This window comes from Anolis carolinensis, unplaced genomic scaffold (assembly GCF_035594765.1).
Source record: "Anolis carolinensis isolate JA03-04 unplaced genomic scaffold, rAnoCar3.1.pri scaffold_10, whole genome shotgun sequence".
Taxonomy (NCBI): domain Eukaryota; kingdom Metazoa; phylum Chordata; class Lepidosauria; order Squamata; family Dactyloidae; genus Anolis; species Anolis carolinensis.
Genome location: NW_026943821.1, coordinates 1,482,330 through 1,545,041, shown reverse-complemented (window position 1 = coordinate 1,545,041; position 62,712 = coordinate 1,482,330). Strand labels below are relative to the sequence as shown.

General features: G+C 40.8%; 2 protein-coding genes across 2 annotated transcripts; one reads left to right on the top strand and one right to left on the bottom strand.

The window, feature by feature from the left end:
• Nucleotides 1-13,761: 13,761 nt before the first annotated feature.
• Nucleotides 13,762-33,842, top strand: LOC134293791 (carcinoembryonic antigen-related cell adhesion molecule 19-like). Its single transcript, XM_062962484.1, has 7 exons — nucleotides 13,762-14,037; nucleotides 20,010-20,384; nucleotides 26,421-26,616; nucleotides 28,456-28,496; nucleotides 30,910-31,004; nucleotides 31,377-31,418; nucleotides 33,376-33,842. Exons 1-7 carry the CDS (start codon nucleotides 13,785-13,787, stop codon nucleotides 33,421-33,423), a joined length of 1,050 nt encoding a protein of 349 aa, XP_062818554.1. The 5' UTR covers nucleotides 13,762-13,784; the 3' UTR covers nucleotides 33,424-33,842.
• A 3,707-nt stretch (nucleotides 33,843-37,549) lies between these two features.
• Nucleotides 37,550-56,972, bottom strand: LOC103281275 (uncharacterized). Its single transcript, XM_062962496.1, has 6 exons — nucleotides 56,827-56,972; nucleotides 51,072-51,373; nucleotides 48,772-49,155; nucleotides 41,649-42,035; nucleotides 39,180-39,291; nucleotides 37,550-37,807 (listed from the first exon to the last, which is right to left on the bottom strand). The coding sequence occupies exons 1-5, from the start codon at nucleotides 56,970-56,972 to the stop codon at nucleotides 39,191-39,193; spliced, it is 1,320 nt and encodes a 439-aa protein (XP_062818566.1). The 3' UTR covers nucleotides 37,550-37,807; nucleotides 39,180-39,190.
• Between the last annotated feature and the right edge of the window lie 5,740 nt (nucleotides 56,973-62,712).

The following is a 62,712-nucleotide window of genomic DNA, read 5'->3' as shown; positions in this document are numbered from 1 at the left end:
TCCTGCTCAAGGAGCTCCACGGGCTGCCATTTACTTTCCGAGCCCAATTTAAGGTGCAGGTGCTTACCTACAAAGCCCTGAACGGTTTGGGACCATCCTCCCTCCGTGACCGCATCTCCGTCTACGAACCCACGCGTCCACTTCGGTCATCTGGAGAGGCCCTGCTCGTGATCCCGCCTGCGTCGCAAGCACGGTTGGTGAAGACACGAGACAGGGCCTTCTCCGTGGTGGCCCCCCGACTCTGGAACACCCTCCCCAAGGATCTCAGACAGGCCCCGACATTGGCAGTCTTCAGAAAGAACTTGAAGACCTGGCTGTTCCAATGTGCCTTCCCAGATTAATAGGAAATCTCCAACACCAAGCACTTTATTAGAACTAAGATCGTATATCGCACTCTGCACTTGCCCTAGAAGCCTTAGATATCACCTGTCACATCAGCACTTTTAATCTTGTACCCATTACTCTGGCCCGGCCCAGTTTTATTGTGTTTTAGCGTATTGTTTATTGCTTGTTGTTTATACTGTTTTAATTGTTTTTAATTTGCCTTTTGTTTTGTATTGTTATATTGTGTGTTGAGGCCTTGGCCTTTGTAAGCCGCATCGAGTCCTTCGGGAGATGCTAGCGGGGTACAAATAAAGTTTAATAATAATAATAATAATAATAATGGGCAAGCAGACCTCTCTCAGACTCAGCTTAGGGCCCCAGAATAACTATTATTATTAATATTAATATTAACACCCACTGGCACACATCAGCTGTCATGGGCAAGCAGACCTCTCTCAGACTCAGCTTAGGGTCCCAGAATAACTATTGTTATTAATATTAATATTATTATTAACACCCATTGGCACACTCAACTGTCATGGAGAAGCAGACCTCTCTCAGACTCAGCTTAGGGTCCCAGAATAACTATTGTTATTAATATTAATATTATTATTAACACCCATTGGCACACTCAACTGTCATGGAGAAGCAGACCTCTCTCAGACTCAGCTTAGGGTCCCAGAATAACTATTGTTATTAATATTAATATTATTATTAACACCCATTGGCACACTCAACTGTCATGGAGAAGCAGACCTCTCTCAGACTCAGCTTAGGGCCCCAGAATAACTATTGTTATTAATATTAATATTATTATTAACACCCATTGGCACACTCAACTGTCATGGAGAAGCAGACCTCTCTCAGACTCAGCTTAGGGTCCCAGAATAACTATTGTTATTAATATTAATATTATTATTAACACCCATTGGCACACTCAACTGTCATGGAGAAGCAGACCTCTCTCAGACTCAGCTTAGGGCCCCAGAATAACTATTGTTATTAATATTAATATTATTAACACCCACTGGCACACATTAGCTGTCATGGGCAAGCAGACCTCTCTCAGAGTCAGTTTAGGGCCCCAGAATAACTATTGTTATTAATATTAATATTATTATTAACACCCATTGGCACACTCAGCTGTCATGGGGAAAGCACTCCTCTCTCAGACTCAGTTTAGGTCCCAAAATAACTATTGTTATTAATATTAATATTAACATCCATTGGTACACATCAGCTGTCATGGGCAAGCAGACCTCTCTCAGACTCACCTTAAGGTCCCAGAATAACTATTGTTATTCATATTAGTATTATTATTAAGACCCACTGGCACACATAAGCTGTCATGGGCAAGCAGACCTCTCTCAGACTCATCTTAAGGTCCCAGAATAACTATTGTTATTAATATAAATATTACTATCAAGACCCATTGTTACACATCGGATGTAATTGGGAGGCACTCCTCTCCCAGACTCAGCTTAGGGTCCCAGAGTAACTATTGTCATTAATATTAATATTATTATCAACATCCATTGGAACACATTGGATGTAATTGGGAGGCCCTCCTCTCCCAGACTCAGCTTAGGGCCCCAGAATAACTGCTCTTAATATTAATATAAATATTACTATCAAGACCCATTGATACACATCGGATGTAACTGGGAGGCACTCCTCTCCCAGACTCAGCTTAGGGTGCCAGAATTACTGCTCTTCTTAATATTAATATTAATATTACTATCAAGACCCATTGATACACATCGGATGTAATTGGGAGGCACTCCTCTCCCAGACTCAGCTTAGGGTGCCAGAATTACTGCTCTTCTTAATATTAATATTAATATTACTATCAAGACCCATTGATACACATTGGATGTAATTGGGAGGCACTCCTCTCCCAGACTCAGCTTAGGGTGCCAGAATTACTGCTCTTCTTAATATTAATATAAATATTACTATCAAGACCCATTGATACACATCGGATGTAACTGGGAGGCACTCCTCTCCCAGACTCAGCTTAGGGTGCCAGAATTACTGCTCTTCTTAATATTAATATTAATATTACTATCAAGACCCATTGATACACATTGGATGTAATTGGGAGGCACTGCTCTCCCAGACTCAGCTTAGGGCGCCAGAATTACTGCTCTTAATATTAATATAAATATTACTATCAAGACCCATTGATACACATTGGATGTAATTGGGAGGCACTCCTCTCCCAGACTCAGCTTAGGGCCCCAGAATAACTGCTCTTAATATTAATATAAATATTACTATCAAGACCCATTGTTACACATTGGATGTAATTGGGAGGCACTGCTCTCCTAGACTCAGCTTAGGGTGCCAGAATTACTGCTGTTTTTAATATATAAATATCATTATATTAATATTAATATTATTATTATATTTATATCAATTATTATCAAGACATTATTATTTTTGCGGACTGAAAAAGGCCGGGCGGAGATTTGCAGAAATTAATATTATATTATTATTATTATTATTATATCTATATTAATTATTATCAAGATATTATTATTTTTGCAAACTGAAAAAGGCCGGGCGGAGATTTGCAGAAACGCCAATGAAATACAATTTTAAAAAACTCCAAAAGGTGCAATTTCTCAAAAGAGGAAAAGTTAGGAATCAGAAGACCTCCAAATAGTTACCTCTGAAGGTAACAGATGCAGTTTGGCAGAGAAGGCCTTGGGAAACTACAACTCCATCACCGTGAGCCATGGCAGTTCAAGTGGTGCCAAACTGCACCCCATGCACCCTATGACCAAAGGCCTTCCATGGAAGAATATTATGGATGCATCTGTGCACATGCTAAACAACGCTTCCTCCTCCACCAGCTTCTCTTCCTCCCAATTCCAGTCAAACTGGTTTCGGTCTCCGCTGGACTGGTTTCATCTCTGAACCTCTGAGGCAGGTTGACACACCTCCTTGCACATTCCTGAGATATATATATATATATATTCCTTTAAAAAAGGTTGCCATTCATTATTGCTAACCTAGAGTTACACAACCGTAACTACCGGTAGTATGCGTTTGCTAAGGTTTACCGGAAATCAATGCAAATGCGAATCCGGCAACGGAGGATGATGTTTCTGCTTTGGAGGGGTTCTTGGGTGCATCCACATGGTCGAATTAATGCGGTTTGGCCCTGTTTGAACAGCCAAGACTCAATGCTGTGGAATCCTGGGAGTTGTAGTTTCGCAAGGTCTTGATTCTTCTTGGTCAAAGAGCGGCAAACTATAATTCCCATTGAGCCAAAGCAGTTCAAGTGGGGTCCAACTGCATTCACTCTACAGTGTAGACGCACCTAGAATCAGCTAAAGACCTTGCAAAACTACAACTCCCAGGGTTCCATAGCATTGAGCCAAAGCAGTTCAAGTGGGACCAAACTGCATTCACAGAATTGGCTAAAGACCTTGCAAAACTACAACTCCCAGGGTTCCATAGCATTGGGGCAAGGCAGTTCAAGTGGCGCCGAATTGCATTCATTCTAGAGCGGAGATGCACCTAGGAATGCCTAAAGACCTTGCAAAACTACAACTCCCAGGGTTCCATAGCATTGGGGCAAGGCAGTTGAAGTGGCGCCGAATTGCATTCATTCTAGAGCGGAGATGCACCTAGGAATGCCTAAAGACCTTGCAAAACTACAACTCCCAGGGTTCCATAGCATTGGGGCAAGGCAGTTCAAGTGGCGCCGAATTGCATTCATTCTAGAGCGGAGATGCACCTAGGAATGCCTAAAGACCTTGCAAAACTACAACTCCCAGGGTTCCATAGCATTGGGGCAAGGCAGTTCAAGTGGCGCCGAATTGCATTCATTCTAGAGCGGAGATGCACCTAGGAATGCCTAAAGACCTTGCAAAACTACAACTCCCAGGGTTCCATAGCATTGGGGCAAGGCAGTTGAAGTGGCGCCGAATTGCATTCATTCTAGAGCGGAGATGCACCTAGGAATGCCTAAAGACCTTGCAAAACTACAACTCCCAGGGTTCCATAGCATTGAGCCAAGGCAGTTCAAGTGGAGCTGAACTGCATTCACTCTGCAGTGTAGACGCACCTAGAATCAGCTAAAGACCTTGCAAAACTACAACTCCCAGGGTTCCATAGTATTGAGCCAAAGCAGTTCAAGTGGGGCCAAACTGCATTCGTTCTACAGTGGAGATGCACCCAGAATTGGATAAAGACCTTGCAAAATTATAATTCCCAGGGTTCCATAGCATTGAGCCGAAGCAGTTCAAGTGGGACCAAACTGCATTCACTCTGCAGTGTAGATGCACCCAGAATCGGCTAAAGACCTTGCAAAACTACAACTCCCGGGGTTCCATAGCATATTGAACCAAGGCAGTTCAGGTGGAACCAAACTGCATTCATTATACAGTGGAGATGTACTGTATATACTCGAGTATAAGCCTAGTTTTTCAGCCCTTTTTAAGACCGAAAAAGCCCCCCTCGGCTTATATTCGGGTGAGGGTCCTGGTTGGCTTATATTTGGGTCAGCCTATACTTGGGAATATATGGTACATTTATTATTTTTCTCTATTATTCTTGGTATTATTACATTTATTATTTTTCTCTATTATTGTTGCTACTATTACATTTATTTTATTCTATTTTTATTATTATTATTATTATTAATACATTTATTATTTCACTATGATATTATTATTATTCTTATTACATTTATTATTTTTCTCTATTATTGTTGCTACTATTACATTTATTTTACTCTATTTTTATTATTATTATTAATACATTTATTATTTCACTCTGATCTTATTATTGCATTTATTATTTTACTCTATTTATTATTACTTGTATTATTTTCCTGTATTATTATTATTATTATTATTATTATTATTACATGCATTATTTTACTCTCTTATTATTAAAAGGATAAATAAGCATATTTACACTGAAGAAGATGAGAATAATGATTTGATCAGAGTTGGACAGTCTTATCTGAAATTTGAGCTTTATGTAAATATTCAAAAACATTTAACCTACTGATGCCTCAATTAATGTAATTTTATTGGTATCTATGTTTATTTCTGAAATTTACCACCCTCGGCTTATACTGGAGTCAATGTTTTCCCAGTTTTTTCGTGGTAAAATCAGGTGCCTCGGTTTATATTCGGGTTGGCTTATACTCGAGTATATACGGTAATGTAATTTTATTGCTATCTCGGCTTATACTGGAGTCAATGTTTTCCCAGTTTTTTGTGCTAAAATTAGGTGGCTCAGCTTATATTCGGGTCGGCTTATACTCGAGTATATACGGTAACTCGATTTGGCTAAAGACCTTTCAAAACTACAACTCCCAGGGTATCAAGGCATCAAATAGCTGCCTTTTATGTAAAGCCGCCTTGAGTCGCCTTGGGTGGAGAAAAGCGGGATAGAAATACTGCAAATAAACAAACAAATACAGTAAAGTCTCACTTATCCAACGTTCTGGATTATCCAACGCATTTTTGTAGTCAATGTTTTCAATGTTTTAATAATAATATTACGATGTAATAAAGTAGAGTCTCACTTATCCAACACTCGCGTATCCAACGTTCTGGATTATCCAACGCATTTTTGTAGTCAATGTTTTCAATATATCGTGATATTTTGGTGCTAAATTTGTAAATTACTAAATTACTACATACCATTACTGCATGTTGAACTACTTTTTCTGTCAAATCTATTGTATAACATGATGTTTTGGTGCTTAGTTTGTAAAATCATAACCTAATTTGATGTTTAATAGGCTTTTCCTTAATGCCTCCTTATTATCCAACATATTCGCTTATCCAACATTCTGCCGGCCCGTTTATGTTGGATAAGTGAGACTCTACTGTACAATGTAGTAATAATTATAATTCACTATTATAGTTGTATATTTATATTACATGCAATATTACTAATAATATTGCAATATACAGTAGAGTCTCACTTATCCAAGCCTCGCTTATCCAAGCTTCTGGATTATCCAAGCCATTTCTGTAGTCAATGTTTTCAAAATATCATGATATTTTGGTGCTAAATTCATAAATACAGTAATTACGACATAGCATTACTGCGTATTGAACTACTTTTTCTAAGTTTGTTGTCTAACATAAGATAAAATAAGATTATAAATGGGTTATATAGCTGTGTGGAAGGGCCTTGAGTCTACATTGCCATATAATCCAGTTAAAATCAGATAATCTGTATCTTATAGGCAGTGTGGAAGAGGCCTAAGTGAGGCCTAACTCTGCCTGTCCCCTGGGCTGAGTGGGTTGCTAGGAGACCAAGTGGGCGGAGCTTAGCCTTCTAACTGGCAGCAATTGGATAAAAACAATTATTCCTCTCCCTCTAATTATCCAAGGCATTTTTGTAGTCAATGTTTTCAAAATATCATGATATTTTGGTGCTAAATTCATAAATACAGTAATTACAACATAGCATTACTGCGTATTGAACTACTTTTTCTAAGTTTGTTGTCTAACATGATGTTTTGGTGCTTAATTTGCAAAATCATAACATCACTTGTTGTTTAATAGGCTTCTCCTTAATCCCTCCCTATTAGCCAACATATTTGCTTATCCAGCGTTCTGCCGACCCGTTTATGTTGGATAAGTGAGTCTCTACTGTAAATAAATTGCATATTTTATTGAGCCAAGGCAGTTCAACTGCATTTATTCTCCAGTGTAGATGCACCTCAAGCCCTTGCAAAACTACATATCTTGGGATTCCATGCTATTGAGCCATGGCAGTTCAAGTGGTGTCAAACCGCATTCATTCTCCAGTGGAGATGGCCTCCTGGACCGGATATTTAAGGCCAGAGAGATGACCTGTCGTGATGTCCTCATGGACGCTTAGTCAGCAGCCACAGGCACAAAGGGAATGTCGCTCACATCTTCCAAATTGCAACCTCAGAAATGTGGGAAAGATCCACCCAACTTTCAAGGCAACTCTCTTGCTCTGAGATTCCTCCTCCTAACCTTTCGAGAAAGAAAACCATCATTCCATAACAGTGAGCAGGGAACTCAAATAGGGTCAAACTCCATCCATTCCACAGTCTAGACCAGGGGTCCCCAAACTAAGGCCCGGGGGCCGGATGCGGCCCTCCGAGGTCATTGACCTGGCCCCCGCCCTCAGTTTTATAATATAACTAGTTGTGCCCGGCCACGCGTTGCTGTGGCAAAGTGGGGGTGGTATTGGTTAAAAATTGTTGTGTCATTTGGATTTTTTTAATTAATTTCATTGCAAGTCATCTTTTTATTTATTATATTTTATTATATTTTCTTGTACTATTTTTAGTTATTTTCTGTTATTATAGTATTTTATTGTATTATTTTTTTAGCGTTTTTTATTATTTTTTATTGGGTTGCTAGGAGACCAAGTGGGCGGAGCTTAGCCTTCTAACTGGCAGCATTTGGATAAAAGCAATTATTGCTCTCCCTCTAATTAGGACTTTCTTTTTCTTTTCCTTTATGTTGTATCAACCTAAAGGCGTGGGTGATGGGTTGTGTTGTCAAATTTCGAGGTTGGGGGGCCTGTAGTTTTGTTGTTTTGTGCGTCGCCGTGATACCATCACTCTTTTATATATATAGATATACTAGCTGTGCCCAGCCACACGTTGCTGTGGCAAAGTTACAAATTGTGGAATTTTTATTTGACGTTATTTGTATTTTTTTAATTAATTTTATTGTAACGTATCTTTTTTACTTATTATATTTTATTATTTTCTTGTATTATTTTTAGTTATTTTCTGTTATTATAGTATTTTATTGTATTAATTTTTTTTAGTGTTTTTAATTATTTTTAGTGTTTTTATGATTTTTATTCTATTATTTGTATTTTTTATTTTATTATATTTGTTTTTATTATTTTATTTTATTATTTATATGTATTATACTTTATTATTTGATTATATTATTTTTCTTTATGTTTTTTTAATTATATTATTTTATTTTATTGGGTAAGTGAGACTGTACTGTATATTTATAATCTTATATTATTTGCTTAGAACACAGCTGTATAAAATGCACACTGAAGTGGATTATATGGCAGTGTGGAGTCAAGATAATCCAGTTCAAAGCAGATCATATAAGATTATAAATGGATAATACAGCTGTGTGGAAGGGCCTTGAGTATACACTGCCATATAATCCAGTTAAAATCTGATAATCTGTATTTTATAGCCAGTGTGGCCAGTTAGGCCTAAGTGAGGCCTAACTGTGCCTGTCCCCTGGGCTGAGTGGGTTGCTAGGAGACCAAGTGGGCAGAGCTTGGCCTTCTAACTGCCAGCAATGGGCTAAAAACAATTATTCCTCTCCCTCTAATTAGCACTTTATTTTTCTTTTCTTTTTCTTGTCGGAACCTAGGGGCAAGGATGGTGGATTGTGCTGCCAAATTTCTAGGTTCTGGAGCTTGTACTTTTGTTGTTTAGTGGGAGGGGAGGACACCACTACTCATTTATATATATAGATTGTATATACATATAATATTGATAATAATATTATAATGCAATACAATATAACACTAATAATAATACCATATAATAATATTAATTATATATTCTATATTACATATAATATTACTAATAATATTACAGTATAGTGGTATAGTTCAATAAAGTAATATATAATGTTAATATTGTGCTATGCTAATAATATAATATATTGTATGTGCATATAATTTGTAAGCCACTCTGAGTCCCCTTTGGGGTGAGAAGGGTGTGATACAAATGTAGTAAATAAATGCAGTAAATCAATAAATAATAAATAAATACATTTTAGACTTAGGCTCGGCCAAAGTTTGAAATGACTTGAAGGCACACCACAACAACAGCAACAACAACAACCCTAATTAACTTGACTATCTCATTGTCCAGAAGCAGGAGCACACTTCCCATTGAAATCCTGATAAATATACGTTGGTTAAAATTATTTTTTATTTTTAAATATTGTATTGTTCTTTCATTGTTGTTGTTGTTGTTGTTTTTGCACGACAAATAAGGCATGTACAGTGTGCATCGGAATTTGTTTGTATTTTTTTTTTCAAATGATAATCCAGCCTCTCAACAGTCTGAAGGATTGTGGACCGGCCCTCGGCTTAAAAAGTTTGAGGACCCCTGCTCTAGAGATGCTTCTGGCGAATTGAATTGTTTTGGAGGAACTGACTCCAGAAAGGCAGAATGGATAGCATTTTCTTCATTGTTTCCCCCCACTTTTGGAGTGTTTTTGCACCCCAAACCCTCACCAGATAATGCCCACGCCAGCATCCTTTTCAGGCCTTCCCTGAAAGTGGGTGCCTTCTGTATCATACTATGACTAGGTTCTCCTTTTGCAGCACAGGTGGAAATCCAACTGATGCAGTTCCGTATTTTGCAACAGATAGGTAAACAATAGGCTGGAGCAAATTTTTCGTTAGTTCGTTAAATTCGTTTAAAATTCGTTTCGTAATTAATATATCACACACACACCAATTTAACAAAGTTTCAGCCACAAAAACAAAGTTTCTGAAGTAGAACAATGACTTTCACAGTAAAGACAACCCAATTTAACAGGAAATAAGACTTTCAAACCAGGAACAGATTTCTGCAATTATTAAAAAATGGTTTATTATAAAAGCTATGAAAATTCGCCAAAAATCAGAGGATAAGGGAAACGTTTGAAGAAGATCACTCAAAAAATGAGGGCGGGAGAGTCCTGTAAAATCTCCCCTCGTGCTGTTTTTTTTTTTTGGCCACTGCGCATGCGCGTCCGCCATTAACGAATTAATTTTGAAACTAACGAATTTTCGTTAATTTTGAATTTTTTGGGGGGCAAAATTCAGAAATGACTTCAGAAATGAAACGCTGGCGCCCCCTACTTTTGAAACGAGTTTAGAATCAATTTTTTCATGGATCGCTCAAGCCTAGTAAACAATAATATACACCCCGATTTGGTCTGGACGCACCCGGCTTCCTCCTTCTTCCGGGCGTCAAATGAAGGCATCTCTCCCTCTGCGAGGATCCTGCAATCCGACTGGTCAGGTGAGTCCGGCTCAGGAATGCACAGGTGAGGAGGACGAAGGAGAGGAAGAAGGAGCAGCAGGCAGAGCAAACCTTGGGAAGCGCAGACTATGTAGGACGTGCCTCTCCGGCTCAAGGTGAGAGAGAACCAGGGCATAATGGTTTGCATATTATTATTATTATTATTATGATTTTTATTATTATTTTATTATTATTATAACACAGCGAACAAGATAGACATGCTGGATTTCGTATCACAAAATCACAAGTCGAACACTTCCCAAGTGTCTAGGACTGTGTTATTTATTATTATTATTATTATTATTATTATTATTATTATTATTATTATTTAATATTATTATTATTGTATGACACAGCGAACAAGATAGACATGCTGGATTTCGTATCACAAAATCACAAGTCGAACACTTCCCAAGTGTCTAGGACTGTGTTATTTATTATTATTATTATTATTATTATTTAATATTATTATTATTGTATGACATAGCGAACAAGATAGATATGCTGGATTTCGTATCACAAAATCACAAGTCGAACACTTCCCAAGTGTCTAGGACTCTGTGATGTATTATTATTATTATTATTATTATTATTATTATTATTATTATTATTATTATTATGACACAGCAAACAAGATAGACATGCTGGATTTCGTATCACAAAATCACAAGTCGAACACTTCCCAAGTGTCTAGGACTGTGTTATTTATTATTATTATTATTATTATTATTATTATTATGACACAGCGAACAAGATAGATATGCTGGATTTCGTATCACAAAATCCCAAGTCGAATACTTCCCAAGTGTCGAGGACTGTGTGATGTAGTATTATTATTATTATTATTATTATTATTATTATTATTATTATTATTATTATTATTATTATTATTATGACACAGCAAACAAGGTAGATATGCTGGATTTCATATCACAAAATCACAAGTCAAACACTTCCCAAGCGTCTAGGACTGTGTGATGTATTTTTGGATGATGCGTGCAGATCCCAGCAGGGTGGCCTTTTGCAGTTGGCAGATCGTGATTTTGTCAATGTCCATTGTTTCCAAATGCCGGCTGAGATGTTTTGGCACGGCACCCAGTGTGCCCATCACCACCGGGACCACCTGCACTGGTTTCTGCCAGAGTCTTTGCAGTTCAATCTTGAGGTCCTGAGAGCGGCTGAGTTTTTCCTGTTGTTTTTCGTCAATGCGACTGTCACCTGGGATGGCGACATCAATGATCCAAACCTTTTTCTTTTCCACAACTGTGATGTCTGGTGTGTTGTGTTCCAGAACTTTGTCAGTCTGGATTCGGAAGTCCCACAGTATCTTTGCGTGCTCATTTTCCAATACTTTAGCAGGTTTGTGATCCCACTAGTTCTTTGCTGCTGGGAGGTGGTACTTGAGGCATAAGTTCCAGTGGATCATTTGGGCCACATAGTTGTGCCTCTGTTTGTAGTCTGTCTGTGCGATTTTCTTACAGCAGCTGAGGAGATGATCCATGGTTTCGTCAGGTTCCTTGCACAGTCTTAATATGGACTCCTGGAGTTTTATCGTCCAGTGAGACCTATTTTGAAGAAGAGGTTAAAGTGACTTTGTTAAACTACAACTCCCGTGATCCCATAGCATTGAGCTATGAAAGTTTGAGTGCTGCCAAACTGCATTCATTCAACAGTTTGGATGCACTCCTTGTCTTGGACAAAGGGCAGGATGGAGGAGAAGGTGCATTATGGGTGCTTGTCAATGCCAATCTGTACCACTTGAACTGCGGTGGCTCAGTGTTACATACCGTATATACTCAAATATAAGCCGACCCGAATATAAGCCGGAGCATCTAAATTTACCACAAAAAAACTGGGAAAACATTGACTCAAGTATAAGCCGAGGGTGGGAAATGTCAGAAATAAAAATAGATACCAAAAAATTACATTAATGGAGGCATCAGTAGGTTAAATGTTTTTAAATATTTACATAAAGTTCAAATTTAAGATAAGACTGTCCAACTCTGATCAAATCATTATTCTCATCTTTTTCAATGTAAATGTGCTTATGTATCCTTTTCATAATAATAGAGTAAAATAATACATGTAATAATAATAATGAATACAGGAAAACAATACATGTAATAATAAATAGAGTAAAATAATAAATGCAACAATAATAATAAGATCAGAGTGAAATAATAAATGTAATAATAATAATAATAATAATAATAATAATAATAATAATAATAATAATAGAGTAAAATAAATGTAATACAGTAGAGTTTCACTTATCCAACACTTGCTTATCCAACGTTCTGGATTATCCAATGCATTTTTGTAGTCAATGTTTTCATTATATCGTGATATTTTGGTGCTAAATTCGTACATACATGTAATAATAAACAGAGTAAAATAATAAATGCAATAATAATAAGATCAGAGTGAAATAACAAATGTATTAATAATAATAGTAATAAAATAGAGTAAAATAAATGTAATAGTAGCAACAATAATAGAGTACAATAATAAATGTAATAATAATAGAGTAAAATAATAATGTAATAATACCAATAATAATAAAGAAAAATAATAAATCTATATATATAAAAGAGTGATGGCATCACGGCGACCCACAAAACCTCGAAATTTGACAACACAACCCATCATCCATGCCTCTAGGTTGATACAACAAAAAGAAAAGAAAAATAAAGTCCTAATTAGAGAGAGAGGAATAATTGCTTTTATCCAATTGCTGCCAGTTAGAAGGCTAAGCTCCTCCAACTTGGTCTCCTAGCAACCCAATAAAAATAATAAAAAACACTAAAAAATAATTAAAAACACTAAAAAATTAATACAATAAAATACTATAATAACAGAAAATAACTAAAATAACGCGTGGCCAGGCACAGTACAGTGTACTATATATTCTTGAGTATAAGCTGACCCAAATATAAGCCAACCAGGACCCTCACCTGAGTATAAGCCGAGGGGGCTTGTTTAGTCCTAAAAAGAGGGCTGAAAAACTAGGCTTATACTCGAGTATATACAGTAATTCCTGGGAGTTGTAGTTTTCCAAAGCCATAAAATTTCTCAGTCACGGAGTGTTGGCACCTCACGGGATTACAAATCCCATGATTTCTTAGAAGTAAAAGTGGAGTCAAGCTGCATAAATTCTACAATGGCAATGCCCTCTTGGAATGATTAAAATGCCAATGGCAACACCATTTGGAAAGGAAAAAATTCAGTTCCTGGGTTGAAAGTATTATTTCTTGTTTAATTGCCCTTCCCTTGATACTGGAGTTCCCAGCATCCCCGTCCCGCCTCTAAAGCGAGGGCAATGAGGCGGCAAACGTGAACTCTTGGGTGGGAGCCAAGGGTCTCTTAATGTTCCCGGACATTCCTGGCGGCCAATCGGTCAGGCCTGGGTGGCTTTGACGCCAAACAGGAGGCCGTTATGGCTCTTAAGCCACGAAAGACCACAAAACCCACGCAGTGGATATCTTTCCAGGGTCAGGATCAAGCCTTGTTCCCAAGAAGAAGCCAAGGCGTTCTCTCCCTAGGATGGCACGAGGACAGAAGGCCACAGAGTGACCATTTCTTCACGTCTTCGAGCATCATCTTCCAACCAGAAAGAGAGACTTGGTCTATTTCGAGTATGGAAGCCTCGAGGATCCGGGATGTCTCCGGGAAGAGTTTTTTTCTAGCAGGTGAGTCAGGGAATTCCTATGAAATTATCAGTCCGTCAAACTTTTATATCTCTCTCTTTTTTAAAAAAAAAAAAATTATTTAAAAGTGGGGGAACAATCGAGTGGATAGATGAAAGAGTGAAAGAGAGAGAGAGAGAGAGAGAGAGAGAGAGAGAGAGAAAGAAGCAAAAATAAATAAATAAATAAATAAAAATAAATAAAAATACCTGCACCTATTCGGACCCTTCCAGATCCTCTGCATTGTGAAACATAATTTCTTGTTTTCTGAACATTATATCTACTAATGTTCATTTACGACCTTCAGCCAGTTTGTATGTGCATACAGTAGAGTCTCATTTATCCAACATAAACGGGCCAGCAGAATGTTGGATAAGCGAATATGTTGGATAATAAGGAGACATTAAGGAAAAGCCTATTAAACATCAAATTCGGTTATGATTTTACAAATTAAGCACCAAAACATCATGTGATACAACAAAATTGACAGAAAAAGTAGTTCAATATGCAGTAATGATATGTAGTAATTACTTTATTTACGAATTTAGCACCAAAATATCACGATGTATTGAAAACATTGACTACAAAAATGCGTTGGATAATCCAGAACGTTGGATAAGCGAGTGATGGATAAGTGAGACTCTACTGTATATACTTCGGTGTGTTTCATAAGAGTTTATACTTTCTCTTCCATTTATTTATTTATTTATTTATTTATTTTCAAGTATGAGTCCAGGGTGCTCCAATCTGTCTTATGTCTTATGGCGGATTACTATGAGATATTGTCTGTGTTAATAAGTCCATATTTTTCCATTGAAGGGGTTTCTTTTGACTTCCATAATTTTGCTAGACATATCCTAGTTGCCGTAATCATGTAATTAAAAAGCTTTTCCGAAACTTTTATATCTCTCTACATATATATATCTATATATATAAAAGAGTGATGGCATCACGGCGACCCACAAAACAACAAAACCACAGGCCCCCCAACCTCGAAATTTGACAACACAACCCATCATCCACGCCTCTAGGTTGATACAACAAAAAGAAAAGAAAAATAAAGTCCTAATTAGAGAGAGAGGAATCATTGCTTTTATCCAATTGCTGCCAGTTAGAAGGCTAAGCCCCTCCAACTTGGTCTCCTAGCAACCCAATAAAAAATAATAAAAAAACACTAAAAATAATTTAAAACACTAAAAATTAATGCAATAAAATAATAAAATATAATAAATAAAAAGATAACTTACAATAAAATTAATTAAAAAAATACAAATAACGTCAAATAAATATTACACAACAATTTTTAACCAATACCACCACCACTTTGCCACAGCAACGTGTGGCCGGGCACAGCTAGTATATATATATAAAAGCTTTGCCTGGCCACACGTTGCTGTGGCTTATGGGAATCCTTTGTTGGCCAGGTGGAATAGCAGTGAATAGCCTTGCAGTCTCAAAGCCTAGCTGTTTTCTGGAGTAGCTGGAGCTTTTTGTTGTATGAACGTAGAGGCATGGATGAGGGATTGTGCTGCCAAGTTTAGTGTTTCTGGGATGTGTAATTTTGTTGTTTTGTCCTAGGCCGAAATTTCATTACCCTTTTATATATATAGACTAGCTGTGCCCGGCCACGCGTTGCTGTGGCAAAGTCTGGTGGTATGGGAAATAAAGTATTGAGGAATTGGTGGTAGTTAAGGTCAAGGGTAAAGGTTTTCCCCTGACTCTGGGGGTTGGGGCTCATCTCCATTTCTAAGCCGAAGAGCCAGCGTTGTCCGTAGACTCCTCCAAGGTCATGTGGCATGACTGCATGGAGCGCCGTTACCTTCCCGCCAGAGCATTACCAATTGATCTACTCACATTGGTATGTTTTTGAACTTCTGCCTGTCCCCTGGGCTGAGTGTGTTGCTAGGAGACCAAGTGGGCAGAGCTTAGCCTTCTAACCGGCAGCAATTGGATAAAAACAATTATTCCTCTCCCTCTAATTAGGACTTTATTTTTCTTTTCTTTTTGTTGTATGAATGTAGAGGTGTGGATGAGAGGTTGTGCTGTCAATTTTCGAGGTTGTGGGGTGTTTAGTTTTGTTGTTTTGTCCTAGGCCGAAATTTCATTACCCTTATATATATATAGATATACAGTAGCTGAGCCCGGCCACGCATTGCTGTGGTGTAGTCTGGTGGTTAGGATACCTCTGGTGAGTGCTATTCAATATGGCCAATGGAGGATTCCTTTGGTTAGGAAGCAGCCTGGCTTTGAAGCTGCAAGGCTGTTCAGTGCTATTCAAGGTGGCCAATGGAGGATCCCTTTGGTTAGGAAGCAGCCTGACTTATAATAATAATAATAATAATAATAATAATAATAATAATAATAATAATAATAATAATAATAATTCTTATACCCCGCCTCCATCTCCCCGAAGGGACTCAGGGTGGCTTACATGGGGCGAGAGCCCAAACAAATACAAGGAGAAATATAAAATACACCAAACAGCAAAACCACACACAAATGAAAATAAACATTAACATAGAAGTAATAAAAACATTGGTAAAAACATTATTAAAATACAACAATAAATCATAAAACGGACTGGGCAAAAGTGCACTAAGTGTGTTATGAAACATAAAGACTTTGAAGCTGCAAGACTGTTCAGTGCTATTCAAGTTGGTAAGCAATTGGGGGTTTTCTGTTATTTGGACTTAATTTTTCTAGGTTTTTTTGATTGAAAGACATAGATTGATGACTATGTCTTTTGTGGCCAAATTTGGTTGATTTGATTCAGTGGTTTTGTTGTTTACTCCATCAGAAGAACACATATTACATTTTTATATATATAGATATGGTTACCAACTGACTCATGCCACCCATGCTCTTCTGCCTTTAATAGAAATTGGGAGGGCAGCGCTGCAACCAGTGCAGTTGCTGAAACGTCTGCTGTGATCTGTTGTTAAAGACACAGGAGTAAGGTCTGGTTGAACAGTTGGCAACCTAGAACAAGGCACGGTAGTTGGCAAGCTAGCTGACAACCCGAGGATAAAGCACAGCTGTAGGGTCAAGTTGAAAAATCAGCAATCTAGAACAAGTTTGGGCCAATTGTGTTTTGAATTCTTTGAGTTTCCTAGCTGGGAGTCACAAACAGTTTAAAATCTGCCTGGAACCAGTTGAGGTTTATAGTGTAAACCAGGCATAGGCAAACTTCATCCTCCCTTCCAAGTGTTTTGGACTCCAGTTCCCACAATTCCTATCAGCCTTCCAGATTCATGATCTCCAGGCCTTTGATCCTTTTAGTTGCCCGCAAATGGACACCTTCCAGCTTAGAGTCAATATCTCTTTTGAACAGTAGGCCCAGGATTGGACTATTATTATTATTATTATTATTATTATTATTATTATTTTATGACAAAGCAAACAAGATAACATGCTGGATTTCATATCACAAAATCACAAGTCGAACACTTCCCAAGGCGTTTAGGACTGTGTGATGTATTATTATTATTATTATTATTATTATTATTATTATTACTATTATTATTATATGACACAGCAAACAAGATAGACATGCTGGATTTCGTATCACAAAATCACAAGTCGAACACTTCCCAAGTGTCTAGGGCTCTGTGATGTATTTTCGGATGATGCAAGCAGATCCCAGTTGGGTGGCCTTTTGCACTTATGCTGGATTTCGTTTCATAGTCCGGATTCTTCTTCTTCTTCTTCTTCTTCTTCTTCTTCTTCTTATTATTATTATTTTATTGTATGACACAACAAACAAGATAGACATGCTGGATTTCATATCACAAAATCACAAGTCGATCACTTCCCAAGGCGTTTAGGACTGTGTGATGTATTCTTATTATTATTATTATTATTATTATTATTATTATTATTATTATTATTATATGACACAGCAAACAAGATAGATATGCTGGATTTCGTTTCACAAAATCACAAGTCGAACACTTCCCAAGTGTCTAGGACTGTGTGATGTATTTTCGGATGATGCGCGCAGATCCCAGTCGGGTGGCCTTTTGCAGTTGGCAGATCGTGATTTTGTCAATGTCTGTTGTTTCCAAATGCCGGCTGAGATCTTTTGGCACGGCACCCAGTGTGCCCATCACCACCGGGACCATTATTATTATTACTATTACTATTACTATGGCTAGATGATTTTGGAACTATGTTCTTTCTGGGTCTTATTTTCCACGGCACCCAGTGTGCCCATCACCACCGGGACCACCTGCACTGGTTTCTGCCAGAGTCTTTGAAGTTCAATCTTTATTATTATTATTATTATTATTATTATTATTATTATTATTATCATCATTATTATTAACCTCATTTCTATCCCGCTAGTCTTACCCCGCAGGGGACTCAGAGCGGCGTACAACATACCGTATATACTCGAGTATAAGCCGACCCGAATATAAGCCGAGGCACCTAATTTTACCATAAAAAACTGGGAAAACATTGACTCCAGTATAAGCCGAGATACCAATAAAATTACATTAATTGAGGCATCGGTTGTTTAAATGTTTTTGAATCTTACATCAAGCTGTAATTTAAGATATGACTGTTCAACTCTGATTAAATCATTATTCTCATCTTCTTCAATGTAAATGTGCTTACGTCTCCTTTTAATAATAATAGAGAGAAATAATACATGTAATAATAAATAATAAATGAATAAAACTTTATTTATACCCTCCCACCATCTCCCTGTGGGAGAAGCAGGGCCGTAGCCAGAAAAAAAATTTCGGGGGGGGGGGGGGGTTGAACCCCTAGCACACACCTCTCCCCGCTACAAACCTGTCAATATCTGCTTGAAATAGTGCCTGGAGGGGCTCTTAGAATCATAGAATCATAGAATAGTAGAGTTGGAAGAGACCACATGGGCCATCTAGTCCAACCCCCTGCTAAGAAGCAGGAAATCGCATTCAAAGCACCCCCGACAGATGGCCATCCAGCCTCTGCTTAAATGTTTTGTGTCTCATAGACTTAGCATGGGGATTTGGTTAACCAGTTAAAATTCATGAGTAAACCAGGTTTTTTTAATAACCTGAAAAATTTCAGGGGGGGGGGTTTGAACCCCTAAAACCGCCCCCTCGCTACAGGCCTGGTGGTGGGGTATAAATTAGGGAGCCACGCCCACCCCTCTAAGCCACGCCTCCTTTCCAGGGGTCGTTGAGTAATACTTTTTCTGGAAAGGGGGCGGCAGGCCAAATAAGTTTGGGAACCACTGCTTTATATATTTTTCCAAGAAGGTGTTCTTCATTAGCACACAGTTCCTTTTCTGTTTTTGTTATTTATTTTTTTTGAGGAGTCCTTAGTACTTTATTTGTCCTTCTCAATTTTATTGGTGTTTTCTACATACAATATAGTAAGATTCAAATGCCCAACTGAAGAATATAGTGGTGAAAGGAGGGAATAGGGGTTTGGACAAGTGACAAAGTAGTAACTAGACAGAAACAAAGCAAACCCAGAGAGTACCCAACCCCCACCCCCACTTAAAATTGGGTTGACTTCCATCTTAACACAGTGTCCTATCCATTATTTAAATTCAAGCTATATTTGGTTTTTCCCAACCAATTCTATCTAGTGTCTCTGATATAAAGATTCATATTTGTTTACATATTTCAGTATTTAATCTGTCTTATCTTCTATGACATTTCAGATAATCACGTTATATTTTTCTTCCTTCAAGTAAGTTTTGACCAATTCCCAATTTGTCTGTTTCATCGGTCTGCCATTAGTATTTTGTAACCAATAAGTTAATTTGTCCATATTCATAATCTCCCAGACTTTGTTTATCCATCCTCTTATCTCAGGGATTTCTTTATCTTTCCAAAATTTGGCCAGATTCATTCTAGCTGCAGTTGCTAGGTAATTAAATAAGACTTCCTTATTTCTATCTTTATCTATGTCTAACATCTGTCTTTTCTGTCTTTGTTGACACTCATGCTGTGCTCTGGCTTCTCCTCCAACAGCCTGCCTTTTGAGTTCGTGGGCGGCCCCGATCCTGGCCACCGCTGCCCTGGTCCCCGTGGTCTCCATCCCAGAGGAACCCTCCGAGGGCCAGAACGTCACCCTCTCGGTGCAGAACGTGACCGGCGTCCTGCGGGAGGTCAACTGGTACCGGGGCCAGGCCACCGACGGCTCCACCAGGATCTTCAGCTACTTCCCTGGGAACCCGGTCCGTCCGCAGCGAGACGGGGTCCAAAGCACCCAGCGGGAGTTCGGCTTCCCCAACGGGTCCCTGCTCATCGCTCATCTCCGGCCCAGCGACGCCAAGACCTACACCGTCCTGCTCCTGCTCCGGCCCAGAGTCACCCTCAGAGGCACCTTCGAGCTGCGCTTGGCCAGTAAGTTGGGCTCCTCTTGACCCTTGGATTTGTAAGCAAATGCGGTTTCTTGTTCTCCGGCGGAGAGGGAAAACTGAATAATCTGCAGCTTGAAACTCTAGGCCTCCAATAATATTATCTGGGTTTAAACACCTTGCCTGTAACTTCAGGATCTGAAGTTGGCTGGGTTCAGTGCTGTCTGTATAAGGGTGAACTACAACTCCCAGAGCCAAAGGTCAATCACCCCCAAAATCCTGCCTGTATGCTCAGTTGGGCATGATGAGGCAGTGTGCCAAGTTTGGTCCAGATCCGCCATTGCCTGGGTTCATTGCTGTCTATATAAGGGTAAACTACAACTCCCAGAGCCAAAGGTCAATCACCCCCAAAATCCTGCCTGTATGCTCAGTTGGGCATGATGAGGCAGTGTGCCAAGTTTGGTCCAGATCCGACATTGCCTGGGTTCATTGCTGTCTACATAAGGGTAAACTACAACTCCCAGAGGCTAAGGTCAATCACCCCCAAAATCCTGCCTGTATGCTCAGTTGGGCATGATGAGGCAGTGTGCCAAGTCTGGTCCAGATCCGACATTGCCTGGGTTCATTGCTGTCTATATAAGGGTAAACTACAACTCCCAGAGGCTAAGGTCAATCACTCCGAAACCCTGCCTGCATGCACATTTGGGCATGATGAGGCAGTGTGCCAAGTTTGGTCCAGATCCGACATTGCCTGGGTTCATTGCTGTCTATATAAGGGTAAACTACAACTCCCAGAGCCAAAGGTCAATCACCCCCAAAATCCTGCCTGTATGCTCAGTTGGGCATGATGAGGCAGTGTGCCAAGTTTGGTCCAGATCCGACATCGGCTGACTTCAATGCTGTCTGTATAAGGGTGAACTACAACTCCCAGAGCAAGAAGTGAGTGAAGCTACTTGGTCCATCTTCCCCCAATCTGCCCCAGGATAGAAAGGGGTTCATGGAGATTTTGTGTGCCAAGATTGGTCCAGTTCCGCAACTGTTGGGTGTCGCAGTGGCCTGTGGGAGTCGTAGCGATTGAAAGTACTACAAATCCCATCATCCATGGTCCATTGTCCCGCAAACGGCACCAGGACGTAAAGTGTGTCATGGGGATTAAGTGTGTTGAGTTTGGTCTAGATCCGTCATTCGTGGCGGTCGTAGTTGTTCGTGTAAGTGGCGGCCAATCAGAAAGCTGCCACATACTCCGCCGCATAAATACATACCCACATACATACAAACACTGACTTTCTATATATATAAAAGAGTGATGGCATCAGGGCAGCGGACAAAACAACAAAACTACAGGCCCCCCAACCTCGAAATTTGACAACACAACCCATCATTCATGGCTCTAGGTTGATACAACAAAAAGAAAAGGAAAATAAAGTCCTAATTACAGGGAGAGGAATAATAGTTTTTATCCAATTGCTGCCAGTTTGAAGGCTAAGCTCCACACACTTGGTCTCCTAGCAACTTACTCAGCCCAGGGGACAGGCACAGTTAGGCCTCACTTAGGCCTCTTCCACAGATTATCAGATCTTAACTGGATTATATGGCAGTGTAGACTCAAGGCCCTTCCAAACAGCTATATTTAGAATCTTATATTATCTGCTTTGAACTGGATTATCTTGACTCCACACTGCCATATAATCCACTTCAGTGTGCATACTAAACATAAAGACAACCATACAACAGACATTCAATACCACCACTACCTCAACAATTTCTCACCAACACCACCAGACAACGTCACAGCAACGCGTGGCCGGGCACAGCTAGTTATTATATAAATAGACTAGCTGTGCCCAGCCACGCGTTGCTGTGGCATTGTCTGGTGGTGTTGGTGAGAACTTGTTGAGGCTGGATGGCCATCTGTCAGGAGTGCTTGGATTATGTCCTCCGGCATGGTAGAAGGAAGTTGATCTGGATTATTCTTAGGGGTATCTGCTAACCTTAGGATTGTATTATTATTATTATTATTATTATTATTATTATTATTATTATTATTATTATTATTATTATTGAAAGGCTGGGTGGCCATCTGTTGGGCTGAGTAGGTTGCTAGGAGACCAAGTGGGCGGAGCTTAGCCTTCTAACTGGCAGCAATTGGATAAAAACGATTATTCCTCTCCCTCTAATTAGGACTTTATTTTTCTTTTCTTTTTGTTGTATCAACCTAGAGGCCTGGATGAGGGGTTGTGCTGCCAAGTTTAGTGTTTCTGGGATGTGTAGTTTTGTTGTTTTGTCCTAGGCCGAAATTTCATTACCCTTTTATATATATAGATATAGATTGAAGAAGATAAAGAAGAAGATAGAAGATTTAGAAATCATACATTGACTTGCGACCAAGTAGGCACTACGGGTGTGCCAAGTTTCCTTTTTTATTCATTTTTCATTTGCAGTTCGTCAGATCCATAAAGCGATATTAAGAAACGCTGGAGGGAGGGAGGGTGGCCACACAAAAAACCTAAGATTCGAAATGCTGGCTTATGACTTTGGGATGAGTTTTGTACGTTTTGTACTCCATCGCGGGCGCTGCTTCTCCCCAAAAAGATTTCGAGGAGGATGGTGAGGCAGCCAGTCCAGAGCAGTATCCTCGGAACGCCCTGCTGCACCTGTCGGGAGGAACCCTTTGTTGTTCCAAACACAATCTATCATTTTGAAGGGACAATCACCCGGATGCAAATCCTCCTTTATTTGTACCAACAGGGAGGTGTCCTTCGCCATCTTCAATCCATTAGGTTGCAAAGTTATCGTAAATACTCGGGTATAAGCCGACCCGAATATAAGCCGAGGTGCCTAATTTTACCACAAAAAAACTGGGAAAACGTTGACTCCAGTATAAGCCGGGGCCGTAAATTTCAGAAATAAAAATAGATAATCCAGAACGTTGGATAAGCGAGTGTTGGATAAGTGAGACTCTACTTTATTACATCGTAATATTATTATTAAAACATTGAAAACATTGACTACAAAAATGCGTTGGATAATCCAGAACGTTGGATAAGCGAGTGTTGGATAAGTGAGACTCTACTTTATTACATCGTAATATTATTATTAAAACATTGAAAACATTGACTACAAAAATGCGTTGGATAATCCAGAACGTTGGATAAGCGAGTGTTGGATAAGTGAGACTCTACTTTATTACATCGTAATATTATTATTAAAACATTGAAAACATTGACTACAAAAATGCGTTGGATAATCCAGAACGTTGGATAAGCGAGTGTTGGATAAGTGAGACTCTACTTTATTACATCGTAATATTATTATTAAAACATTGAAAACATTGACTACAAAAATGCGTTGGATAATCCAGAACGTTGGATAAGCGAGTGTTGGATAAGTGAGACTCTACTTTATTACATCGTAATATTATTATTAAAACATTGAAAACATTGACTACAAAAATGCGTTGGATAATCCAGAATGTTGGATAAGTGAGTGTTGGATAAGTGAGACTCTACTTTATTACATCGTAATATTATTATTAAAACATTGAAAACATTGACTACAAAAATGCATTGGATAATCCAGAATGTTGGATAAGCGAGTGTTGGATAAGTGAGACTCTACTTTATTACATCATAATATTATTATTAAAACATTGAAAACATTGACTACAAAAATGCATTGGATAATCCAGAACGTTGGATAAGCGAGTGTTGGATAAGTGAGACTCTACTTTATTACATCGTAATATTATTATTAAAACATTGAAAACATTGACTACAAAAATGCATTGGATAATCCAGAACGTTGGATAAGCGAGTGTTGGATAAGTGAGACTCTACTTTATTACATCGTAATATTATTATTAAAACATTGAAAACATTGACTACAAAAATGCATTGGATAATCCAGAACGTTGGATAAGCGAGTGTTGGATAAGTGAGACTCTACTTTATTACATCATAATATTATTATTAAAACATTGAAAACATTGACTACAAAAATGCGTTGGATAATCCAGAACGTTGGATAAGCGAGTGTTGGATAAGTGAGACTCTACTTTATTACATCGTAATATTATTATTAAAACATTGAAAACATTGACTACAAAAATGCGTTGGATAATCCAGAACGTTGGATAAGCGAGTGTTGGATAAGTGAGACTCTACTTTATTACATCGTAATATTATTATTAAAACATTGAAAACATTGACTACAAAAATGCGTTGGATAATCCAGAACGTTGGATAAGCGAGTGTTGGATAAGTGAGACTCTACTTTATTACATCGTAATATTATTATTAAAACATTGAAAACATTGACTACAAAAATGCGTTGGATAATCCAGAACGTTGGATAAGCGAGTGTTGGATAAGTGAGACTCTACTTTATTACATCGTAATATTATTATTAAAACATTGAAAACATTGACTACAAAAATGCATTGGATAATCCAGAACGTTGGATAAGCGAGTGTTGGATAAGTGAGACTCTACTTTATTACATCGTAATATTATTATTAAAACATTGAAAACATTGACTACAAAAATGCATTGGATAATCCAGAACGTTGGATAAGCGAGTGTTGGATAAGTGAGACTCTACTTTATTACATCGTAATATTATTATTAAAACATTGAAAACATTGACTACAAAAATGCGTTGGATAATCCAGAACGTTGGATAAGTGAGACTCTACTGTATTTGTTTGTTTATTTGCAGTATTTCTATCCCGCTTTTCTCCACCCAAGGCGACTCAAGGCGGCTTTACATAAAAGGGAGCTATTTGATGCCTTGATACCCTGGGAGTTGTAGTTTTGCAAGGTCTTTAGCCAAATCGAGTTACCGTATATACTCGAGTATAAGCCGACCCGAATATAAGCTGAGCCACCTAATTTTAGCACAAAAACCTGGGAAAACATTGACTCCAGTATAAGCCGAGATACCAATAAAATTACATTACCATATATACTCGAGTACAAGCCGACCCATATATAAAACAAGGCACTTAATTTTACCACAAAAAAACTGGGAAAACGTTGACTCCAGTATAAGCCGGGGCCATAAATTTCAGAAATAAAAATAGATACCAATTGAATTACATTAATTGAGGCATCAGTAGGTTAAATGTTTTTGAATCTTTACATCAAGCTCAAACTCTGATTAAATCATTATTCTCATTTTCTTCAATATTAAAGTGCTTATGTATCCTTTTAATAACAATAGAGTAAAATAATACATGTAATAATAATAAATACAGGAAAATAATACAAGTAATAATAAATAGAGTAAAATAATAAATGCAATAATAATAATAATAATAATAATAATAAGATCAGAGTGAAATAATAAATGTATTAATAATAATAAAAATAGAGTAATAATAATAATAATAAATACAGGAAAATAATACAAGTCATAGAGTAAAATAATAAATGCAATAATAATAATAATAAGATCAGAGTGAAATAATAAATGTCTTAATAATAATAAAAATAGAGTAAAATAAATGTAATACAGTAGAGTCTCACTTATCCAAGACTCACATATCCAAGGTTCTGGATTTTCCAATGCATTTTTGTAGTCAATGTTTTCAATATATCGTGATATTTTGGTGCTAAATTACTACATAGCATTAATGTGTAATGAACTACTTTTTTGTCAAATTTGTTGTATAACATGATGTTTTGGTGCTTAATTTGTAAAATCATAACCTAATTTGATGTTTAATAGGCTTTTCCTTAATCCCTCCTTATTATCCAAGATATTCGCTTATCCAAGGTTCTGCCGGCCCTCTCGTCTTAGCTTGGATAAGTGAGACTCTACTGTAGTAACAATAATAATAGAGTAAAATAATAAATGTAATAATTCCAATAAAAATAGAGAAAAATAATAAATGTACCGTATATACTAGAGTATAAGCCAGCCAGGACCCTTACTTGAGTATAAGACGAGAGGGGCTTTTTCAGTCCTAAAAAAGGGCTGAAAAACTAGGCTTATACTCAAGTATATACAATAATTTGAACCGGGCCGGGGTTGGTGATTGGCAACAACAGGGGGCTCAGTTCTGCCCACTTTCTCATTGCAGGTCCGACCACCAGTCTGCCTTCTCCGCCAACCACGTCCACCTCGCAGACGCCCTCCGTCAAGGAGCCCACCAAGCCCCCGTTGATGCTGGGCTGGATCGTGGCCGGCGTGGTGGTGGCCATCCTGCTGGCGGGGGCCGTGGGAGCCACACTGGTCTACCGCTTCGTCCTGTACAAGAACGAGCCCAGCACCGGCGGGTAAGGACACACATACCTTCCAACACAGATCTTTCATCATAGATCAGTGATTCCCAAAGTGGGCGCTCCAGCAATCCAGGGGGGTGGTGATGGCACCTATTAGGACATGGGGGCGGGGCCAGAGGAGGGGCGGGGCCTCTTCCCTCTTCCACACCTGGAATACTGTGTCCAATTTTGGGCACCACAGTTGAAGGGAGATGTTGACAAGCTGGAAAGCGTCCAGAGGAGGGCGACTAAAATGATTAAGGGTCTGGAGAACAAGCCCTATGAGGAGCGGCTTAAAGAGCTGGGCATGTTTAGCCTGCAGAAGAGAAGGCTGAGAGGAGACATGATAGCCATGGACAAATACGTGAAGGGAAGTCAAAGGGAGGAGGGAGGGAGCTTGTTTTCTGCTGCCCTGCAGACTAGGACGCAAGGGAACAAGGGCTTCAAGCTACAGGAAAGGAGATTCCACCTGAACATCAGGAAGAACTTCCTCACTGTGAGAAGGGCTGTTCGACAGTGGAACTCTCTCCCCGGGGCCGTGGTGGAGGCTCCTTCTTTGGAGGCTTTTAAGCAGAGGCTGGATGGCCATCTGTCGGGGGTGCTTTGAATGCGATTTCCTGCTTCTTAGCGGGGGGTTGGACTGGATGGCCCATGGGGTCTCTTCCAACTCTACTATTCTATGATTCTATGATTCTATGATTCTAAGTGCCAGAGACAGGGCTGAGCACCTGAGGCGCCTCTTAGGACATACAGGGGGCGGAGCTAGAGGAGTGGGCGTGGCTTCTTCCCAAGAGCCCGAGACAGGGCTGAGGATCTATACCTCTCCTGAGGCACGTGTTGGGACACAGAGGGTGGGGCTAGGGAAGGGGGCGTGGCCTCTTCCCAAGAGCGTGAGACAGGGCTGAGCCTCTATACCTCTCCTGAGAGGCCTTTTAGGACTAGAGGGCGGGGCTAGGGAAGGGGGCAGGGCTTCTTCCCAAGAGCCTGTGACAGGGCTGAGCCTCTATACCTCTCCTGAGGCACTTGTTGGGACACAGAGGGCGGAGCTAGGTAAGGGGGCGGGGCCTCCTTCCAAGAGCCCGAGACAGGGCTGAGCCTCTATACCTCTCCTGAGAGGTCTTTTAGGACTAAAGGGTGGGGCTAGGGGCGGAGCCTCTTCCCAAGAGCCTCCCCTCAGGCGCTTGTTAGAACACGGGGCGGGGTATAGAGGCCCCTCCCCCTCCTCTAGCCCCGCCCCCTGTGTCCTGGCAGGCACTGCAGGACAGGGATAGAAGCTCAGCCCTACCTCAGAGCTCGTAAGTCCGCCCATCCAAGTCTTGGACTAGGGGAGAGGCTCAGCCCTGACCTCTTGAAAGGGGGGCGACAAGCCAAATAAGTTTGGGACCCACTGGTGTAGACCCATATAATGTAGTTCAATGCAGTTCCAACTGCATTATATCATCAATAGTTTTGTCACCTAGTCATTTCTTATTCTAAGTTGGTTCTACACTGTCCCTATAATGCAGTTTGAACTCCATTATTTAGTCAGTGCAGAACTATAGAATGCCCTTTGAACTGCATTGAACTTCATTATAGGACCAATGTAGAACCAGCTCTAGACATCTTCTTGTTATCTCAATATTTTACTTAAATCTTCAATTTATAAATGATTCAGATGGTTCCCATTCTTTCCAGTAAGGGTCATAGGGTTCACCGGGACTGTCCCTCTCCGCCAAACTGGGAAAGTTGGGGAGTATGATATAACAAGTATGATATAACAATCCGTAAGACAACATTGCATCAAACCATTGTTTGCGTCTGTATCTGAATAGCATGGGTTTTTTTCCCCTTTCGCCTATGCAAATCTCCTTTCAGGTTGGATCCGAGAGGGAGGAAATCGCTGGCTCCGAAACATGGTGAGTGTTTCCATCCTATTTTGCAAGGCAGAAGAAAGTGCTGCAATTTGTTCATATTGCAGAATCAACAGTTGCAGAATTTTCTGCAATTTTAGACACAATACATACGTACATACATACCCTGGAAGCAACAATGTCCTATATCACTATAGGGTAATATTATTAGTAATATTACATTTAATACAGTAGAGTCTCACTTATCCAACATAAACGGGCCGGCAGAATATTGGATAAGCGAAAATGTTGGATAATAAGTAGGAATGAAAAAGAAAGCCTATTAAACATAAAATTACATTATGATTTTACAAATTAAGCACCAAAACATCATGTTTTACAACAAAGCAGTTTGATACACAGTAATGTTATGTAGTTACTGTATTTACAAATTTAGCACCAAAACATTGCAACATTTACTACAAAAACATTGACTACTAAAAGGCAGACTGCGTTTGATAATACAGAACATTGGATAAGTGAAGCTTGGATAAGTGAGACTCTACTGTATTAATAATAATAACAACAACAACAATAATACAGTAGAGTATCACTTATCCAACACTCGCTTATCCAACATTCTGGATTATCCAACACATTTTTGTAGTCAATGTTTTCAATACATTGTGATATTTTGGTGCTAAATTTGTAAATACAGTAATTACTATATAGCATTACTGTGTATAGAATTACTTTTTCTGTCAAATTCGTTGCATAACATGATGTTTTGGTGCTTAATTTGTAAAATCATAACCTATTTTGATGTTTAATAGGCTTTTCCTTAATCTCTCCTTATTATCCAACAGATTCGCTTATCCAAAGTTCTGCTGGCCCGTTTACGTTGGATAAGCGAGACTCTACTGTAACAGCAACTGCAAATAGACTTGCAAATAGAATAAGGCTTGATAGATTTCCATAGGATTCGGAGTAATAATAATAATGTTTATTTATACCCTGCCACCATCTCCCAGAAGGACTCTGGGCGGTTTACAGAAGCACATACATGTTCCGTAACATATAAAAATAGAGGTAAAATTACATCACATATTAAGCAATGACAACATCAGTAAACATTTTTTTTCGTGCCAGGAGCAACTCAAGAAACGGCAAGTTGCTTCTGGTGTGAGAGAATTGGCCGGACGTTGCCTCGGGGACGCCCGGATATTTTATCATCCTAAGAGAGGCTTCTTTCACGTTCCTGTATGTATTGTACTCTAAAGGTACGAGAGCACTCTGAAAACCACACTGAGGCCAGATGTTCAAGCAAAGCAGTTTATTGAGGGATATATATATATATATATATATATATATATATATATATATATGCGCAAGCAAACAGCGGAAAGAGTCAATAGAGCAAGTAGTCCACAATATAATGTCCACAATAGTTCAAAAGACAGTTCTTCAAAGTCTTTCAAAGTTGTAATCCACAAACAGAACTCAAATAGTTCCAGCAAAGAGTCAAAGTCAGTAAGCATCCAGGAATTGCAGGAAGCAGGGACAAGACACAGCAAAACGACAACTGTAATCCACCTGGAAAAGCAGGGAAACAAGAGTAACAAGGCGATGTATACTTGAGAGTCACAAGACACGAACTCCAACAGGATATCCTGGAAACAGCATGGGAACAAGGCAAGGATCAAGAGACAGGAACAGAGATGCTTCTCCCAAGAAGGCAACGTTGACACCGCAATGAAATGAAAACAAGGAGCGAGGTCCCTTTAAGGAAACCTCAAGGTTACCGCTCAATGAGATCCAGGACAATCACAGCTTCACATGGGAAAGTTTATTAATTACAGTGCTTGAGAACCAAATGTTTACTTCTTCTCAGCACTTCTCTTTGACTCCTATCCTGTGAGATAGATTGTCTCCAATCAAAAGACACATCCTCCCCTACAACAACTCTATCTGGTGAATCCAGTCTTGAGTTAACATCGGAATGTTCCCCAATTAGCTGTTCCTCTGAAAGCACAACTTCAGGCACCTGCAAAGTCATTGGGCTCTGATCCAAACCCCGGAGAGGCTCAAAATCCAAATCAGCCTACAAGTCCCACTCCATCTCCTGTGGAGGGCCAGATCCTGACGGCTGAGCTATAACAGTATGGGGAGCTAGAGCTGACAGTGGGAGCTCACCCCACTCCCCAGATTCGAACCTCCGACCTTTCTGTCGGCAGTCCTGCCGGCACAAGAGTTTAACAACACATTACAAAACAGTCCAATTTAAAAATCAATAAAACACAATACAGAGAAAGTGGTGCCGTTAAACTGCATTCAATCTGCATTGCAATTGCACCCTCCCAGGATGTCATAGCATTGGGCCACGGTAGTGAAGTGGTGCCGAAATGCATTCTGTTCCACATGGCAGGTACGCCCAATATTATCCCAGTTGTGTCAAAGTTTCTCCTTGTTTGCTTTCCAGATGACAAGGAGCCCATTTACGAAGTGATGGATTCCCCGGTGAAGTCGCCCAAGACGGAGGGCAAGGAGCCGCCCCCGATGCCAGGACCGCTCCCTGTGAGTCGATGCGCCGTCTGCCCAAAAGAACCTGTTTGAGTCTTGGGTTGGATCTGGGTTTGGGAACATCGTGGGAGGAAGAGACAGAGGCGGGTGGCCCTGGCCTGGATTCCTCCACCTGCCTCTGCCCTGCGCGGTTCATGCACTTTGGCACCACCCTCACCGCCATAGTCATGCTATGGAATATTGGGAGATCATCATCATCATCATCATCATCATCATCATCATCATCATCATCATCATCTTTATTTATATACTGCCCTATCAGGGCGTTTGCCCCCATCCAAGGGCAAAAAATAAAAATAAAAATGCCCATTTAATACTTTCCCGAACCTTTTATTTATCACAGTGAGTTACCGTTCTCTCTTTCAGCCTTTGCCAGAATCCTGCCCCAATCTCGAGTCAAACTATATGGTAGGTCCTGGATACATCTCTCTGGTTTTGGGGGTCCTTCTTGCTCTCTTTCCTTCCTTCCCTCTTTCTTTCTTTCCTTCTCTCTTTCCTTCTCCCCACCTTCACTGTTTTTTCCTTCCTTCCTTCCTTCCTTCCTTCCTTCCTTCCTTCCTTCCTTCCTTCCTTCCTTCCTTCCTTCCTTCCTTCCTTCCTTCCTTCCTTCCTTCCTTCCTTCCTTCTCTTTTTCCTTCCTTCCCTTTCCTTCCTTTTCTCCTCCCTCCCTCTCTCCCTCCCTTCTCCCTTTCCTTCCCTTTTTCTTTCTTTCCTTCTCTCTTTCCTTCTTCCCACCTTCACTGTTTTTCCTTCCTTCCTTCCTTCCTTCCTTCCTTCCTTCCTTCCTTCCTTCCTTCCTTCCTTCCTTCCTTCCTTCCTTCCTTCTCTTTTTCCTTCCTTCCCTTTCCTTCCTTTTCTCCTCCCTCTCTCTCTCTCTCCCTCCTTCCTTCCTTCCTTTCTTTCTTTCTTTTCTTCTCCCCTTCCTCCCTTCCTTCTTTCCTTGTCTTTTTCTTTCTTTCCTCCTGTCTTTCCTTCTTTCTTCCTCCCTCCTTTCTCTCTCTTTTCCTTCCTTCCTTACCCCTTTCTTTATTTCCTTCTTTTTTCCTTCCTTCCTTTCTTCCTCCCTCCCTCCCTATATCCCTTTCTCTCTCCTTCTCCCTTTCTTGCCTTCTCTCTATCCTTCCTTCTCTCTTTCCTTCCCTTCTTCCTTCCTTCTTTCCCTCTTTGTTGATGCCAAAGGTGTTTGTATGGTCCTTGACTACTAGGGTTGGGCAAAAAATTCGATTCCTGCATATGTCGGATCTAATTCGTTTGTTTTGTAGCTTTCGAAGCGACTTTTGAAGCGGGTTATCCAGTCGTTTGTATCATCCTGCTTTCCCCACAATCTTCCTGGATCGCTCTTTCGTTTTGCAAATGCTTGCAAGGAAGGCGCTCTTCTAAGGTTTTGCAAGAAGCACACCTTTCCTGTCCCAAAAAACCTTCCTTGCAAGCATGGATGATATTTTTTTGGAAGGAGGAGATGCAGAGCCGACCCAAGGCTCTGATGAGCAGTAGGCAAACATAATTTTTGGTGCCCCCCCCCCAAACCTTTTAAAACATTATTTTTATTATATGTACTGCTGACCTGAAGGTGGGCACTGCAGGCAGAAATCAGCAAGATGGTGAGCTCCGATCAGTCACCCCTAGCACCTTGGCTGTTCCACGGTGGCTGGCCTGTCTTTTGTCACGTGTCCACGTGGTGCGAGCGAAGTTCTGCACATGCGCAGAGGAGTCCTATCGGCCATTTTGGGCGATTGTACTCGTGCGCATGCACAAGGCTTCGCTCGCTCGTGCGGACGGGTGGCTTGCGTGCCTTATGTCACCGCGCAAGCAAGCAAATCTCTGGGCATGTGCAGAGGAGTCCCATCGGCCATTTTGGGCGAGGGGACTCATGCGCATGTGCAAGGCTTCGCTCGCACACTCGCGCAATGATGAAAGGCATGCAAGCCGCCCGTCCACGCGAGCGATGGAAGCCCTGCGCACGCACACACTGGGCTTCCATCGCTCGCGCGGATGGGTGGCTTGCGTGCCTTATGTCACCGCATGAGCGAGCAAAGTCCTGCGCAAGCGCAGAGGAGTCCCATTGCCCAAAATAGCCAATGGGACTCCTCTGCGCATGTGCAAGGCTTCTGAAACTGAAAAAAGGATGGGAGATGACAGCGGGTGACGGCGGCACCACGTTTACACGGGGGCGCCTTGAGAGCGCCCCCTGTTGGTGTGCGCCACCGGAGGCCACTTACTTCGCCTCGCGGTTGGAACGCCTCTGAGGAGATGATTCCTCTTGCAAGAAGATTGGCCAGTGGGTGCATTTGGGGTCCCAATGGACCTGTGCACCCCCAAATCTTCTCGATACATGTCTCTTGTAATATCCTCTCCTCTCTTTTAGGAGTTGCTGCGCAGATCAGAATCCATTTATTCGGAGATCCGGAGGTGACGTGGGCCATGCTTCCAGAACCCCAAACTCCTGGCACATCCATCCAAAAGGACTTTGGGGGACGGAGGGGTCTGCTCCCCTTTTCTTTCCTTGCCAATGGGATCCAGGACTGAACTTCTTCGTGATCATGAACATGGTCAACTTATTGCAATGCGTGATCCATTGCTCGGCTTCATTTGGGACTCGAACCAGAAGGAAACAACATGCAAAACTGGATCCCAACAGAGCGTCAAACCAAGTTGGAGCCGTCTCCAAGAAGGCCGATTTTGCTTCACATTTTTGGGACCTAAGGAACGCAGGCCATACTTTCCCTGCTTCTGACCCACAGAGGCTTTGTTGGGGATGATGGAAGTTGTGGTGCAAATTGAGGAGGTCCATTTGGGAGACCATTAAAACTCATTGCGTCTTGGACGAGCGAAGCCTCTTCTCACTGTGCCTCTGACTTTTGTGGTTTGTTGTGTTTACACCGAGCGTCCCTGATCTGGAAAAGTTGCATTCTTGGTCAAAGAAAGGCAAAAAAATTGAAATGCCTTTCCTTACAATAAGTGTAGAAAATGTCAAGGTGTTTTGGAGATAAGCGGCTGTTTATGTTTCCTCGGAAATTCCCTCTCCGGAGACTCATGTGGGTCATAGAATCATACAATTGGAAGGGACCCCAAGGGCCATCTAGTCCAGCCCTCTTCTGCCAGACACCATCTAAACCCTCCCAACAGATAGCCATCCCAATGACATGCAGGTTAGAGTGAGCGCCATGAACATGATGCCCAAACCCTGCCCGTGTCCCCCACAAACACCATCCTGCCCCCCACCCAAGGAAAGGCTTTTATGTGGGGACAATTCCATCCTAGATGTTGTTTTTCCTCCAGAATGGACATCCCAGGGTTCCCTAATTTGCATGACCCTGCCCACTGCCTCTCCTTTAACCCTTTCCTACCCTTTCCTCTCACACACAGTTAACAGAGGAATGGATAACCAACTGAACAAGGGGTTTGGGAAGAATTCACCACGATTTACAAGAGTTGTACTTGACCAACATTCAGAGCACACTGTGAACCCAACCAAGGATGGATCTGCACCAAACTTGCCAAGGATAATGGGACTTGCAGTATCTTCACTGATACTGTGACCCTCCCACCCCCATCAACAATGGACTGGGACCAAACTTGGCACAGAGAAGCCTCATGACCAACTGAACATATTGCAGGAGTTAGTGGGAGTGGACCTTGATTTTGGGAGTTATAGTTCACCTGCATCCAGAGAAACTGTGACCCCCCACCGACAATGGACTGGGACCAAACTTGGCACAGAGAAGCCTCATGACCAACTGAACATATTGCAGGAGTTAGTGGGAGTGGACCTTGATTTTGGGAGTTATAGTTCACTTGCACCCAGAAAGCACTGAACCCAGCTGACATCAGATCTGGACGAAACTTCACACACAAACCCAACATGGCCAATTGTGCATACAGACCCAGTTAGAGGGTGATTGACCTTGGATCTGGGAGTTGTAGTTCACTCTTATCCAGAGAGCCCTAAACTTAGTTGATGTCCGATCTGGACTAAACTTTGCACACAGACCCAACATGGCCAACTGTGAATACTGGTAGGGTTTGGGGGTGATTGCTTTGGGAATCTGGGAGTTGTAGTTCACCCTTATCCAGACAGCACTGAACCCAGCCAACGATGGATCTGGACCAAACTTCAGTGATATTACCCAACATCCCCAAACAAACAACACCTTCTTCTAATAACCCAGGCACCACCAGGTCTCCAAGCTAGTATAAAATAAAATATAGTAATGATAAAAATAATATAAATTATTATTATTATTATTATTATTATTATTATTATTATTATTATTATATAAATTATTATTATTAAATAATAATAAATTATGATTATTATTATGGTCCCGGTGGTGATCGGCACACTGGATGCCATGCCAAAAGATCTCAGCCGGCATTTGGAAACAATAGCCATTGACAAAATCACGATCTGCCAACTGCAAAAGGCCACCCGACTGGGATCTGCGCGCATCAACCGAAAATACATCACACAGTCCTAGACACTTGGGAAGTGTTCGACTTGTGATTTTGTGATATGAAATCCAGCATGTCTATCTTGTTTGCTGTGTCATACAATAAAATAATAATAATAATATAAATAAATAAATAAATAAAATAAAATAAGTAGTAATAAGATAGATACTATAATATAAATAAATGAAATAATGATGATGATATAAAATAATAACATAAATAATATAAAATATAATGATAATGGTGTAAAAATGAAATAAATAATACAATATATAATAATAATAATAATAATAATAATAATAATAATAATAATAATAATAGGGTTTGGCCATCTGCTGCACTTTGCACTGCCAAACTATGTTGTGCAACACCTTTGTTAATTTTTTATCCTTGCTTGCACATTTCCTGGCATTCAGCTGTCATAACTCTTTGCAAAGCTGGAACACTTTCTTCTAGTGTTCGTTCACTAAATTAGCTAATAACCAAAAGCTTCTGCGAAGTTAGGAAACTTTCGGAGAAAGGTTTGAGACAAGAAAGAGGAAAAGGAAAAGGGAAAAGTATGGTTTATAATATAGTTTAAAGTAACTAATTTATAAGTTCTTTATTTCTATAGTAATATAATCTTTTATATATCCAGTCTGTAACAACAAATCGTATCCAACTTGTATAAGAAAGGGATTGTGGTGACGTTTTTGTTTGGTTTCACTTACCTTATGTGTCAAGACTGAGAGTTAAAACTTGAAACTGTAACAGTTTTATAGGAATACTTACGTGAAGTGTTGCCATATTATACATTTATGTTAAGAGTTATACAATTCCAGTTGCATAACAATATAGCTATTGGATACTTAATTTAGAATATACGTTGCTATTTTTGGAACAAATACTTATTTACATTAGTTGTTGGATATACAACAGGGATAGGGTTAGGGTTTATCACCAACTTTATTTAAATCCAGTTCAGACTAGGTACATCACCACAACCTGGTCTTATACAAGTTGGATACGATTTGTTGTTACAGATTTGACATACTATATATACTCGAGTATAAGCCTGCTCCAAGCTCCCATTCAAGGTAGGTTGCAGAAACAATTAAAAAAATTTTTAAAAAAATATATTTAAAAACAATTTTTTGGGGGAAAAAATTAACGAAACATTAAGAGACAATTAGAGAATGGGCTAACAATTGTTCGAATTACATTGCTGGTTGCGCTGTGAGACAATGTCTCGGAATGCGCATCAAAAAGCGAGAACAATCCGAAATAAATCCGATATACGATTCAAAATGATTTTTTGGACATGTCTAATAGACATCTGTGCCTTCAGTTTCACGAGAAAGAGGAAACCCACCCAGTTGGCTTCGTGACTCCGAAACAAACCCGGGGGCCCGTCTACACTGTAGAAATGAACGCAGTTTGACGCCACTTTCGCCGCCATGGCTCAATGCCATGGGATCCTGGGAGATGTAGGTTAGAGAAACATCTGCGTGAAAGACCTAAAACTACAGCTCCTTGGGTTCCATGCATTGAGCAGCACTTCAAGCGGTGTCATACCGCATGAGTTCCGCCATGTAGACACCACGCACCCAAGGTTTCCATTGGCAAAAGCTTGCAAAAGTCTTGCAGAGACTTCCTTGTGCATTGGGAAAGGACTTCCTGCCTCTTTTTCTTCTTCTCTTGAGCAAAGGTCTTTCAAAAGGCACGAATCGAAAGGTGCAAAACGCCGGAATTAATGCAGCATTCGAACGGACATTTCTCATTGCGATGGTAGATCCTGGGAGTTGTAGTTTCGCAAGGACTTTTTCTGCCAGAGACTGCAAACTGCAACTCCCGGTGTTCCATAGCATTGAGGAATGGCAGTTAAAACGGGCTTGAATTGGATCAGTTCTTCAGCCACGGAAATCCTCTGGGAGACCTTGGATGAGTCACACACTCTCAGCCTCAAAGGGAAGGAAATATGTTTGGGTAAATCTGACCAAGAAAGTCCTAAAATAAGTTTGCTTTGGGGTCACTCTAAACCAGAAATGACCCGAAGACACATTCATTATACATCCAAAAACCAAACATTCACAGCTCTGAGCGCTCCGTTTGACCGTGTAATAATTTTATTCCAAACGAGAGAACATACATTGCGAAAAGGGAAAAAAATACAAAGACATATGCAACAGATGATATAGCTTCTAATAGAATTGTTTCTATTCTGGATTGCAATAAAAAAGGGTTTGTGTATTAACACAAAGGACGTATGCAATAAATGTATATTAAAAACGCAGCGTTGGGATCCCAGTTCAAGGAAAATATTGCGGTTTTTCAATCCATTGTGATCCTCTTATCTACCGAAGAAACTGCGGAAAGAGTTGGAGAGAAAGACAAGAAAGGGTTAATACCTCTGGGAGTTGTAGTTTGCCAATCAGATCTCTTTTGTCTAGAAGGACATTGTAAAACCACAACTCCCAGGACTCCATAACATTGAGACATGGCAGTGAAGTGGTCTCAAAGTGCATTTATCCTTAGTAAACCTACAACTCCCAGGATTTCAGTGTAGATGTGTCCTTAGCAAAACTACTATTCCCGGGATCCTGGTGTAGATGTGTCCTTAGTATATCTACAGCTCCCAGGATTCTGATGTAGATGTGCTCTTAGTGAAACTAAAACTCCCAGGATTCCGTTGTAGATGCACCCTTAGTAAAGTTACAATTCCCAGGATTCCGTTGTAGATGCACCCTTAGTAAAGTTACAATTCCCAGGATTCTGGTGCAAATGTGCCCTTAGTAAAACTACAACTCCCATGACTCCAGTGTAGATGTGCCCTTAATAAAACCACATCTCCTAGGATTCTGGTGTAGATGTGCCCTTAGTAAAACTACAACTCCCAGGACTCCAGTATAGATGTGTCCTTAGGAAAACTACAACTCCCATGACTCCAGTATAGATGTGCCCTTAATAAAACCACATCTCCCATGATTCCGGTGCAGATGTGCCCTTAGTAAAACTACAACTCCCAGGATTCTGGTGTAAATGTGCCCTTAGTAAAACTACAACTCCCATGATTCCGGTGCAGATGTGCCCTTAATAAAACTACATATCCCAGGACTCCGGTGTAGATGTACCCTTAGTAAAACTACAACTCCCAGGATTCTGGTGTGACTGTGCCCTTAGTAAAACGACAACTCCCAGGAGTCTGGTATAAATGTGCCCTTAGTAAAAGTACAACTCCCAGGATTCCAGTATAGATGTGTCCTTAGCAAAACGACAACTCCCATGACTCCAGTGTAGATGTGCCCTTAGTAAAACTGTAACTCCCAGGATTCTGGTGTAGAGCTGCTCTTAGCAAAATTAGTTGTTTGAGACTGACACCTATTGGCCATTTCAAGATCTGGCATTTATTCCAGGTTGGGAATTTCCACCTATCCAGAAATGCAAAATCCTCCAAAACCTAAAATCGTTCAATTGAGTATTTGAGAGATTGGCAACTTTGCTTCCCGGTGGTTTTATTCAAAAGCATACTAGTGATAACTGGGGGCTTATTGCGCAGAAAATGCGCAGGTGTTGGTGTTGCATGCCGGAAATGGAGGAAATGGAGTTTTTAGCACAAAAAGGAGTGTGTGCATATTTTGCATAGAAGAAGAGAATGACAAAGCCTTGAAAGGGGGTCCCTAGTCATCTAATAGACACCCCCCACCCACCCAATTTCTTGCCAAAGGAGGTGTCACTCACCATTAAGGATTTCACCAAGCGAAGGACCCAAAGAAGGCTGCGGCCACGATCCAGGCCCCGAAGCTCACGGAGAGCGGCCCACAACTGTGCCCTTTGACGTGTGGGTCTGTTTCTGGGAGAGACAAAAGGGCCAGAGCTGGCATCAAACTCCTGACCACATTGTCGAATGAATGCCGTTTGACGCCACTGGGAGTTATAGTTTCACAAGGTCTTTCGCCTTCTTTGCCAAACTACAACTCCCAATGAGCCATAGCGGTTACAGCGGGGTCCACCTGCATTCATTCTGCTACAATAATAATGCTACAAGTCACTTCTGGTGTGAGAGAATTGGCCGTCTAAAGCCAAGACTTTGGTTCAGTCATTAGCTGTGCTCTGCCCTCAGGGTGTTGGTTCCCATCTACTGTTTTGATTTTAGAATTTTTTAATACTGGTAGCCAGATTTTGTTCATTTTCATGGTTTCTTCCTTTCTGTTGAAGTTGTCCACATGCTTGTGGATTTCAATGGCTTTTTTGTGTAGTCTGAAATGATAGTTGTTGGCTACCAGAATTAAAAAATTCTAAAGTCAAAACAGTAGATGGGAACCAACACTCTGAGGGCAGAGCACAGCTAATGACTGAACAAAGCATGCCCCCGGCAAGAGACAAAACCTTTCCAATGCTAATTAGGGTGATTAACTGAAACATTAATTCTGGCTTCCCAGTGACAAAGGACTCTTGCCACACCCTGGACTCTCCACAGATATATATTCTTTCCTTTCCTTACTTAGTTTCTCCATACCTCACAACCTCTGAAGATGCCTGCCATAGATGTGGGTGAAACGTCAGGAGAGAATACTTCTGGAACATGGCCACACAGTCCGAAAGACATACAACAACCCAATAAACAATATTTTTTAAAAAAAAAAGAAAAAAGAAAACCACAGAAGTGGCTGCGGCTCCCGTGCCCTCCCACCGCCCCTCCAAAGCCGTGATGGGGGGGGGGTGGGGGTGGGGGGAGAGCGAAGGAGCACTTGGTTTGAGGGGGTGCCAAAAATACTCCTTGCTTACACTTGAAAATTACCTAGGGCTGGCCCTGACTCTGCGTCACTGAAAACAGAATAAAAGAAATGCTTTAAAAAGTATTCAGAGGATTGCGCCTTCCGCAATTGCGTAGTTCGCGTGTAGCTTGAGCCGCCCCTGCGCAGAGTATATTGCAGAGCAATACAGAGGAAAAAAGTGGGCACCAACAGAGAATATAACGGCATTGGATACACAAACAAAAACGGAGGAGCTCAAGGGCAAGTTCTGAAGCTGATATCTAATTGCTCTTATATTATCTTAAACTCTCAATTTTTAATTGAAGACTGTTGCCCTTGAACTCCTTGCTTTTACTAAAGACTGTTCATGTGTAGCTAATGCAGTTTTAAAGATTTTATCGGCAACTGTTTGGAAAACACCTAAGAAGAGGATCACACTGCTGAATCTCTGCTTGCCTCAAACTGTTTTCTTCCCGGCTGGCTGGAAGGCTTGCAGTGCTCCAGGTATCCAAAGATTTTTTATATTTTTTTCCTCTTATTTTTTTTTCTTATCTGGTCTCCTTTTGTTTGCTGGCTGCGACCCTGGAGTACATACTAGGAAGCAGAGAGCCCTCTACTACAAACAAAAACAAAGTACAGTAGAGTCTCACTTATCCAACACTCGCTTATCCAACGTTCTGGATTATCCAACACAATTTTTGTAGTCAATGATTTCAAAACATCGTGATATTTTGGTGCTAAATTCGTAAATACAGTAAATACTACATAGCATTACTGCGTATTGAACTACTTTTTCTGTCAAATTTGTTGTATGACATGATGTTTTGGTGCTTAATTTGTAAAATCATAACCTAATTTGATGTTTAATAAGCTTTTCCTTAATCCCTCCTTATTATCCAACATATTTGCTTATCCAACGTTCTGCCGGCCCGTTTACGTTGGATAAGTGAGACTCTACTGTATCATGATATAAGTAGATCAAGTCGCATTCGTCCGACCACGTGGCTGCCTCCCATGACCTCCCGCTACTGTGTTTCACTGAAAATAAGACAGTGTCTTATATTAATTTTTGCTCCCAAAGATGTGCTGGGTTTTATTTTCAGGGGATGTCTTATTTTTCCATAAATTATTTTTCCAGAATTCACATTTATTGTAGAACAAAAATGAACATTTATTATATCCTGTACAGTAGTTGGCATCACAAACCAGCATAACCAGACAAACTGAATCCTATCAAGAATTTCTTGTTACTACCGTTATTTCCATGTACAATTGGTATGTACATTTACCAATCCTGCATGCTCTGGTGTTCTGTTCATTGGGCATGCTTCCAAACAAATCTTTGCTAGGTCTTACTTTCAGGGGGGAGGCCTTATATTTAGCAATTCAGCAAAACTTCTACTAGGTCTTATTTTTCGGGGATGTCTTATTTTCAGGGAAATAGGGTACTTACTGGACTGGTCATTGACTTCCAAAAGCACTTGTCCCCGGTAGATCTGGGAAGGCTCCTCGGCGTCTTGCTGGCCGGTCCCGGTGCCCGGTCGGTGCTGTTGCTGCGGCGGGGCTTCCACTTGGATGCTGTACTGCCCGGCGTCCGACTCCTTGACTTGCGAGATGAAGAGGGAGCAGTCGGCACCCACCGACATCCCCTGCTGTTGCTGAGTCTGCTGCTGCCCCGATACGTAGGTCAGGAGGGATTCGTTGCGCCCCAGACGGGTTTGCCGGTGCCATTTGCAGAAATGAAACCTCTTGGGGATTCCTATGGGGAGCAAGGTGACGTTCTGGCCCGAACTGGGATACCGCGGCCTGAGCTCCACCGTGATGGGATTTTGGGTTGACCCTGCAAAATAGAAGTCGAGACCAGGCCGGTTATTGTTTTGGACCTTGGAGAGCGGAAGAGCCCAAGTTTGGAAGAAGAGGCGGCCATCTATGAATTTTTGTGCATTTGTGCCTCGTAGTCTTTAATGGAGGCGTCACCATCAGGAATGGCGTTTGCTTGATTTAAACTCGTCCTTCTCCTATACCGTTTGAATAAAGCCAGGTGAATTCTACTTGGATGTCAGGGACAAAAAGCTATTATATTTTCTACTAGTTGTGCCCGGCTACACATTGCTGTGGCGAAGTCTGGTGGTCTGGGAAATAAAGTATTGAGGAATTGGTGGTAGTTAAGGTCAAGGGTCAAGGTTTTCCCCTGACATTAAGTCCATTGAGTCTACACTGCCATATAATCCAGTTAAAATCAGATAATCTGTATTTTAAAGGCAGTGTCCCCTGGGCTGAGTGGGTTGCTAGGAGAACAAGTAGGCAGAGCTTAGCCTTCTAACTGGCAGCAATTGGATAAAAACAATTATTCCTCTCCCTCTAATTAGGACTTTATTTTTCTTTTCTTTTTGTTGTATCAACCTAGAGGCGTGGATGATGGGTTGTGTTGTCAAATTTCGAGGTTGGGGGGCCTATAGTTTTGTTGTTTTGTGGGTCGCCGTGATGCCATCACTCATTTATATATATAGATTTTCAGAAGGTGTTCTTTTAATATCCGTAAGGTGGGAGGAATGAGCATTCAAATCCCTATGCTCCTCTTTCAAGGCAGCGCTCTTGCCCAGAGAGTCCTCCCTTTATCCTGGATTCAAGTCTTGGGGCCTTAGAGATTTGGCTACCCTGAAACTACAGTAGAGTCTCACTTATCCAACGTAAACGGGCCGGGAATTGGAGGGGAATTTGGGAGTAGTAGGTATTGGGATTTATAGTTCACCTGCAACGAATGAGCACTCCAATGATGGACCAGGACCAAATTTGGCACACAAAGCCCCCACAAACAACATATTGGACAAGTTTGGGGAAAAGGGAGTTATAGTTCACCTGCATCCACTGACAATGGACCGAGACCAAATTTCACACAGAGAAGCCTCATGATCAACTGAACATACTGCAGGGGTTTGTGGGAATGGGCCTTGAATCTGGGAGTTGTAGTTTACCCGCATCCAAAGAGCACTGAACCCAGCCAACAACAGATCTGAACCACACTTGGTACACAGACCCACAATAGCCAACTTTGAATACTGGCAGGTTTGGGGAGGATTGACCCATGATTCTGGGAATTGTAGTTTACCCACTCCAAACTGAGAATACCTAACATTCAAAGACAAACAGTGCCTTTCTCAAATGAACCGGACACCGCCAGGTCCCCAAGCTAGTATATGTATATAGATACTCTCTTTCAAGGCAGCACTTTCCCCCTGAGATTCCTCCCTTTATCTTGGATTCAGACCCCGAGAGATTTGGCTACCCAATACACAAAACTTTATATTATATATGTATACTTATACAGTATATAGACATTGTTACTGGAGACATGCAAATAGAACAAGGCTTGGTAGGTTTCCCTTCAATGCCAAGTATCATGGCTTGATTCTCTTTCAAGGCAGCCCTCTTGCCCTGAGATTCCTTCCTTTATCCCGGATTCAGGTCCTGAGAGATTTGGCTATCCGACACAAACAACTTCTATATATATAAAAGGGTAATGAAATTTCGGCCTAGGACAAAACAACAAAACTACACATCCCAGAAACACTAAACTTGGCAGCACAACCCCTCATCCATGCCTCTATGTTCATACAACAAAAAGAAAAGAAAAATAAAGTCCTCATTAGAGGGAGAGGAATAATTGTTTTTATCCAATTGCTGCCAGTTAGAAGGCTAAGCTCCGCCCACTTGGTCTCCTAGCAACTCACTCAGCCCAGGGGACAGGCAGAGTTAGGCCTCACTTAGGCCTCTTCCACGCTGCCTATAAGATACAGATTATCTGATTTGAACTGGATTATATGGCAGTGTAGACTCCAGGCCCTTCCACACAGCTATATAATCCATTTATAATCTTATATTATCTGCTTTGAACTGGATTGAGTCCACACCAGGGGTCCCCAAACTAAGGCCCGGGGGCCGGATGCGGCCCTCCAAGGTTATTTACCTGGCCCCCGCCCTCATTTATAATATAATATTTTTATATCAGTTTTAATAATATAATATATTGTATATACATATGGGGAGCCCCGGTGGCGAAGTGTGTTAAAGCACTGAGCTGCTGAACTTGCGGACCAAAAGGTCCCGCGTTCAAATCTCGGGAGCGGAATGAGCGATCACTGTTAGCCCCAGCTCCTGCCAACCTAGCAGTTCGAAAACATGCAAATGTGAGTATATCAATAGGTACTGCTCCGGCGGGAAGGTAACAGTGCTCCATGCAGTCATGTTAGTGGCCACATGACCTTGGAGGTGTCTGTGGACAATGCTGGCTCTTCGGCTTAGAAATGGAGATGAGCACCAACCCCCAGAGTGTGAGTAGATCAATAGGTACTGCTCCGGCGGGAAGGTAACAGTGCTCCATGCAGTCATGTTAGTGGCCACATGACCTTGGAGGTGTCTATGGACAACACCGGCTCTTTGGCTTAGAAATGGAGATGAGCACCAACCCCCAGAGTCAGACATGACTAGACTTAACAGCAGGGGAAAACCTTTACCTTTTACTATATACATATGATATTGATAATAATATTATCATTTTATACAATATAATATTAATAATAATACCATATAATAATATTAATTATATGTTACAGTAGAGTCTCACTAATCCAAGCCTCTGGATAATCCAAGCCATTTTTGTAGTCAATATTTTCAATATATCGTGATATTTTGGTGCTAAATTCATAAATACAGTAATTACAACATAACATTACTGTGTATTGAACTACTTTTTCTGTCAAATTATTGTAAAACATGATGATTTGGTGCTTAACTTGTAAAATCATAACCTAATTTGATGTTTAATAGGCTTTTCCTTAATTTCTCCTTATTATCCAAGATATTCGCTTATCCAAGCTTCTGCCGGCCTGTTTAGCTTGGATAAGTGAGACTCTACTGTATATATTACATATAATATTACAGTATATTGGTATAGTTCAATATAGTAATATATAATGCTAATATTGTGCTATGCTAATAATATAATATATTGTATGTACATACAGCTGCTCTGAGTTCCCTTTGGGGTGAGAAGGGTGGGATATAAATGTAGTAAATGAATAAATAAATAATTTTGGACTTAGGGTCGCCCAAAGTCTGAAATGACTTGAAGACACACAACAACAACAACAACCCTGATTAACCTGACGATCTCATTGGCCAGAAGCAGGCCCACACTTCCTATTGAAATCCTAATAGGTTTATGTTGGTTAAAATTATTTTCATTTTTAAATACTGTATTGGTATTTCATTGTTCTTGTTGTTGTTTTGCACTACAAATAAGACATGTGCAGTGTGCATAGGAATTTGTTCGGTTTTTTTTTTTCAAATGATAATTTGGCCCCTCAACAGTCTGAAGCAGGGGTCCTCAAACTTTTTAAGTGGAGGGCCAATTCACAGTCCCTCAGAATGTTAGGGGGCCGGACTAGGATGAAATAGTCCAAAATTAAGATTGTTGTTGTTGTGTGCCTTCAGGTCATTTCAGACTTAGGTCAACCTGAAGTCTAAAGTTTAGGACAGAGGCCAGGTCAATGACCTTGGAGGGCCTTAGTTTGGGGAGCCCTGATCTAGACGATCTCCTAAGACCATAGGTAAGCAAAGAGACCTCCGAAGACCATCTAGACGATCTCATAAAACCATAGGTAAGGAAAGGGACCCTCAAAGGCCATCTAGACAGTCTCATATGACCATAGGTAAGGAATATGATCTCCAAAAGCCATCTAGATGGTCTCATAAGGCCATAGCTAAGCAAAGAGACCTTCAAAGACCATCTAGACGATCTCATAGGACCATACGTAAGGAATATGATCTCCAAAAGCCATCTAGATGGTCTCATAAGACGTAGCTAAGCAAAGAGACCTTCAAAGACCATCTAGATGATCTCATAGGACCATACGTAAGGAATATGATCTCCAAAAGCCATCTAGATGGTCTCATAAGACGTAGCTAAGCAAAGAGACCTTCAAAGACCATCTAGACGATCTCATAGGACCATACGTAAGGAATATGATCTCCAAAAGCCATCTAGATGGTCTCATAAGACGTAGCTAAGCAAAGAGACCTTCAAAGACCATCTAGACGATCTCATAGGACCATACGTAAGGAATATGATCTCCAAAAGCCATCTAGATGGTCTCATAAGACCATAGGTAAGGAAAGGGACCCTCAAAGACCATCTAGATCAGGGGTCCTCAAACTTTTTAAGCCGAGGGCTGGTCCACAATCCTTCAGACTGTTGAGGGGCCGAATTATCATTTGAAAAAAAACCAAAACAAATTCCTATGCATACTGCACATGTCTTATTTGTAGTGCAACAACAACAACAACGAAAAAACAACACAATATTTAAAAATGAAAACAATTTTAACCAACATCAACCTATCAGGATTTCAATGGAAAGTGTGGGCCTGCTACTGGCCAATGAGATAGTCAAGTTAATTAGGATTGTTGTTGTTGTGTGCCTTCAAGTCATTTCAGACTTTGGCCGAGCCCAAGTCTAAAATTAATTATTTATTTACTGCATTTATTTACTACATTTATATCCCGCCCTTCTCACCCCGAAGGGGACTCAGAGCAGCTGTATGTACATACAATAAATATATTACAGTAGAGTCTCACTTATCCAACATAAACGGGCCGGCAGAATGTTGGATAAGCGAATATGTTGGATAATAAGGAGAGATTAAGAAAAAGCCTATTAAACATTAAAATAGGTTATGATTTTACAAATTAAGCACCAAAATATCATGTTCTACAACAAATTTGACAGAAAAAGTAGTTCAATACGCAGTAATGTTATGTTGTAATTACTGTATTTACAAAATTAGCACCAAAATATCATGTTATATTGAAAACATTGACTACAAAAATGCGTTGGATAATCCAGAACGTTGGATAAGCGAGTGTTGGATAAGTGAGACTCTACTGTATATTATTAGCATAACACAATATTAGCATTATATATTACTACTAGCTGTGCCCGGCCACGCGTTGCTGTGGCAAAGTGGTGGTGGTATTGGTTAAAAATTGTTGTGTAGTTTTTATTTGACGTTATTTGCATTTTTTATTAATTTTATTGTAAGTTATATTTTTATTTATTATATTTTATTATTTTCTTGTATTATTTTTAGTTATTTTCTGTTATTATAGTATTTTATTGTATCAATTTTTAGTGTTTTTTATTATTTTTTATTGGGTTGCTTGGAGACCAAGTTGGAGGAGCTTAGCCTTCTAACTGGCAGCAATTGGATAAAAGCAATTATTCCTCTCCCTCTAATTAGGACTTTATTTTTCTTTTCTTTTTGTTGTATCAACCTAGAGGCATGGATGAGGGGTTGTGATGTCAATTTTCGAGGTTGTGGGGTGTTTACTTTTGTTGTTTTGTCCGCTGCCGTGATGCCATCACTCTTTTATATATATAGATATTGAACTATACCACTATACTATTATATAATATGTAATATATAACATATAATTAATATTATTATATGGTATTACTATTAGTATTATATTGTATAACATAATATTATTATCAATATTATATGTATATACAATATATTATATTATTAAAACTGATATAAAAATATTATATTATAAAACTGAGGGCGGGGGCCAGGTAAATGACCTTGGAGGGCCGCATCCGGCCCCCGGGCCTTAGTTTGGGGACCCCTGGTCTGAAGGATTGTGGACCGGCCCTCGGCTTAAAAAGTTTGAGGACCCCTGTTCTACAGAATGATCTATATCTCTCCTTTGGGAGAGATAAAGTGGGGCAACAACAACAACAGTAATAATGCTCCAGTTTGACTCAATGCAATTGAATCATTGTAGTTTAGTGAGACATCAGCCCTGCTTGTCAGAGAAGGGGAAAGACCTTGTAAAACTACAACTTCCAGGATTGCCTAACATAAAGCCATGGTGGTTCAATTGGCATTCATTCTAGATGCATCTTTAGTCTGCAAGACGATAGCAGTTCACAACAAACCTAGGCCTTGAAGACAGGCAATGCTCCATTTAGCTTCGGAAAAGTTATTTAATTGGACTCTGGGGAGGATCCCCGGGAGACACTAGCAACCAATGGTTAATATTAATTAAAACTCAACTCGTGAGCTTTTTTCCTTCCTGTAATCATTTCATATCCACTGCTATTTTCTGCTTATATGGATAACTAGCTGTGCCCGGCCATGCGTTGCTGTGGCGAAATATGGTGGTATGGGAAAAAAGTATTGAGAAATTGGTGGTAGTTAAGGTAAAGGTTTTCCCCTGACATTAAGTCCATTATAAATGGGTTATATAGCTGTGTGGAAGGGCCTTTCTGGAATTCCCAATTTCCCTGCTTTCAGAGTGTTGGTCTTTATTTACTGTCTTGGTTTTAGAGATTATATTGTCCTGTATTATAACACAGTAATTATTAGCCAGGTAAATGACCTTGGAGGGCCTTAGTTTGGGGACCCCTGGTCTGAAGGATTGTGGACCGGCCCTCTGCTTAAAAAGTTTGAGGACCCCTGGTCTAGACGATCTCATAAGACTGGATTCAGAGATCTGGCCGCTCTAGTACTAACCTTTGCTGGAGATCTGCAGATAGAAAAAGGCTTCGTAGATTTCCTCTTGTCCCGGGGTATCCTGCCTCAAATTGCTGCTTAGGGTCACGGAGTAGTTTCCCTCGTCCGAGGCATCCAGATTCGTGATTCGGAGAGAGCAATCCGACCGGAGAGTGTGTCTCCTACCAGAGGCCTGGCTTTCAGTCGGGGAAGGGCTGAAGGAGAAGATGCTTTTCCTTCCCGTCCGGCCCTCTTGGATCCATTGACATCTCTCAATTGGAGACGGCCCGCCTTGCAGGGAGAGCGTGACATCCTGACCCAGTTGGGGTCGGTGGGGCTCACTGGACACCAACAGGTTACGCTGTTGGGCTGTGGCCAGCTGCAAAAAGCAGCCCAGGATTAAGCCTGCAAAGAGGAAAGGCAAGAAAGAAAAAGGAGGACAAGATCATTGGGTTTCTCAGGGATGATCTTTTTATTGGATAACTGTGTTGTCGAAGGCTTTCATGGCCAGGATCACAGGGTTGTTGTGTGTCTTTCGGGCTGTGTGGCCATGTTCCAGAAGCATTCTCTCCATAGATGTGGGCGAAACGTCAGGAGAGAATGCTTCTGGAACATGGCCACACAGCCCGAAAGACACACAACAACCCTATTGGATAACTGTTTTATTGCTGTGTTTTGATATTTGATTGTTTTATCGGGCAAGGCCCCATGTAAGCCGCCCCGAGTCCCTTCGGGGAGATGGGGCGGGGTATAAAAATAAGGTTATTATTATTATTTTATTATGACACAGCAAACAAGATAGATATGCTGGATTTCATATCACAAAATCACAAGTTGAACACTTCCCAAGTGTGTAGGACTGTGTGATGTATTATTATTATTATTATTATTATTATTATTATTATTATTATTATTATTATTTTATTATTATTATTTTATTATGACACAGCAAACAAGATAGATATGCTGGATTTCGCATCACAAAATCACAAGTCGAACACTTCCCAAGTGTCTAGGACTATGTGATGTATTATTATTATTATTATTATTATTATTATTTTATTATTTTATTATTTTATCATGACACAGCAAACAAGATAGATATGCTAGATTTCATATCACAAAATCACAAGTCAAATACTTCCCAAGTGTCTAGGACTGTGTGATGTATTATTATTATTATTATTATTATTATTATTATTATTATTATTATTATTACACAGCAAACAAGATAGATATGCTGGATTTCGCATCACAAAATCACAAGTCGAACACTTCCCAAGTGTGTAGGACTGTGTGATGTATTATTATTATTATTATTATTATTATTATTATTATTATTATTATTTTATGACACAGCAAACAAGATAGATATGCTGGATTTCGCATCACAAAATCACAAGTTGAACACTTCCCAAGTGTCTAGGACTGGAATGTATTATTATTATTATTATTATTATTATTATTATTATTATTATTATTATTATTATTATTATTATTATTATGACACAGCAAACAAGATAGACATGCTGGACTTCATATCACAAAATCCCAAGTCGAACACTTCCCAAGTGCCTAGGACTGTGTGATGTATTTTCGGATGATGCTGCAGATCCCAGTCAGGTGGCCTTTTGCAGCTGGCAGATCGTAATTTTGTCAATTTTGGCACGGCACCCAGTGTGCCCATCACCACCGGGACCACCTGCACTGGTTTCTGCCAGAGTCTTTGAAGTTCATTCTTGAGGTCCTGAGAGCGGCTGAGTTTTTCCTGTTGTTTTTCGTCAATGCGACTGTCACCTGGGATGGCAACATCAACGATCCAAACCTTTTTCTTTTCCACAACTGTGATGTCTGGTGTGTTGTGTTCCAGAACTTTGTCAGTCTGGATTCGGAAGTCCCGCAGTATTTTTGTGTGCTCATTTTCCAAGACTTTTGCAGGTTTGTGATCCCACCAGTTCTTTGCTGCTGGGAGGTGGGACTTGAGGCATAAGTTCCAATGAAGAATTATTATTATTATTATTATTATTATTATTATTATTATTATTATTATTATTATTATGGAAGTTACAATTTTGCAAGCCTTTTCTGCCAAAGAATACTGGGTGCCACACCAAACTACAACTCCCATAGCCCAGCATGGAGTCTTGGCAGCTCAAGTGGCATCAAATTGGATTAATTCGACAGTGTAGATGCCTCCTCAGACTGTTTTGATTGGCTGGGTTTCTCGTTTCTTTTGCCTGTCCCCTTTTCTTTGGATGCAATTGATAAAGAACCAATTTTGCACCCAGTAAAGGTGAATAGTTGCTCTTTTCCCAACTGACCTGACAGAAGCATTGCTTTCGGGGGTCCGGTTGGATTGTGGTTGTTGGCGGGACCCTCTTCTTTTTCCTCTTCTTCTTCTCCCGTTGTGTCTGGTTGTGCCAAGCATCCCTCGCTCTTGCGTTTCTCCTTTTTGTTCTCCAAACGAAAGGGAGGAAGGAAGGACGCTTGCACAACCGGTGATGCATCTGTGGTCAGAACACCGTTGCACGGGGTAAGGGTTGTCGTCTCCGGACCTTTGCGTGACAAAGGATGAGTCCAAATGGTGACCAAGAAGGTCCAACCCAGTTCTGCTTTTATTTCTCTGGGTCAGAGGTAGCTTGAGGATGGAAAAGTCCCTTGAAAAAGAAATAAAGGGACCTCAGTTTATTATAACACGACATAACAAAAAAAATTGTGTGTTTTCCGGGCATTCCGGGCATCCTCAGAGGTTGTGAGGTATGGCCATGTTCCAGAAGCATTCTCTCCTGACATTTTGCACACATCTATGGCAGGCATCCTCAGAGGTTGTGAGGTATGGCCATGTTCCAGAAGCATTCTCTCCTGACGTTTTGCACACATCTATGGCAGGCATCCTCAGAGGTTGTGAGGTATGGCCATGTTCCTGAAGCATTCTCTCCTGACGTTTCGCCCACATCTATGGCAGGCAACATCAGAGGTTGTGAGATATGGCCATGTTCCTGAAGCATTCTCTCCTGACGTTTCACCCACATCTATGGCAGGCATCCCCAGAGGTTGTGAGGTATGACCATGTTCCTGAAGCATTCTCTCCTGACGTTTTGCACACATCTATGGCAGGCATCCTCAGAGGTTGTGACGTATGGCCATGTTCCAGAAGCATTCTCTCCTGACGTTTCACCCACATCTATGGCAGGCAACCTCAGAGGTTGTGAGGTATGGCCATGTTCCAGAAGCATTCTCTCCTGACGTTTTGCACACATCTATGGCAGGCATCCTCAGAGGTTGTGAGGTATGGCCATGTTCCTGAAGCATTCTCTCCTGACGTTTCGCCCACATCTATGGCAGGCAACATCAGAGGTTGTGAGGTATGGCCATGTTCCTGAAGCATTCTCTCCTGACGTTTTGCACACATCTATGGCAGGCATCCTCAGAGGTTGTGAGGTATGGCCATGTTCCTGAAGCATTCTCTCCTGACGTTTCGCCCACATCTATGGCAGGCAACATCAGAGGTTGTGAGGTATGGCCATGTTCCTGAAGCATTCTCTCCTGACGTTTCACCCACATCTATGGCAGGCATCCCCAGAGGTTGTGAGGTATGACCATGTTCCTGAAGCATTCTCTCCTGACGTTTTGCACACATCTATGGCAGGCATCCTCAGAGGTTGTGAGGTATGGCCATGTTCCAGAAGCATTCTCTCCTGACGTTTTGCACACATCTATGGCAGGCATCCTCAGAGGTTGTGAGGTATGGCCATGTTCCTGAAGCATTCTCTCCTGACGTTTCGCCCACATCTATGGCAGGCAACATCAGAGGTTGTGAGGTATGGCCATGTTCCTGAAGCATTCTCTCCTGACGTTTCACCCACATCTATGGCAGGCATCCCCAGAGGTTGTGAGGTATGACCATGTTCCTGAAGCATTCTCTCCTGACGTTTTGCACACATCTATGGCAGGCATCCTCAGAGGTTGTGAGGTATGGCCATGTTCCAGAAGCATTCTCTCCTGACGTTTCACCCACATCTATGGCAGGCAACCTCAGAGGTTGTGAGGTATGGCCATGTTCCTGAAGCATTCTCTCCTGACGTTTCGCCCACATCTATGGCAGGCAACCTCAGAGGTTGTGAGGTATGGCCATGTTCCTGAAGCATTCTCTCCTGACGTTTCGCCCACATCTATGGCAGGCATCCTCAGAGGTTGTGAGGTATGGCCATGTTCCTGAAGCATTCTCTCCTGACGTTTCACCCACATCTATGGCAGGCATCCCCAGAGGTTGTGAGGTATGGAGAAATGCAGCAAGGAAGGTTTATATATATCTCTGTGGAAAGTCCAGGGTGAGAGAAGAACTCTTTGTCACTTGGAGGCCAGTGTGAATGTTGTAGTTAATCACCTTAATTAGCATTGAATAGCTTCACCCCAGCTTCGGCCCACTTAGCAGATTGAAAACATGTAAATGTGAGTAGATCAATAGGTACTGCTCCGTCGGGAAGGTAATTATAATGTAATAATAAATAGAGTAAAATAATAAATGCAACCTTTTTTTGACCAGGGACCACACTCCAACATGGGTACCAAACGGGTTACAAATCAGTTTTTGGAAACAAGGGGAAGGCAGATAGAGATACAGTAGAGTCTCACTTATCCAACATAAACGGGCCGGCAGAACGTTGGATAAGCGAATATGTTGGATAATAAGGAGGGATTAAGGAAAAGCCTATTACACATCAAATTAGGTTATGATTTTACAAATTAAGCACCAAAACATCATGTTAGACAACAAATTTCACAGAAAAAGTAGTTCAATACGCAGTAATGCTCTGTAGTAATTACTGTATTTACGAATTTAGCACCAAAATATCATGATGTAGTGAAAACATTGACTACAAAAATGCGTTGGATAATCCAGAATGTTTGATAAGCAAGTGTTGGATAAGTGAGACTCTACTGTATTATCCGTAGTAGGAACGGTGAGGCCGTGGACCATATTTTAGTTTCCAACAGACCTCACAACCTCTGAGGATGCCTGCCATAGAGGTGGGTGAAACATCAGGAGAGAATGCCTCTGGAACATGGCCATACAGCCCAGAAAACTCACAGCAACCCATATTTTAGTTCTTGTGGAGCACTGCTGGTCCACAGACCACAGGTTGGGAATCATTGATCTCCACCATCAAATTAATTCAGTTTGGCACCATTCCATAGCTCAATGTGATTGAATAATTGTTGTTGTTTAATAAATTCTTTAGCCTTCTCTGCCAAAGGGTGCTGGGGCCTCGCCAACTACAACTCCCAGGATCTGATTGCATTGCCCAGCAGGGCCGGCCCAAGGTAATTTTCAAGTATAGGCGAACAGAATTTTGGCAACCCCCCCCCCCCAACCAATCACTGAAAAATAAAAGCGTTGGAGAAGCGAAAATGCTGGATAATAAGGAGGGATTAAGGAAAAGCCTAAATAAAGAACAACACTCTGAAAACAGGGGAAATCCAGACAGGAAACAATCAGGGCCAGCTAACACCTCCCAACCAAGGATGGCCCCAGGTAGCAACAGCCAGGCTTTGCAGCTGCAAGGCACCTCAATGCTAATCAAGCTGGAAAACAGCAACATTCGCACTTGCTTCAAACAGAAAAGAGTTCTTTCTCCCACCCTGGACATTATTCCACAGATATATAAACCCCACTTACCTAGCTTCAAATAGACCTCAGAACCCCTGAGGATGCCTGCCATAGATGTGGGTGAAACATCAGAAGAGAATGCTTCTGGAACATGGCCAGGCAGCCCAGAGGCCTGGCCACAAAGAAGGGGCGAGAAGGAAAGCATTCGCTACAGAATTGCACCACAGGCAACTGCCTAGTTTGCCTCACGGTTGAACCGCCCCTGTTGCCCAGTTAAAGTGGTATCAAACGGCATTAATTTGTTGGCCTTCCCTACCTAGGCTCTCAAACTTTGACCCCCTAGATGTTTAGGACTTTGTGTCCCAGAATCCTTGACCATTGGTCGTGGTCACTGGGACTTGAAGCCACCACATCTGCTGGACCAAAACATGGGGCAACTTGCCAAATTAGAGATCCCAGGATCCCATTGAATGGAACCAGTTAAAGCAGGATCAAAGTGTCATCGCTGTGTAATGCAAATTTACAGTGAGTCGCACAAAAAACAAACGTGGGAGGACACGTTATTTAAATTCCTATAAGCGTGTCTAAATCCGCACCTACATCTGTCAGCATGCGCAAATGCCATGCAAATGGGCGACTTCTGTTTTCCTATTGCCATTTATTATTACTATTATTATTATTATTATTATGACACAGCAAACAAGATAGATATGCTGGATTTCATATCTATTATTATTATTATTATTATTATTATTATTATTATTATTATTTTCAGGGAATGTTTCCCCTTTGGGAGCCACGCAGAGCCACTTTTGAGGCTCCCACGCTCCTAGACACAGCCAGGTGTGGGGTCCATCCATATACAGATGCTCAAGTTGCCACCTGAGCCTTTTCCTCCTGATCATTTGGCAACCGTTCTTCCCCAACGAAGAGCGCTTTGTCATTGGATGTGCAATGTTTTCTGCTCCTGCGCCTTTTCCTCTTGCGGCAATCTTTATTTTCTAATAAAAGGCCATTTTGCCACATGGAGCGCAACGTTTTCTGCTCATGCGCCTTTTCCTCCTGATCATTTGGCAACCTCAATCTCCCACAAGCAGCCCATTGCCATGGCGCATGCTATGTTTTCCAGACCAGTTGCATTGTTGCTCATGTGCCTTTTCCTCCTGATCATTTGGCAACCTTTATGCTCTAAAAGAGAGCCCTTTGATGCACGTCATACAATGCTTTCTGCTTTTGTGCCTTTTCTTCCTGATCATTTGGCAACCTTTACTCTCCTATAAGCAGCCCATTGCCATGGCGCATGCTATGTTTTCCAGACCAGTTGCATTGCTGCTCATGTGCCTTTTCCTCCGGATCATTTGGCAACCTTTATTCTCCAAAAGAGAGCCCTTTGGTGCACATCATACAATGCTTTCTGCTTTTGTGCCTTTTCCTCCTGATCATTTGGCAACCTTTACTCTCCTATAAGCAGCCCATTGCCATGGAATACACTATGTTTTCCAGACCAGTTGCATTGCTGCTCATGAGCCTTTTCCTCCGGATCATTTGGCAACCTTTACTCTCCTATAAGCAGCCTATTGCCATGGCGCATGCTATGTTTTCCAGACCAGTTGCATTGCTGCTCATGTGCCTTTTCCTCCGGATCATTTGGCAACCTTTATTCTCCAAAAGAGAGCCCTTTGGTGCATGCCATACAATGCTTTCTGCTCATGTGCCTTTTCCTCCTGATCATTTGGCAACCTTTATGCTCCAAAAGAGAGCCCTTTGATGCACGTCATACAATGCTTTCTGCTCATGCGCCTTTTCCTCCGGATCATTTGGCAACCTTTACTCTCCTATAAGCAGCCCATTGCCATGGAATACACTATGTTTTCCAGACCAGTTGCATAGCTGCTCATGTGCCTTTTCCTCCTGATCATTTGGCAACCTTTACTCTCCTATAAGCAGCCCATTGCCATGGAATACACTATGTTTTCCAGACCAGTTGCATAGCTGCTCATGTGCCTTTTCCTCCTGATCATTTGGCAACCTTTACTCTCCTATAAGCAGCCCATTGCCATGGAATACACTATGTTTTCCAGACCAGTTGCATAGCTGCTCATGTGCCTTTTCCTCCTGATCATTTGGCAACCTTTACTCTCCTATAAGCAGCCCATTGCCATGGAATACACTATGTTTTCCAGACCAGTTGCATAGCTGCTCATGTGCCTTTTCCTCCTGATCATTTGGCAACCTTTACTCTCCTATAAGCAGCCCATTGCCATGGAATACACTATGTTTTCCAGACCAGTTGCATAGCTGCTCATGTGCCTTTTCCTCCTGATCATTTGGCAACCTTTACTCTCCTATAAGCAGCCCATTGCCATGGAATACACTATGTTTTCCAGACCAGTTGCATAGCTGCTCATGTGCCTTTTCCTCTGGATCATGTGGCAACCTTCATTCCCCAGAGCAGGGCCCATTGCCGCACGGTGTGCAATGTTTTCCAGACCGGCTGTGTCGCAGCATCGATGTGGTCGCTTGCTCCATTTCCAACGGCTGGAGAAATGAACCCAGCAACTGGCTCTTTCCCAACGTTTGCCAGGAAGCCGGTAGCCACAGGTTGCCACATGGGCAGAACGTGAAGCAGGTTTTGCAACTGAACAAAGCAAACCTGGGTTGTGTTGTGTTTTGCGCATTGAGACGGGAAGCAGCATCATGGGCGATGGGTTACTCACTCGCGACACTTTCTGCAAAAAAGGATTCCGGGGATATGATTCAGGCTCCTTTGCCCTCAGACACCTCTCTGGGGTTTCGAAGGGAATGTCTAAACTGTGGGATGAACGCAGGTTGATATGACTCCATGCTATGGAATCCCTGGAGTTGTCGTTTTATAAGATCTCTCGCCTTCTCTGCCCAAGAGTGCTAAACTATTGATGCCGAGCTAGAATTTGGAGGGCCGCTCTCAATAGGAGAGAGACCACAGACCCAACAAATAAGGGTTCGAAGCCCTGGCGAGAAAAAGAGAACCTCTAGATAAAGGATTCCCCTTGAATTTCCCAAATAAATCTCACCAGAAAATTGAAAATGCCACCGAGTTGTTTATTGTGATCCAGCTGGAAAGGATGTCAAACCACGATCATTCGTCAAGCAGACATACCATACAATGCATTAAAGGTCAAGGTTTCCCCTGACGTTAAGTCCAGTCATGTCTGACTCTGGAGGTTGGTACTCATCTCCATTTCTAAGCCAAAGAGCCGGCATTGTCCATAGACACCTCCAAGGTCATGTGGCCAATGGCATGACTGCACGGAGCGCCGTTACCTTCCCGCCGGAGCGGTACCTATTGATCTACTCACATCGGCATGTTTTCGAACTGCTAGGTTGGCAGGAGCTGGAGCTAACAGAGGGAGCTCAAGCCGCTCCTGGGGTTTGAACCTGGGACCTTTCGGTCTCCAGCTCAGTGCTTTAACACTCTTCGCCACCGGGGCTCCTATATTTATATTTATATGTAAACCTTACATCAGGGGTCCCCAAACTAAGGCCCGGGGGCCGGATGCGGCCCTCCAAGGTCATTTACCTGGCCCCCGACCTCAGTTTTATAATATAGTATTTTTATATCAGTTTTAATAATGTAATATATTGTATATACATATAATATTGATAATAATATTATGTTATACAATATAATACTAATAGTAATACCATATAATAATATTAATTATATGTTATATATTACATATTATATAATAGTATAGTGGTATAGTTCAATATAGTAATATATAATGCTAATATTGTGTTATGCTAATAATATAATATATTGTATGTACATACAGCTGCTCTGAGTCCCCTTTGGGGTGAGAAGGGTGGGATATAAATGTAGTAAATAAATGCAGTAAATAAATAATTAATTTTAGACTTAGGCTCGGCCAAAGTCTGAAATGACTCGAAGGCACACAACAACAACAATCTAATTAACTTGACTATCTCATTGGCCAGTGGCGGGCCCACACTTTCCATTGAAATCCTGATAGGTTGATGTTGGTTAAAATTGTTTTCATTTTTAAATATTGTATTGTTTTTTCATTGTTGTTGTTGTTGCACTACAAATAAGACATGTGCAGTGTGCATAGGAATTTGTTTTGTTTTTTTCAAATGATAATTCGGCCCCTCAACAGTCTGAAGGATTGGGGACCGGCCCTCTGCTTCAAAAGTTTGGGGACCCCTGCCTTACATCATCTTTTTGTGGAAAGGGGGGGGGGGGGTCCCTGTTCAGCATCCCTATGACTTCCAGGATTCCAAAGCACAATTCCACTGCTGTTTACATTTGGACCTTTTAATGGAAACTTTTCCTGGAGGATACAGAAGCTTTCTTGGGTGCTCTGGAATGACTATTATTATCATCATCCATCAGCATCATCCTTCTCTCCCAGTGTGTGTTGCATGCACCTGTTTGAGGATTCACACAAGGGTCCCATTGTCTCCTTGCTTTGCATAGATGGTATCGGTCCAAGATGGAGATTAGCTTGGTTTTGACTTTGAAAGGCTCCAAAAAGCGAGGGATCCAAACGATGACGTCTTTGTGCCTCTTAATGGTCCGTCCCAAACACTCGGGCCTCTGGGTATTAAACCGCAGAACCCCAAAAGTCCAGACCCATAACCAGACCAAGATCTAAGAACCATCCAGCAAGACGAGATTCCGTCTTCTGAATATTTTGCAAGAAGAAGAAATCTATGAACAGACCTTCCAAGATTTTGCAATACATTTTAACCAGCGCAGGTCGTTATTTCTTTGCTTTTTAAATTTATAATACTTAATTTATTAAACATTAGCTGTGCCCGGCCACGCGTTGCTGTGGCGTTGTCTGGTGGTGTTGGTGAGAAATTGTTGAGGTAGTGGTGGTATTGAATGTCTGTTGTATGGTTGTCTTTATGTTTAGTATGCACACTGAAGTGGATTATATGGCAGTGTGGAGTCAAGATAATCCAGTTCAAAGCAGATAATATAAGATTCTAAATGGGTTATATAGCTGTGTGGAAGGGCCTTGAGTCTACACTGCCATATAATCCAGTTCAAATCTGATAATCTGTGGAAGAAGCCTAAGTGAGGCCTAACTGTGCCTGTCCCCTGGGCTGAGTAGGTTGCTAGGAGACCAAGTGGGCGGAGCTTAGCCTTCTAACTGGCAGCAATTGGATAAAAAACTATTATTCCTCTCCCTCTAATTAGGACTTTATTTTTCTTTTCTTTTTGTTGTATCAACCTAGAGCCGTGGATGATGGGTTGTGTTGTCAAATTTCGAGGTTGGGGGGCCTGTAGTTTTGTTGTTTTGTCCGCTGCCCTGATGCCATCACTCTTTTATATATATAGATTCGTAGCCGGATTTGAATTGCACTCAATGGGACACCGACGAGGCTTTGTTGTGAAGAAGAGCTCTTGGCCAAGGTTTCTCCTTGCAGGTAAGATATTTCATTGGGTATACCGTATATACTTGAGTATAAGCCGACCCGAATATAAGCCTAATTTTACCACAAAAAAACAAAAAAACAGGGAAAACATTGACTCCAGTATAAGCCGATATACCAATAAAATTACCGTATATACTCGAGTATAAGCCGACCCAAATATAAGCAGAGGCACCTCATTTTACCACAAAAAAACCTGGGAAAATATTGACTCCAGTATAAGCCGAGATACCAATAAAATTACTGTATATACTCGAGTATAAGCTGACCCGAATATAAGCCGAGGCACCTCATTTTACCACAAAAAACTGGAAAAACATTGACTCCAGTATAAGCCAAGATACCAATAAAATTACCGTATATACCCAAGTATAAGCCAACCCGAATATAAGCCGAGGCACCTAATTTTACCACAAAAAAACTGGGAAAACATTGACTCCAGTATAAGCCGAGATACCAATAAAATTACCGTATATACCCAAGTATAAGCCAACCCGAATATAAGCCGAGGCACCTAATTTTACCACAAAAAAACTGGGAAAACATTGACTCAAGTATAAGCCGAGAGTGGTAAATTTCAGAAATAAAAAATAGATACCAATAAATTTACATTAATTGAGGCATCAGTAGGTTAAATGTTTCTGAATATTTACATAAAGCTCAAATTTAAGATAAGACTGTCCAATTATTCTCATCTTCTTCAGTATAAATGTGCTTATGTATCCTTTTAATAATAATAGAGTTATTATTATTATTATTATTATTATTATTATTATTATTATTATTACAGGAAGATAATACATGTAATAATAAATAGAGTAAAATAATACAATAAAGTCTCACTTATCCAAGCCTCGCTTATCCAAGCCTCTGGATAATCCAAGCCATTTTTGTAGTCAATGTTTTCAATATATCGCGATATTTTGGTGCTAAATTCGTAAATACAGTCATTACAACATAACATTACTGGGTATTGAACTACTTTTTCTGTCAAATTTGTTGTATAACATGATGTTTTGGTGCTTAATTTGTAAAATCATAACCTAATTTGATGTTTAATAGGCTTTTCCTTAATCCCTCCTTATTATCCAAGATATTCACTTATCCAAGCTTCTGCCGGCCTGTTTAGCTTGGATAAGTGAGACTCTACTGTAATAATAAATAGAGTAAAATAATAAATGCAATAATAATAATAATCAGAGTGAAATAATAAATGTATTATTAATAATAAAAATAGAGTAAAATAAATGTAATAGCAACAATAATAGAGAAAAATAATAAATGTAATAATGCCAATAATAATAGAGAAAAATAATAACTGTACCATATATTCTCGAGTATAGCTGACCCAAATATAAGCCTACCAGGACCCTCACCCGAGTATAAGCCGAGGGGGGCTTTTTCAGTCTTTAAAAAAAGGGCTGAAAAACTAGGCTTATACTTGAGTATATACAGTACATTAATTGAGGCACCAGTAGTTTAAATGTTTTTGAATCTTTACAACACACTGTAATTTAAGATATGACTGTTTAACTCTGATTAAATCGTAATTTTCATCTTCTTCAATTTAAATGTGCTTATGTATCCTTTTAATAATAATAGAGTAAAATAATAAATGTAATAATAATAATAAATGCAGTAAAATAATAAATGTAATAATAGAGTAAAATAATAAGTGTATTATTAATAATAAAAACAGAATAAAATAAATGTAAAAGTAACAACAATAATGGAGCAAATGGCCGCCCCAAAGCATGTCGTAGCAAACAAAGAATATATACCTTTGGCTTATCTAAAACTGACCAGTGGCTGAGGATCTTCCTCACCTTCCACACCCACTTGGCATAAGTGATACCTGTGACCTGACTTGTTGATTTCAAGCTAACTTTTGGTCTTGGAACTTTCTGGAGAAAGGCACCAGCTCACAGGAAGGGAGCGGCATATGCAGAGGCAAAGCCACAAAGGCAAAAGTTTATTATTTTCTGGCTTAAGTACTGATGGAGTTTCTCGGGGTTAACCTGGCATGGTGTAAATTGGGTTTAATCCACAACCTTATGCAGTTTGTGCAATTAAAACTGACTTTCTCAAATAACCCGAGCAATGCCAAGTACCCAAGCTAGTAAACAACGACAACAACAATGTATTCATGCATATTTTACTCTTTCAGTCTCGACGGTCCTCAGCTTCTTCCTCCAACTGGCTTTGGCTCCAAATGGAACGGACATGATGGACGTCACACACTCGCCAGACCAAGAAAGGACTGTTTCACCAAATAACTGCTTTGGTCAGTGCAATAAATCTATATATATAAAAAGGTAATGAAATTTCGGCCTAGGACAAAACAACAAAACTACACATCCCAGAAACATTAAACTTGGCAGCACAACCCCTCATCCATGCCTCTACGTTCATACAACAAAAAGAAAAGAAAAATAAAGTCCTAATTAGAGGGAGAGGAATAATTGTTTTTATTCAATTGCTGCCAGTTAGAAGGCTAAGCTCCGCCCACTTGGTCTCCTAGCAACCCACTCAGCCCAGGGGATAGGCAGAGTTAGGCCTCACTTAGGCCTCTTCCACACTGCCTATAAAATACAGATTATCTGATTTGAACTGGATTAAATGGTAGTGTAGACTCAAGGCCCTTCCACACAGGAATATAACCCATTTATAATCTTCCCATACCCATACTTCGCCACAGCAACACGTGGCTGGGCACAGCTAGTAATGTTATAAAAATAGTATTTTTAAGATACGTAAACCTTGAATCTGGCTCTGTAGTTTCCATCTGGCCATGCAAAAAGAATCACACTTCCAGCCGCCGAATTTCTGCTCTCCGATTTCATATTGGCGGGTAAAAGCCCCAGGATGATCCTTATATCCACAGGACCGATATTGGGGCTTCGTTTATG

What these genes read in the sequence shown, in the direction of transcription:
- LOC134293791 (XM_062962484.1), top strand. Translation starts at nt 13,785, where the DNA reads ATGGCTCTTAAGCCACGAAAGACCACAAAACCCACGCAGTGGATATCT. An exon ending in GAAGAGTTTTTTTCTAGCAG is followed by an intron (nt 14,038 to 20,009) that starts GTGAGTCAGGGA and finishes CTCCTCCAACAG; the next exon opens with CCTGCCTTTTGAGTTCGTGG. An exon ending in ATCTCGAGTCAAACTATATG is followed by an intron (nt 31,419 to 33,375) that starts GTAGGTCCTGGA and finishes CCTCTCTTTTAG; the next exon opens with GAGTTGCTGCGCAGATCAGA.
- LOC103281275 (XM_062962496.1), bottom strand. Translation starts at nt 56,972, where the DNA reads ATGTGGCAACCTGTGGCTACCGGCTTCCTGGCAAACGTTGGGAAAGAG. An exon ending in GAAAGCAATGCTTCTGTCAG is followed by an intron (nt 49,156 to 51,071) that starts GTCAGTTGGGAA and finishes TCCTCTTTGCAG; the next exon opens with GCTTAATCCTGGGCTGCTTT. An exon ending in GGAAGTCAATGACCAGTCCA is followed by an intron (nt 39,292 to 41,648) that starts GTAAGTACCCTA and finishes TGTCTCTCCCAG; the next exon opens with AAACAGACCCACACGTCAAA.